The sequence below is a fragment of the Populus trichocarpa genome, chromosome 1, assembly GCF_000002775.5.
Source record: "Populus trichocarpa isolate Nisqually-1 chromosome 1, P.trichocarpa_v4.1, whole genome shotgun sequence".
Lineage (NCBI taxonomy): Eukaryota > Viridiplantae > Streptophyta > Magnoliopsida > Malpighiales > Salicaceae > Populus > Populus trichocarpa.
In genome coordinates, this window is record NC_037285.2 from 32,645,283 (window position 1) to 32,713,540 (window position 68,258).

The window sequence follows — 68,258 nt, forward strand, 5'->3', positions numbered from 1 at the left end:
GGACTTGTGTATCCATTGAGTGGGAGATGTAGCTTGAGACAGTATTATATTTGTAAAGATAAAGGGTACCGTTGGAGGAACTATCAATATTTAGGGAAAGGATATTTTTACTGTAGAGATACAAGCCATAAAAAGAGAAATTGTCCTCGTAATATTATAAAAAGTGCACAAAATCAATAGCAATCAGTTATTGTTGATCAACCTACAAGGCCTACCCAATCTAAGACAAGTGCTAATCGAGATCAACTCCATTTCCAGCAGTAGAGGATGTGGGAGATATTTGTGGAGAATTCTTGAATTCTTACTTCTCTGTCTTATTTCAGAATATATTCCTGATTATATACAACATCTACAAATCTATATTAGGAAGGCTATTAACTACACATAAATAGGTGTTATTATTTGGACCTGATTTATGGGAAAGGAAATCTGGCTTTCTATATTCATTTCCCATAAATCAGGTTCAGATCAGATTCAAATCTGCCTTGATTTCTTCAGAATCTTCAACACTCCCCCTCAAGCTGGATGGAAGATTCTTCATTCCCAGCTTGTCTAAGATACCTTTAAATGAAGGATTTTGCACACCTTTAATAAGTATATCAGCAAGTTGTTCCCTAGTAGGCACATAAGGTATGCAAATCAGTCCACTCTCTATTTTGTCTTTGATGAAGTGTCTGTCCACTTCCACATGTTTAGTTCTATCATGTTGTACTGGATTGTGTGCTATTTCAATGGAAGACTTATTGTCACAGTTCAATCTCATTGGTTCTTCCCATTTGATTCTTAAATCTTCTAGGATAATCTTTATCCATAGTAACTCACAAATTCCAAGTGCCATTGATCTGAATTCTGCTTCTGCACTTGATCTTGAAACAACATTTTGTTTTTTGCTTCTCCATATCACAAGATTTCCTCCAAGCAGAGTATAATAACCTAATGTTGACCTTCTATCTGTTAAGTCACCAACATAATCAACATCTGTGTAGCATTCAAGTTTCAGATTCTCATGTTTTTTATACAAGATTCATTTTTCAGGGGTAGACTTTAAGTATCTAAGAAGTCTATAAACTGCTTGTAGGTGTGAATCTTTCGGGTTATGCATGAATTGGCTCACCACACTCACTGCATAGGCAATGTCTGGACGAGTGTGGGCTAAGTAGATCAGCTTACCAACTAACCTTTGGTATTGTCCCTTGTCAGTTGTGACTCCTTCCTCATCATTGTCAAGTCTGTGCTTTAGGTCAATAGGTGTCTCACATGGTTTACAGTCTACCATTTTTGTCTCCTTTAGAAGGTCCAGAATATACTTCTGTTGAGAGATAAAAATCCTTTTTGTTGAATGTGCTACTTATATGCCAAGAAAATATTTCAGCTTCCCAGCTCTTTGATTTCAAATTCTGCAGAAAGTCTTCTTCTCAATATATCCCTTTCTACAAGATCATCACCTGTTATTATAATATCATCAACATAAACAATTAGAATAGCAACTCCCCCTGAAATGAAGTGTTTTATGAACAAAGTATGATCTCCTTGACTTTGTCGATATCCCATTGACACCATAGCTTGTATGAACCTTTCGAACCAAGCTCTAGGTGACTGTTTTAGTCCATAGAGAGCCTTATTTAGTCTGCAGACCTGGTTGGGAAGTAGAGAGTGACTGAACCCTGATGGTGGATCCATAAACACCTCTTCTTCCAACTCCCCATGTAAGAAAGCATTCTTTACATCATATTGCTGCATACACCATCCAAGATTAGCAGATAGAGAAAACAAAATTCGAATGGTGTTCATCTTAGTAACTAGAGAAAATGTTTCTTGATAGTCTATCCCAAAAGTTTGTGTATACCTTTTTGCAACTAGCCTGGCTTTATACCTTTCAAGGCTGTCGTCAGCTTTATATTTCAGAGTATAGACCCATTTACACCCTACTGGTTTCTTCTCTTTTGGTAACTCAACTATTTCTCATGTTTGATTCCTCTCTAGAGCATTCATCTCTTCTCTCATGGCAGTTTTCCATTTCTCATTACTTAGAGCCTCATGCAAGGTTTTTGGGATAGGTATGGTGTTTATTTTTTAGAGAAAGGTTCTGTGTGATGGTAAAAAAATTTTAAATGACATAAAGTTAGCTATAGGATATAAGGGATTCTTAGTGCATTCTCTTATCCCTTTTCTGATTGCAATTGGCTGATCAAGATCATTAGTATTAAGAATAGATAAGGATGGATGAGAAGATTCATTACCTTGCTCTGGTTCAGATTCTTGGGCTTGCATGAGATTTTGAATAGGTTGTACCCTTCTTCTATATACCTGAAGAGGTCGGTCAGTAGTAGTAGTTTCACCCTGCAGAATTTCTCTTGTGAGGTTTGGAGACTTAGTGGGTGGTGAATTCAAAGATGATTGCTGCCGAGATGGGATTTGGAAGGAAAAAATGTCAAAAACATTTGTATTCTTATCTTCTATGTTTGTGTTGTCCTCCTGAAGATAAGTCTTGTTGAAGAAAGATTGGTTTTCATTAAAAGTGACATCTTTTGACACAAGAAATCGTTTTGAAGGTGGATGATAACATTTGTAACCCTTTTGTGTGACAGAATATCCTATGAAAACACACTTAAGAGCTATAGCATCAAGTTTGTCTCGGTGATGTTTATGAATGTGAACATAGGTGACATACCCAAAAATTCTTGGGGAAATTTTAGAATAAAAATTATTCTTTGGAAAGAATTCTGATAAATAGTTTAAAGGACTTTTGAAACCAATAACTCTTGAAGGTATTCTATTTATCAAATAAGTAGATGTTAAAACAGCTTCTCCCCAATAGTGTTTTCGAACTTGATGTTGAAAAAGTAAAGCTCGAGTAGTTTCGAGAAGATGTCTGTTTTTTCTTTCGGCTAATCCATTTTGTTGAGGAGTATTAACACAAGATGATTGATGAATAATCCCTTCCTTTTCAAAGTATGGTGATAGGATCTTATTAAAGTAGTCCCTAGCATTATCAGTTCTAATCCCCTTAATGCTAACCCCAAATTGATTCTTTATCATTTTTGTAAAGTTTGGAAAGATGTGACTTACATCAGCTTTTCTTTTAAGAAGATAAACCCAAGTCATTCGGGTACAATCATCAATAAATGTTACAAATCCCTTTGCTCCTGAAATATTAGGAACATTATATGGACCCCATATGTCAGAATGAATTATATGGAATGGAGACATAGATCTTGAATCACTTATAGGAAAAGACACTCTATGATGCTTTGCAAACTCACAAATTTCACAATGAAATTGTCCCACATTAAGATTTTTAAATAAGGATGGAAACATGTGACTAAGAGTCTTAAATGAAAGGTGTCCTAAACGACGATGATGGTTCCAAATATCATCTTTATTAGAATTGACTGAAATAAATGATAGAGGGTGAGAGTTACTACTGCTGCCTTGCATTCCAAGCATGTACAGCCCATCCTTGACTCTAGCCTGCCCAATCATCTTCCCCGTAGCTAGGTCCTGAAATATGCAGTGATCAAGGAAGAAAGTTACACTACAATGTATGTCTTTGATTAGTTTTCGAATGGATAACAGATTTGCAGTAAGGTTAGGGACATGTAGCACTTGTTTAAGGTTCAGTGAATGATTAAGAGGGATTTTTCCCTGTCCTGCTACTGTGATTAGAGATCCATCAGCAACTGTGATTTTCTTATTGCTAGGACAAGGCTGATATGATTTGAATGAACCTGCAGAATGAGTCATATGGTATGTTGCACCTGAGTCTATGACCCAGATGCTGGAATGGTCCTTGTTTGAGGCACTAAATGCATGAGAAATTAGAATTTTACCATTTTTAGCAAGAGAGCATGACCCAGATGGTTTCTCCATGGTGTTGAGTAGGGTCTTTAGGCGCTCAATCTCTTCTTTGTTGAATCCCCCCACTTCTAGGATGCTGGACTCATGGACTGTCTCTTCTGAATTTGTTAAATGTGCATGTCCTCTTGACTGATTCCATTTGTATCCTCCATTACGCCCCATCCTTGGTGGTTTTCCATGGAGTTTCCAGCAAGTCTCCTTTGTATGACCTGTCTTCTTGCAATAGTTACAAAACAAATCATCTTTAGGGATTTTTTTCCTTCAATCTTCCCAACTTCTGCACCATTCATGGCATCACCCATGTTTCTGCTATTAGTTATCAACATAGCAGATCCTTCAGTATTTGGTGCATCCAGCATCACAGTTCTCCTTCCTTCTTCAGCCCTTATTACTGAGAATACCTCATTGAGTGAGGGTAGAGATTCCTTTCCAAGTATTTGGACTCGCATTTGATCAAATTCTATGTTGAGTCCTGCAAGAAATTCAAAGATCCTTTCTCTTTCTACATAGTTCTTTAAAATCACAGCATCATCATTACACTGCATCTTAAAATCTTGATAATAGTCCAACTCCAACCAAAAACTTTTCATAGTATTGTAATATTCAATAACCATCATATTATCTTGTTTGGTCATTGAAAGCTTCGTTTTAATCTCATAGATTAACGCAGCATCCTTCACTTTAGAGTAGGTCTGTCTCACTACATCTCATATGTCTTTTGCTGTAACTAGAAACATATAAGGCCCACAGACTTCTGGCATAATAGAGTTCCATAGCCATGACATAATCATGGAGTCTTCTTCATCCCAAAGTGTAAACTTTGGGTCTTCTGGACTAGGAGGATTGTCCATCAAATGATTAATCTTTCCCTTTCCTTTGAGAAAGGTTTTTACTATCTGTGACCACTTCATATAGTTTCTTCCATTCAGTCGGTAGGATGACTGTAAATTCTGGAATTCACCCGATATTTGGGTTTCTTTTGTAGTGTTTTCAGACATGTTTTTTTCAGATCTGGACAGGTCTGCTAATAGGATTGTCAGGACAGAATGGAAGATAAGAGAAGAAATTCCAGATCTAGAGAGAGATAGGTTCAGGAAAGAAAAAAAGAATAGGCTCGGTTTAGTGCTCTGATACCATGTGGAGAATTCTTGAATTCTTACTTCTCTGTCTTATTTCAGAATATATTCCTGATTATATACAACATCTACAAATCTATATTAGGAAGGCTATTGACTACACATAAATAGGTGTTATTATTTGGACCTGATTTATGGAAAAGGAAATTTGTGCAATTGACAAAATTTACAGCACATGGGTAAAATTGAACAGAATCGACGAGCATTAATGAATAAATTTAAAATATAAAGATAAAGTTATGTAATAGTGTTGAAGATTATGAAGAAATCAAGGCAGATTTGAATCTGATCTGAACCTGATTTATGGGAAAGGAAATTTGGCTTTCTATATTCATTTCCCATAAATCAGGTTAAGATCAGATTCAAATCTGCCTTGATTTCTTCATAATCTTCAATACTATTACATAGCTTTATCTTTATATTTTAAATTTATTCATTAATTCTCGTCGATTCTGTTCAATTTTACCCATGTGCTGTAAATTTTGTCAATTGCACCATGTGATCTTCAATTTTGTACAATTTGTTCCCATGATTGCATTTTTTATGTAATTAATAAAAAATGAAAGTATAATTGAAATTATTTCTACATCTCATTTCTATACCGTTAAAGATCAAAATGCTGTCATAATTTTTAGACACATAACTCTACTTTTCAAATTTCTCACAAAAGATTTCTCAAACAAAAACCTTTCCAAAAAAGCTCATGTTTGATTGTACTTTCCAAATTATTTAAAAAAACAATTCGTTCAAATGGCTCTTTTGTTCTCTATTTTTTATCGTTCTCAAGAAAAATCCTTTATGAAAACTTGTTTAATTTCTAATTTTCTCCTTTATATAAATACCTTTTAATTATAATATATATTTTCTTATATTATACCTTTACTATATATCTTGAGTAAATTTAATAGAGCTGTGATTACAAAAGTAAAAGTATTATATAGCATTGGGATAATTATCAATACCCCTTGTATAAAAGCCTCTAATCCAGGAAAAGGAAAAAAAAAAACTATCAATATGTTTTTATATAAATTTGTTTTTTCAAATCTCAACAATTACTTCACCACTCCATTGATGAAACTCATCAAGGCCACCATAACATATAAATTATAAAAGATAAGCAGCTCAAATAAATAATTAAAGATGGAGTACTTCAATAGAAATTTAATAAAAGAATAGGTATTTTATAGGCAGAGGTTGGACAAAAATAAGGATGTCCAACACACCAAACTATTTCTTGCCATGTTCTATGCATGCACCAAACAATTGAAGTTATCTCCTCAAATCTTCTACAAGTACCCTATTAATCACTCCAACATTTTTCTGTTTACAGACTTAGATTAGACTTCTTGACAAAATCTATCTACTGTTAAGCTCCTACCTGAAATTAAATACTGTCTTAATCGCATGCCCACATATTACCATGGTTTAAGGAGGTTTTGGTAATGGTAGTGTTTACCACACTCATGAATATCCATGTTATCTCTTTTAACTGCTGACCGAGCAGTCAGGGGGTTAATTAACTAGTCCTTGGGCTATCTAGAATTCATTGCAACAAGAAGGCAACTACAAGTCAACAAGTCCATTTGTTGTAACGACACTGATTTTCACCAGCAAGGAAAACACAGCCTAAATTATAACAAATTGATGCCAATCTCAGAGGAATGGAACTAAATAGATCTCCACCCCTAAGGCAACTAGGATTCTGAAAAACAGAAAATAAAAGTTCACGCATCTAGATATAGAGCACATACATCTCAGAATCCTTTCCTATCCCATCACAGCAGATATCAGGTAGAAAGACTCCTCTAATGGACCCTGACTGTACACCAAAGAGAAGCCAAACCAAAGATTATATATTGTCCCAGCAGAAGTTGCCTGGGCGTGATAGTGATGCAAATATTCTGAAGTTTCACTCCATCCATATTGCACCAAATAATCGTGAACAATACATCTCTACTAATGATTATAGGTACAGAATGATATGATAGTAAAATCAGCAAACTGACCAGAACGCCCAGAAAGTAAGTACAGAATACAGATGGACCCTTCACTGCATTCAAGTGCTCAAGGATTGCATCACCTGGGAAATGCATTTGCAAAGCCTTACAATCCTTGAAAAGCCGATTCTAAGATTATCAACAGCAGCTTTTACTTGAGCTGAGAGTGACTCGGGCAACAACTTGTGTGTTCCATTAGTAGAAGCTTGTAACTCATATGGAACGGCTGCTAATGGATAAACTCCACTGTTTCAAAAACCAAGTTATCAGACAACACAATCATTAAACATACAGTAAATGCCTGTGTAAAGAGTAGCAATATTGTTAAAAATGAAGACAGCATATGAAAGTAGTGATCTCAGGCCACAGGTTACAGGTCCAAGCTCCTCAAAGTGGTATATGATTTAGATTCATTTATTTTCCCAATACTACAATTGCTGAAGTTAATGCATAATTTGTTATGAAACTTTCTTTGTAGTAAAAAATAAATCCAATACAAGAAATGACAGATGCCCTTACCCTTTCACAACAAAACATTTTCATGGAAATGCCTAAAACAGGTTGGACTAAAATTTACACAACAATCAACTCAAATGATCTGCTTTTTTTTTTGGTAAATAATCTGATTTGCATTCTCAATCATGATGCGTACTGTAAAACAAAGCTCAGCTCCTGGTTGGGATGTGAACTCTCATTTTGTTTCACTTCACTTAGTTGTCAATTCATTATCATTTTTATAGTTGATTGTGACTTCACAAATTAAGCATGGACATCAACAACAACACTCTCACAAAGATAACGGTTGCAATTATTAGAAGGTTGATAAAATGATTAATTTTCTAAAAGCTAACATTCCTGTTACATGGAGGATTGACACATCCAAACGAGTGTATTCAGCAGATTAGCCAATAAGTCCTATGATGTCCCTATTGATGATAAGTAGTATCACATAAGAATCACATTACAAAACTACAATGATCAAACCAACCAAAATCGTGTCAAATTATTGGGCTCACATAACATGCAGGTTTACTAGTAAATTATTTCTAGGAATAATACACACACATGATTAAAGTAAACAAGTGCATGCTAAAATTATAGCATCTTTATTTGATCTGGTATGATGGTAAAGCTTTCAAGCTGGGACTTCTTTTGAGTTTTGGGAGTAGGCAATTGATACAAAAATCAGAAGGGTAAGCCTCTATACAGACTAACCCCCTTAGGACCTAATTAAGATTGTATGCTAGACCAACACTGCGTAAATAGACCAACAAGGAGATGGGACATGCAGAAAGTAAACAGCTGAAAGTATGCTCCACTAAACATGTAGGAATGCAAAACTAGATAAAAAAAAATGTTGTTTATTTTTACATACAGAATATTCTATATCTATTATCAATTATAATAATTTAATTAAGCAAGTGCATTGAAGTTTGCAAGACCTTTTCCACATATGAAAAAGGAATGAACAAGTAGGTTTACCGATTCAAACACGTCATGTCAAGAGTCACTACCACCTTCCAACCAGTGTTAAAATCAACGAAACAAAGCAGCAAATCAAGCTTTTCAACTGCAAAAAAAAAAAATTAATAATAATATGTAATATGTAATATACCATACCCAAGCAAAGCAGACTAAATGCACATGCTTCTATGGCATGTTCAAATGGCATAAACAATCAAGAAATCACACAGATGCAGGAGGTTCGATGAATCAACTGCATCAATTATTAAATAAATTTTACACAAATAAGATAATAGGAAACCAGGATGCATGTGTTGAATACGTAAACATTTCTATGATCACCTAGTCACCTTGTAAGCAGCAGGATTAACAGAAAACAAAGAGTGCATCACTATGTAATGCATATTGATTTGCATGTTTCCATCCCAAGTATGGTGGCATTGATTACTGCACAAGCACAACTCTATTGTCTTGTACCAATCATCAAGATTCAAAAGGCTTTACCCAGGTTCAAAATTGATCTTGTTCACACCAAACTGTAGTGACTGAAAGTCATTCGACACTCAGATTCAATATTGGTCCTATGAATGTAAACCATAACAACTCAATATTTGATTTTAGTGCTGCAATATGTAATGCAGACAACCTTCTTCTTAAGAATATAATTCATTTGGCCAGGTTATAGATCCCAAACCCACAAGTAAATGAAGACATAGGAGAGGGATTGGAGATGACCGGGGGGGTTGGGGGGGGGTGTTATACCAGATGGAGAAGAAAAGCTTGTCTTAACCAGATTTCTGATTTCTATTTGTGCCTGCTGTACTTCCTCAGTCACATCTAGTAGATTACGCAATAGTGAACTGGTAACCTGCATCACAACAATAATAGTTAAGGATTTAAAACATCAATTACTTGTAAGAATAACCCAGATGGGAAGCAAAGAAAATTAAACACAGAAAGTGCACATGGCATACATTTCAGCTGTAATTAGATTGGAAGTTTCTGTGTAAGCTAAAAGACATAATAGCATCCAAAGAGTCTCAATGCAGGATATAAAAGAATTGAATGCAAAATAATACCGTGACGTACTTGTGTTTCTTGTGCCAGAATTTTGGAGCCCGCATACTTCTTAGTAGTCTCAGAATTTAGAGCATATGAAAATGCTACACAAGCATCCATATTAGGGAAGATCTAATGAACAAGAAACATATAGAGTTTTAGGAATAAGTACTGAAAATTAATTGAACATATAGAATACAATTTGACTTGATTACCTTCATGATGGTTGTGTGATTCAATTGGTTTGCAATAGATATACTACGGGTGGGAACAGCATTTATTGTGAACCTGTTTTTCATAAAACAAAAGAACACACTCAAGTATATAAGCAGTTTATATCTCAACCACAGATTTTCAACCAGGAGAAAAGTTCCAGCAAAGAAGGAACCTTTGGCTGATGAAGCCATGGTAGTTGAGGACAAAATTTAGTTGACCGTTCCTGCTCCTCAGATCCTCAACTTCCCACAACTGAGGAAATAGATGACAGGATTTGTCTCTCAATGAAATAAGATATTTAAATTCAAGCAGTAACAAAGGTCATTACAATAGTTGAAAGACCTGCAAATCCTTGCATATGAACCTGCAAGAGGTTCTCCTCTTCAGATGATCATTAACTAGTGCAATAGTCTCGTCACAGCTTTGCTCGCCTTTCATTTTGCAGTAACTATGGAAAGATTTAGTTAAACTCTTTATATTCCTATCTAAAGCTTCAGCTTCGTGCCTCATTGTGATTACTTTCTCATTAGAATCCTGCCAGACAATAACAGGAGCATCTCCTTCAGAAACTTGAAGTGAAGTTGATATGCAATCAGAATGGGTACAAATCAAGTCTATTGGGCAAGTTCAATTTGGATTTTTGGCCAATCACAATTTTTTATAATTTTTCCTCATGCACTTAACTAAAACATTAATTATAAGTCATTTCAGCCATGGATTTAAAAATTATGGAATATTCAAATAATTTTTCAATGTTAGCACTGCACTTCCATAATTCTGTCAATCCACTTTGTAATAAAATGAGTTTATAAAATTCTATTACTCTGCTAAGACTTACTGTTTTCTTTTTAATCAAATTGGACTATTTTCATGGGACAGAGGGAGTACGAGCATCGATCCTATAAAATGGTATGCACTAACCATATAGCCTCAGAAGGGGACAAACCACTATGATGCGGTACAAGAAGAATAACTTTCAAGATATTTTTAATTTTATTAATCCTGAGGTATTTCTATTATTTAGGAAGTATTCTTATAGTAATATTTGCAGTAATAGGGTTTTATTATTGTTATGACTTTATTATTATTAAGATTCTATTCCCTATTTAGTCAGTACTCTTCTAGGGCTTTTTTGTGTGCATATTAAGCATCATGCACTGTATCTGAAGGTGGTTCATGAATGATAATAAGATATCATCATCAGTTAAATGAAGACTTTGTGTGGTCACTTTGAGAGGTGGATCTTCCTCTTTGTTTATCTGCTCTTGTGGATTCAACAGCCGTAATTCCTTCATGGATTTGAGGTTATATATCTTCTTTTCTAACTTATCCTATCCTGCATCAATTTTGGCAGCAGAGCCATATTCGATCCCAACCCTGAAAGAACCATTGAGCAAAAAAGGAAAAAACCATTGCTGCAGTCCAAGCACAAAAAACAAACACCTTCTGCTGCTGCAATTTCAAAATTTTAATGACCTTTGTTTGAAGGACATGATGCCACTGTTCAATGTATCTAATTCTATAGTGCTCTTGTTGTCCTTTTTTTCCAATTAAGGCATTATAATTGAAGTTCTGGAAAACAAATGTTAGATAATAAAACAGAATAAGAAAAGGGCCGGGGGTGGGGTGGGGTGGGGGTGGGGGAAAGATCATGGGTGACAGAAATTTGGAAGAGAGAACGCAAATCTTGAAAGTGGACTGTATCACCTTAGGGTTGAGATAAGAATGACATTTGAGAGGCTTATGTGACTCAACATAATCAAAACAGTATGATTGGAAAGTTTTTGGCTCAATAACAAAATCAAAACTATGATATCATGGTGAATGGTATTGACAAAGAACAAGTTTGTCACGAGGAGCATCAAGAAGAAACATCAATCAAGTTGAAGAACAGGTATATTATGCTGGAGAATGTAGGTTCCACCATTAAAGATGTATGTTGAAGAAGAGAAAGTTGTTTGATCAAATTGACTGCATTATTCCATGCAAGTTTAATGGTGCAGTGGTTGAAAAAAAAAATGCCACTGCCATCATTGTTTACAAACATGTCCAAGGACTGTTAATCTCAAGTTCAAGGGTGTGTGCAACTTCAAGCTTTGGATAAAAGAATCAAACTTGTGGTACTTCTCAAACATTTTAAATTGGAGGATTGAGTTTTCTCCATCCAGATGAGAATGGTGCAGTACAACAAGAACAATTTTCAAAATATTTGCAATTTTATTAGTTGTGATATTTTTGTTATTTTGGAAGTTCTATTTTTGTAATACTTGCTATAATTAGGATCTTGTTATTATTCTTATGAACAATTTTCACCATCTGGTGACAACTGACAAGGAAAGTATTCAATGTTTGCTATCTAAGTTCTTAAAAGATCCAAAAACTGACTTTTAGGTCTCCAGAAAGCAGGTTGTTCCCATTAATTCCTCAGAAAGCTCTTCGTTCGTGTTATAAGATATCATGAGAAATTTCCATAACATTATTTGAGCACCAAGTTTGAATCATTCTCATTTTCTTTTCTTCTTTTGGGTAATAACAGGTGCATACAGAAATGAAATAACAAAACAAAAGTGATAAATAGTGCACTTCATGGGCTGAAGGGCATATAGTGCACATAAATCAATGCATATCTTAAAATTGATTTTATACCTCTATTTTTCTGCCATTTTTATCCACGCATGAATTTTGAAGATTATCATCAACTTCACCAGGCACAGAAGGATGCCAGATACTGTTGGACTTCAAAATCTTGGATTCCTGAATTGCAGAGCTCAGTTGCTGTGCTCTTTTCTGCATGGAAGATACTAGGCAGGGGATTAAGGATATGGATACCCTAAGAATGGAAAACACAAAAGAGGAAACATACCAGCAGTTTCTCACGCTTGGCAGACATTAATTGTAGTCTTGCCCTTTCAAACACTAACTTGGAAAGCACCGATCTTGTTTCATCTATTCTGCAACAACATCCACTCAACACTGTAAGCAGTTATGCTAAAACATGCCATCCAGTAATATAAGAACCAATGACCATCCGCATCCATGACATATTAACAACATGATGAGTAGCCACCTGTTACTCTTAACTTCACTGGATGTTTTCTGTAGAACCAATGGAAAAACAGTGTTAGCAGGCAAATGGTTAGCTTGATTTGTTATCATTTTCATAAGAAGAAATGATGGGGCTAGATTTTTTTACCATCCCAAGAACCAATTAGAACCATAAAATGTCAGAGTCAATTTAATAAGCATACCTGAGGCTGAGGCTGAATTTGGGAACAAAGCATCTCAAACTTCTTAACCTTCTGCAGGTGAACCAAAATATCTTGCAACACACCAATCTACATAATGGAACAGAAAAGAAAAGAAACATAATCACATAGGTATATGCAGAAAGGAAAAAAATGTGGGGATCACCAATGCCTATCACGTTTTAAATTCTACATTACCACTTTAATATTTAGCTTATCAATTGATGGAGAGAGCAACTGTTTTGTGTCCCCCGAGAATTTTAGTGAAATCTGCAAGGTGTTAACAAAGTTAGAGAGAATCCAAAAGATACAGGGTGAGATTATACCAAACTACTTTGTGGTATTGTAGACACTAAAATTGGAACAAGCTAGAAAGAAAGGGCCCCGGTGCCATTGCCTTGTTTGTGTTGTGCCACCCTGTGTCTTCTGAATAACATAACACTCCTCAAGGGTTTGTTCCGTTATCTATTTGCTATCAAGGAATGATTTTCTTAAAAAATCTCCTAGTTTTTCTGATTAAAGTCATGCATGTCTATCATTCATTTATACTCCTATGGCAGTAAAATTTACTGTTTCTCCTATGGTCAATCTACAAAAAAAAATATACCGCCTTTAATGTTAAAGAGTACAAATTAACTTTTGTGGACAAAGTAATGGAACAAACCACTGGGAAGAAAACACCACAGCATAAACCACAACATAAAGGTGAAATTGGGCCTAACCACAAGGTGCAAGACCGAATTCACACCTATGATAAATGGTACCTCAACTATTGACAAATTGACCATAAGCAGGTACAATAATATAAGGGAATAGTAACATCTATACATACATCAGTCCAATGTTTCACTGTCGAGTCATCTATAACCATCTCCCTATCATTGATGCTTTCAAAAGACTCCATATCAGAATGCGGATTCCTATTTTCTGGGCTCCTTTTTATCCTCCCAATTTCTTCTGCATGTTCTGCATCGTCAAGAACTGATTCTCTAATTCTTCTTTTTCGACCAGAAGAACTCTGAATATCCTGTGCAGGAAACTGGGTCCGTAAATTATGGAGTCCCACGTGAGCGTGTTTGTGTCTCAGTGTGTGTGTGTGTGTGTGTGTGAGAGAGAGAGAGAGAGAGCTCTATGACCTTAAGTGACGGGCCATTTACATTCTTAGGACTGTAGACGGAAGCTGAAGTGTACAGAGAAGATTTATTTCTTTCCCCGGGAAGTTCCTCTTCAGAATGTCTCAGGTCAGGAGCAACAATTATGATATTCCTGTCTGGCCTTACTGGATGAATATTTGAGGCATCCCTCTCCCTCAAAGGAGTTTGGAAGTTCATTGGAGATTTAGATGCACCATGCTTATTCTGAAGATAACTCTGCCTGTCATCCACCCATTTCACTTGAGAACTGTCTTCCGAATAATTAATATCAAGAAGTGAACCAGATTGTGGTTTCCTTTCAGCAAACCATGATAACAATTTGTCAGTTACTGCAGTGGCATGGGCACTGATGGAAACATTACCTACTGAATTCTTGTCTTGATTGGAGCCAACGCTAACAAGTTCATCAAATGTCAGTTGCTGCTTCATGTCGCCAGAGAGATGTTGTATTGGTGATGATAACCCCTGATCCAAAACCTTCAATGGAGGAGAAACAAAATTATCAGATGCATTGGTTGTTTTCAGAAGATTTGCGAAATCCACTTTGATCTCCACTGATGAGGAGGCGGATTCAGGGATAACTGATGTCCTGTCCACGGATTTCTTGGCCAAAATATGTGGTCGGACTTCCCTCTCCTTGGAAAGAATACATGCAGACATGTGCATAAGAGATTCCCCATCTTCTGAAAGGCTTACAGTTCCTCCACTGTTAGTCAAATTATCAAAATCACTTGGAGCCACAGTACCATAGCCAACTATGTTCCTTAACCTTAACCTCTCATGATCTCTGTCCTTCGGGTCAATGCTAGAGAAACGTTTTTCTAAGTTCATAACTGGGGAATCCACCTGTTTGCTAGTTTTATCTGCTTTGTTGTTTTCTTCCACCACTGAATTGAAAGAAGTTGCAGAAGAAATGAACTTTGATAATCTGAGTTTTGATATTTCAATTCTATCTTTCAAACTAGACACAAGGGGAGAAGGCTGAATCCCACTGCTTTTTAAGTTTGCCTTGCTTAAAAAGGAATCTGGTTGTTTCGGTGAAGGAGTCGCGTATGATAATTGTCTACAGGAATTAGAAGCATCCAAAAATATCTCCTGCCTTCTTTTAGCAGACAAAGAAGATATGGAACTGTGTTGTTGATCAGAATTATGATCAGTGTTGTATTGATTTCTTCTATCCTCAAAATATTGATCTTTAAGAATGTCAGCTGAATGTTGTCCAGATTCATGTTTTTTTAATGAATCGAGCTTCAGAACTTGAGTATCCATATTAGATGTGATGCCGATACTAGCAGCAGGCAACTCCACATCCATTGCAATTGCATCTTTACTGTGGTCCTTATTCACCTACAATAGGGAAAACAAAAACTGTGCATAAACAACCATCTTCATTTTGTAAAAGACAAGAATGCATATCAGTAAATGTTAAGCAAAATTGTGAATCTTCATGATCACTTAGAGAAAATGCAATAGGAAAACCACCTCAACACAATCTGTGAAACACCAACTAAACACCTAGAAATGGTTAGCCAAGAGTTGTCCAGAACAAAACCATGCCCACATAATCATATCTCAACCCTTAAAGACAAAATGAAAAGATCATGCAGAGAATTTACAGAACAAATCCAGGCCACTAATTGTAAAAGACCACCTATGCAGATTAACTTATTGAATTCATACAAATGAAGGAACCCGCGAGATGGAGGATCCAACCCACAAGAGAAAAATCTTACAGGCATCATCTGATTAGGAGTTTGTAATTTGCTCATCTGATTAGGAGTTTGTAATTTGCTCATCTGATTGGGAGTTTGTATTTTGCTCAGTTGATTAGGCATTTGCACTCCACCCAGCTGATCAGCAGTTTGCACTTTGCTCAGCTGAATAGGGCTTTGTACTTGGTGATGAGTGAATGCATCCACTGCCACACCTTGAGTTCTATCAGGTGTGCTGCACTGGCCAGCATTGGTGCTCACAGAAATGACATTTGCCTCATCCAATTCCATGCTGGCCACAGATACTCCCTTGGTAGATATGTCAAGCATGTCAAACTTGCCAACTTCTTTATCTTCGCAATCCTTTCTATCCATGCGACTGCTCTCATTCTCATCAAACATTGAAACCTCACTCCTCTCCAACAATTTCACATTACTAGAATCAGAAAGGAAACCAGATGCCGCTTGCGGCTCCTTCATAGCTTCTGATAAAAGTGCTTCCAAACCAGGAGAAAGTTTCCCATAGTCATAACTCTTCAAGTTTTCTCCCACAAGACTCATATCATTTGAATCTCTACCCCCACTACCTTGCACAAAACCAGAAACATTCTGCGAAGTTACCTTCTTATCTTTTGTCAGTACCATGGAACTCCCTGGATCAGAAGGGGTGGTAATATTCGAAGGTGTTTTCTCTTCCGCAGCGACACGAACCTCAGTGGGAGTCTTAAACTCTTCTCCCGACACTGACCTCACAAGACTTCGGTAATGCATTGAAAATGCAGTCGAGTCCATGGTAACATCAAGATTACAGTCCGATGCACCAGAATCAGATAATCTTCCAGCTCTAATAAAACTCGCTGACACAGGCCCAAAAAAGTTGTCCTCTACAAAATGTAACGGCAACAAAAATTCTTCAACATTTTCCCCAAAAACATTTGCTATTCACTATTCAAACAACAATGACCTAAAAAAAAAGCAAGTAAAATTGAAACCAAATAATAATAAAAGTAGAACAAACCATCGTTACAAGAAGCAGAGCCAACGATACTGCTGCCCCCCGGAGACGGCGACTCGACTGGCCGAAAAAACGACTTCCTGGAATTGATCGAATAATCGTTATCGTCATCATCGGCACCAGTGGGAGATGATATTTCTTTAGAATCATCGCTATCGGCGAGGTCACCGAAAAAAGCACGAACTTCATCGTCTGTGTCGGATATGGGGGATTTCGTGGAAGGGGGGTCAGGAGGGGTCTCGTATTCATCGTCGCGGTTGAAGATATGGACGGAAGTGATCTCGCGGTCAGCGAAGCTCACGCGCCGCGACCGTTTCTTCCTGAGAGCGATAGTTTCCTCGTCGGTGTTGGAGTTTTGACTGGGATCTTCTATAGTTGCCGGATTTGATGCCATTTGGGGGGATTAGGTTTTTTGCAGAGTGGAGATGAAATGCCAGAGAGAGAGAGAGAGAGCGAGTGGAGTTTGATTTTTTGTGTGCAATTGTGCGCGGGAGAGTTGGTGTTTTGTTACAGTAGCTTTTAAGTTTACGAATAAATTTTACGAAGTAATAAGTAAACTACTTACCAGTTTGCAATCGTTTACTTCCCAGTTCGTAACAGTTATTGTACGTTGTAATTTTAAATGAGAGAAAATAAGTAAATAACTCCATCCATTTTATTTTATTTTTGGTTGGCCTTTTATGATTTTTTATTTATTTTCAAATTTCTAGTAATTTATTTCATGGGACATGCTTGAATTATATAAATCTTTTTTTTGCTATTAATCGATTTTTCAATTAATTATTTATTAGTTGAAATAAATTTTAAAAAAAAACAAATCATTATAATAAAAAAAAATACATATAATATATTATATTTTTGTATGCATCTTCAATTTAAATCACTCATTCTTGTTGATTTTAGAGGGTATTTGTTTATGTGACAGCTTTAATTTTTAAAGCAAACCGCACAAACAACATATTTTGTAATATTAAAACTTAATTTATTATTTGTGTGGGACCCATATAATTTATATTGAAACCACAAGTTTGCCGAAAGCAGCTAGGAGCTGCTTCTCCCCTTCACCTACGTCTTGACAGTGGAGAGTTCACTCTCCATTGTTCACGTGAACAGTGGAGACGTTCTCCACTGTTCAAGGCCGGACGAGTCCAGCTCAAACCTAAATGTATTGGACCAGGTCTGACCAGATAAAAAAAATTCAATTTTTTTTAATTGTGTTTTATTTGAAAAACTAGTGTTTAACATTATTTAATAACACTATATAAATTACAAGGAGATCGCATGATAACGTAACATTGCAATCCCAATTTTATGATATTTTACATGATGTTGTTGCATGCTCAGGAAACCATGAAAACTGCAGTCCTTGTCGGATGGATTTCGTACGTGATGAAATTGTATATAGTTTAATGGAACAATAAAAAATATTTTATATAAAGTATTATTTATTTCATGATGTAATAGTGGTAGTTAAATATATAATATTTAAATTAAAAACCATCAATATTAATATATATCTTTTTAGTTATTTTATAACCTCAATTTGAAAAGTATTCTTAACCAAATACATTAAACTACTTTTTGTTCAACCTCAATTTCAACCACAGTTTTAACCAAACATGTATAAATACCAAACCAACCTCAACCAAAAATGTTTTTTATAAAATAATTTTTTTTAAATCACAACCATAAAAGTTACCACAATACTAAACGCATTCTTAAATATATTACAAATTAAGTGCTAGTTTGGACATGCTTCCTTTTGGCTCCAGGCATCATTTCAATGCTTTTACTTTTAGGATTTGTTTGTTTGGTGAAAAGAGATTTTTTAAAAATTATTTTTCAAACTCTTTTATATTTGTTTGTTAATAGAAAAATTGATCAATGAAAAATATTTTTTAGTCAAAAAAAACTGACTTGGTTTCTAAAAAAGTGTTTTTTTTTTTTGGCGGAAAACACTTTTCAGAAGTTATGAAAAATTTAGAAATATCATATTATTTGTTGATTATAATAAATTTAGTCCTCAAACTTTTGATTGCTATATATTTTGTTTTGAATCTTTTTTTTTAATTTCACCCCTTAGAATTTGATTTAATTTGATTTTTATTTTAACTTTGGTCCTCATTTTATGATTGTCATATTTGATTATTTTTAATTGAAATTTTTTATCTATCAAATTTGGTCCTCATTCTTTTGATTGTTACTTATTTTATTTGAAATAATTTATGAAATTATTATTATTATTATTTTAATTTCATCATCTTTCAATTTTTTTATCTGTTAGATTTAATCTCTATTATTTTGATTGTTATTTATTTTATTTGAGATAATTTATGAAATTAGATTTTTTTTTCATTTCATTCTCATTCAACTTTTTAATTTGTAAGATTTGTTCCTCATTATTTTAATAAACTTAAAAATATATTAATAAGTTATTTTCCAGCTCATTTTCCATTACATGACCAAATATTAGAAAGTGTTTTCCAACTTATTTTTCATGAAACTACCAAACATCGAAAAATAATTCACTTTCTAGGAATCCACTTTCTAAAAAAATCATTTTCTAAAAAGAAACTATTTTACAGCAAACAAACCGGGCATTAATGTTTTTTACATGTGCCCTGCCAAATAAATATAGTTATTAGACTTGACCTAACATGAGAGGATAAATTGGGATTTGGGCAACCTAGTGTCCTGGCCAGGTTGGAAAAAAGCCAAACTTGGGTAAGCAATTGAATCGGAAAGACTCGAGGGACCTGCTAAGTAAACCAACAACTCGAGGGACCCGGTGTAACCCGCAATAGACTTTTTTTTAAAAAAAAACCAAAAATTAATCTACAAATAAACCAAAATAAATTATTCTATAATGCGCTGATTTTTTAATTGATTTTTTTTTTTAATTTCATCTTTCAATATTGGTTTGATTGAGAATTAAGTTTCATAATTTGTTTTGATTTATTTTATATGAGGTTATCAGGATCTCATGACCAAGGTTGTGTATTCGAATAGTTAAATCTGAATCGATCCAATATATTATCGTTTTAATATTAAAAAAATATATCATTTTAAATTTTTTTATTCAAACTAGTTTTTTATTTATCATTCAAATTGTCTTGGCACAATGTGGAGAAACAGAAAACTTTTTTCATCTAATATTCCAAATTCTAGATATAAATAATACAAGGGTGGCTGATGAATGTATAATTTTTTTATTTAAAATTATAATGCCTTCTACCGATTGGAAAAAAATTAACCATTAAAAAAAAGGAAAATAAAAAAAATGATCTAAACTAGGAGAAAGACATTACAAGAGTAAATTCCACATTTTCTACGTTTTGTTATTTTCATCCCCACAACCAAACAAGTCATGAACAAAACATTTTGTCATGTTTATAAGACATAAAATCAATCAAGTTTTTAATAAAAGCGTTTTTATTGACATGAAATCAATCAAGGGAGGACTAAAAAAAACAATTCAATCCATCAGTTGGCACCTTTTGGTGCATTATTGTCTAGCCCAGAAAAAGAAATTGCTTGATGTTCATGATGCTGGCTGGAATAGAGGTGTCCGACCGCATTTTTCTTGTCTCTTGCTTTCTATTTCCTTACAACTTCTTGTGAAATTTTGAATGTTATGAAGAGATATTCTACCCTTTTGGGGGACAAACTGATGAGCATTAGATTCTTGTGGCAAATTTATTTCTGAAAGATTACAGACAAGGAAAGCATTGACACCAGAATAAGAAGTGGTACTAAGCAAAGTTCATAGCAGAATGTCATGGGTATAATTCTTCACAGTCAGATTTCTGAAAATCATTCTTTTTCCAGGCTTTAAAACCTGCAGAACAGATTCGGGTGCTATCAAACTTCGATTCGAAGTCGATCATTCGGGTGCTATCAAAATCATGGGTATATTGCCTGCCCAAACGATCCCAAGTCGATCATTAAGGTGGATGATGACCTTAGAAAGCTCTTTCGAGGAATTGAACTTCCTCGTGATATGCTTGACATTGAGAAGTATCTCCAAATGAATGGGATGATGCCAGCTTCCAACACTGCAAAGAGGAGGGAAGCAGCCCAGGTGAAGGGCATTTTCTCAGAGAAAAAGATCAAGAACAAGAAGCGTGGGATCAGAAAGATCCATAACCTGGCCAATCCACATATTCCAGAACTTTATGAAAATCTCGGTTCTTGATACTTCAGAAGTAGATTGCTCCAATATTGTTGAGCTGAGGTTTATTCGCAGAGATGCACTCCTTCCACAGGGAGAGTTGCTGCATGAGTCCTCTAACGAAGTTGAGTGTAGACGACAGGCTCTAGAGTTTGCACTGAGTGTAGTCTTTCATCTCTAGTTACTTTAGCAACCTACACTGTACAATTCCTCATGAACAATGAAAATGTAAATGCTTATTTTAGATTGGGATCAACAGATATTTCATTAAAAAAAAAAACTGTGATAATTCAGCTTTATTATATTAAATAATTGAGTATGGATTCCATTCCAAAGACTTGAGCCTTGTGACGAGTGAACTATTCTCAATCTTTTATATTGTTTTATACTTTTGTAATTATTTAACAAGTCTTGAGGAAGGCACTAAACCTGGCTAGGAAGTGGATCTCTTTCCTCAACACTTGTCGATTCTGACTAAATTAGCTTACACATATTTAATACAAGGGTTTCTGGGAAACCATTTTTGTCATCTCCATTCCTAACAGTATACCCCAGTTCTCACCATGGTTACACCAGCATGAGCAGCCCTTGGAATCACCAAATCATGTTGAACTCGCTTCAACATCTTGTTTAGTGATTGAAAATGATTTTTTTTTTTTTTTTGCTGGAAAATATTTTTTTTCTTAAATGAATTCTAAAAAAATAAATTATTTTTCAATATTTGATAACGTAACAATTTTCAGTGTTTGATTATGTCATGAAAAATGAGTTGGAAAATAACTTATTAATGTTTTATTTTTTCAAGTTTATTAAAATAATTAGGAACAAATCTTACAAATTAAAAAGTTGAATGAGAATGAAATTGAAAAACAATATAATTTCATAAATTATCTCAAATAAAATAAATAATAATCAAAATAATAGAGATCAAATCTAACAAATAAAAAAATTGAAAAACAAAGAAATTAAAATAATAATAATTATCATTTCATAAATTATTTCAAATCAAATAGGTAATAATCAAAAGAATGAGGATCAAATTTGATAGATAAAAAATTTTAATTAAAAAATAATAAAGGAAAAGCAAATAACAATTATAAAAATGAGGTCCAAAGTTAATATAAAAATTAAATTATAAGGGATGAAATTGAAAAAAAAATATTCAAAAAAAAAAAAAAAAAAATATATATATATATATATATATATATATATATATATATAACAATCAAAAGTTTGAGGACTAAATTTGATATAATCAACAAATAAAATGATATTTCTAAATTTTTCACAACTTCCAGAAAGTGTTTTCCATCCAAAATTAAAAGAAATCATTTTCCTGAAAATCAAGCCAAATTTTTCTTTAACTGAAAAGTGTTTTCCGTTAACCAACTTTTCTAATAATAAACAAATATAAAAAAAAATTTTAAAAAAATTCTCTTCAAACCATTTTCCATCAAACAAACACCGCATCTGTATCTAGATCTTTCTCTTGAGCTTTTGCTCCTATTGCACACAGCACAGTAGGACAACGCAGATCAGCTGTGAAATGGATTTTTTTCCCTGGAACTCTTCCGCAGGAAACTCCATAATGGTATTCAATCTCATCATCGCCAGATCCATGTGAAGCCTTGCAGTAAATGCAGGAAACTCTTCTTGAGCTGTTTGCTTGGTTTCTCCACACATATCTCTAATTTTATAGGAGTTGCAGCCACTTGTAATCTGCCCAACAGCAAGTATGGTCATCAAGACAAGCAATAGGAGATAGATTTGCAATTCAACAGGAGAGGTGATAGCAACAAAAAGAGGAGGAAATGAAGAAAAAGCACCAGCTAGTTGACTTGGAATTTATGTAAAAAATAGAGGCAAGTGTGATGAAGCCTTTGATAATTGGATCAAGCAACCTGCGATGAAGATAGAGCAAAACCTCTCAATCAATACCGTGAAAAATGATTGAAATGCAATGCTAAGAAATTTTAGTGTCCCAGCAGCTGCAAGTGGATGGTTAGTTGCTTATCAAATTTCTCTGCCACTCGGTGTTGATATCATCAATAATGAGATTGCCTATGCTGCTCTGGCTGAGCCAATTTCTAGTCTCTACTGCCCGATTTAATGATGCTGACACGGAGAGCTCAATGACTATCAAGTGCAAGCAGAGGCAGGCTTAAACTATTAAATAGAAGTGGAGACGCAGTGCATATTAGGCAGTTTTTGAGGATATATTTGTCTGCATAGAGATTGAAAAATCGGAAGTGATTTTCTACCTAGTTTCCAGGTGGCGCATACTTTCTACAGTATGAAGATAAGGTGAAAATTTATAAGAAATCCAGCAACAAAAATACCACCCCCCTAACCTGGAGAGTTGAGAAACAAAACTATTTACAATAATTTTTTGTTGAACTATCATGGCTACCTAATGATTTATACTAATTTCTAGCATATACATTGCGCCAATTCTCTCGAAGTTCATCATGATAATCTTTCAGCTCCTTCAGTTTTTGCTCCAAACGAACTTTTAGAACAGGCAGTGTACGTTGAGGATCTTCATTGAATTTGTGGAGCAAATCAAGACCCTGATCATCATATAAACGCTCGAGACATCTTAAAAAGATATTCCGATTCCCTTTTTTGAATTTGTCATGAGGGATGCCTTTTTCCAATTCATCTGCGTATTCAACAGCTGAACTAAACCAACCAATTAGCATGTCCATCTCATGTCTATTATCTTCGCATTGAAACAAGATTTCCTCGTTCTCGTCGATGTTCCTGGAGAAGAAGTCCTCAGTTCCTGGAGGCACCAACAATAATTGATCATTCAACTCCTGCAATTCGGGCTGCATTCTGTTGTGTTTAGGAGGATCACGATAGTCTTTTGGAAGATACAGATAACTAGGGGTACACCTTTTGCACTGAGAGAGATCAAGTTCTCGATTTGACTTGTAGAGATACTTCCCATTCTTTTTGTCCCTTTGTGTGCATCCCCTTGTTTCAATCTTCTGCCCTTCATCCTCTTCCTCATCTTTTTTCCTGGATACATGAACATTCTCAGAGTCTGTAACATAACGCTGGAACTCATCCATGAGATCAGGATGCTTTCCAATCACAGTAGCTATCCTTTCTTTCCATTCATCCTTTTGAATCATTCGATTGGTATAATAGAAAATCGACTTTAAGAATTTATAATAGCTGTTCTCACATGATAGCCTCTTCCGAACCTTCTCGAACAAGCAGAGTCCATCCTGCCGGAGCTTTTTTATGACCACCCTGTCATATGCTTTCTCTGCGTATCTTCCTGCCTTCTTGACAATATTTCTTTCCTCATCTTTCTCTACGCCCACCTGATCAATCTTTTCAGGCTGCTCCTGCTGCTGCTCGCCAGTCTGAAGTGTAACTTCTCTGCCGTTGTTCACATCTTTAACTTGAGAGTTTGGATCACGAGATGCTCCTGAAGTTGTTTCAGAAGCTCGCACGAATCTATAAAAACCCTCTAGTAAATCAGTATCGTCTCCGCACAGCGGGACAATAACTTTATAGAGATCCCTCCTGTCCTTTAACTGTCTTAAAACCTCCACATCATCATCCCAGACCTTTCCGCCACGCATCCTCTGCTTGTCTATAAAATTCTGTAACAGCATTGTTTTCTCTGCTGAAACAGCCGCAGCTTCCTCCTTATCCTTATCCTCTACCTCTACTGTCTCATCTTCATCGTCATCAAGGTTAAATCGACGCGAGGGCGGCAAAAATAAGTTGAACCCATGTATCAGGTCACAATGACCTTCAAGAATCTCCTTCACTCTTGCTAAGACATCATCAGATACGTTTTCTATTCTCCCTGAGAGCTCATCTGTTAGAGCCATGACATCTTTCATGACCCTGTAAAAGCTACTTAATTTTTCAGGCTGATCTTGGAACCTGGCTCTTAGTTCCTTGATATAGGTTTTGGATTCGCCATAATAATCCCTCTGTGTCTCCATCTCTTTCACCTTCTCAACGATTTAACCAAGTGAAAAACGGAAGAAACAGAATCCGCTTGTCGTTTTAATCTCAATAAGAATGTGTGTGTGTGTTTATATATATAAGCAAACCATAGGGGTCCTGGAATTCTGAGCTTCTTGCAACTCTACGAGCATCAGGACACTGGCAACTTATGTCTAGAACGGTTCTTTCTAGGGTCGTTTCAGTTTCTTGTTGGGATGTGTTTTTGGGTTGGGTCTCGGGTTGGTGACGAGGCCTTTCTAAAAGGGTTGGGTCTAACCATCCACTATTTTTTTATATATATTATTCATTAGTATTACAATTAATATATATTATATAGATGATAATAAAAGTAAAATTGTTTTTTTAGCCCTGTAATTAATCAATTTTAAAACAAATGATTTTAGCTTCTTATGTTTATTTGCTGCTGTTCATGAGAAAAAAGAAAGAAAGAAATAAGTCTAGTTTTTTTTTATTGTAAATCTAGAAATTACTTTATTTCACTCATATTACTATCAAATTTAATTCATCAATTCAAATAAAAAATAAAAAATGAAAATATATATTCAATTAATTCCATCATCTTCTAGAATAAAGGGAACCGTAAAAATTTATGTTTCCCACCACTAAATTTTTACATGAAGATCTATATTAAATATAATTATAAATTAGTTAATTAACTGTCCTTTATACTATTTTTAGATAATGTATTATATTGTAAAAAAAATATTAAAAAAATATTTATTTTATTTTTATAAATTATTTTTAATATTAGTAAATTAAAACATCAAAAATTATTTTAAAAAAATAATTTAAAAAAAATGGGACAAAAACAAACACTTTCTTAATTAAAGATTTATGTCTTTGATTTTCGTGCTTCTAGACAACTTGGATTGTGCCTTCGCTGACCGCTGCCTTTTCTATTCTATGTCTCTGTTTGTGCTCCAGCTGAGCAAAGGTTAATTTCAAAGTTTTGACTTCTACTTTCGTGCAGTGTTTCTAGCACGGCCGCCGTGACAGCAACGGGTTCTCTGTGGAATCATAGAAGTTTTGAGGATTGCTTCCACGAGGAAAGAAAATAATCAATTGAAACGTTCCATAGCTAGAGAGAGAGAGAGAGAGAGAAGAACATGTCTAAGACATACGGGAGAAAAACCAATAAATTGTAATTTCTCAAATCAATGTTAAGAATAATTAATCCTTGACCTCATCTTTTACCATCTAATATAGGCCATCAAATTACAAAGGAACATACAAATCTTTGAGGATGAACAATTAATTAATATTCATAGGAATCTGGGAATTTGGAGCATAAGATGCCAGCGGAGTTGGTTCATAAACAGGCATGAATTGTCGAAACCTCTCTAGCAAATCAGGATCGTCAATGAACAGCTCAACAACATCACTGCAGACATCATCGAAGCTTCTCTTCTGGCTTGTCGACAGCAGAGTCTCCTTGAAAGCTTCATAGACCTTCTCGCCTCGCATCTTCGCTTCCTTTATTAAATCCTTAGCATCTTCAAGTCCAGATAATACTGCTCCCTCCGCCGTGACCGGCTCAATCTCCATCCCATCATCAAGGCTGACTCGGTGAGAAGGAGGCAAGAAAAAGTTGAGCCCATAAATGAGGTCGTTGTGACCTTCAAGAATTGCCTTCAGTCTTGCTGGGGCGTCGTCAGGTATGCCTCCGGGGCCGTCAGGCTGGACTCTTTGAGTCATGATGTCAATCATGACCTTGTAAAAGCTATGGAATTTCTCAGGCTGATCATGAAACCTAGCTTTTAGTGCTCTGATGTAGGTTTTGGATGGGTCAGAACAATCACCAGGACTCAAATCTCCGTTTTGCTTCATCTTTCTCGAAAAACAAAGAAGGGAATGATTTACAGAGGATGTTTGCAATAGTCTTAGAATCTTATGTAAATAGTCTTAGAATCTCCTGGTCCTGTATGGATAAGGACTCTTATCTTATGCTTGCAATGTTTACCTTTTCAACAAAGGAGACAGAAACTTCTTTGAAATCTACCTTTTTCAAAGCAGACTCGGCTGCTGTTTGACCTCCACTTTTAGCCAAACACGGCATGCTTGCTTTATATTTTAAAAATATTTTTTAAAAAAATTAAATTTTATTTTATTTTTTTAATTTTAAATCAATATATTTTTTAAATATTTTTAGATTATTTTGTCAAAAATAATTTTTTAAAAATAAAAATATATTATTTTAATGTATTTTTAATTAAAAAAACACTTTAAAAATAATTATTATCACACTCTTAAATATTGTTTTTCTTTTTTTTTCTTTACAAGAGTAATCATTGTAATTATATCAAATAAAAATTCAAAAATATATATTTTTACATGAGTGTATTTGCAAACTAATAATTAAATGCTTACAATTATAATCTATATAGTATTTCATTTACAATTTATTTGGGTCATACAAATTCTTACTTTATGAATTACAGTGAGTTCTTTTAATATAATTTATTTAGTTGATTGTTTTTTTACAGAGACTTGAGAGGATGAAGCAATTGCTTTTGTCACGTTTTTTTTTTAAATAATTAAAATCACAAATAAATATACCTTTTTAAAAATTATTTTATTTTTAAAAATAAGTTTTTAAATATGATATTTTCTCTGAACAAAATTTACTGTGCTGCTTTGAAAAAAAAAAATAAGCAAACAATATTTTAACCATAATATCATAGAAACACTTGCACTGATGAAACAATGTGAGCTGGATGGATAGATGATACTGGGCCTCGGTAAGAGTACTTGATGTTATATATTATCACCAGATTTTACATGGTCAGGCTTTCAGCTTTGCAGTGAGTAGACGTACGAAAGCTAAATGGCATTGGGATTTCATTATAGTTTTAGATATAGATTATTATAAATTGTAACAGTGAAATTATACCGGTATGTTGTATAATTAAAAGAATTATGAAGGATGTTTTAGTATTTTTACGTTATATTTTTTATTTTTTTATTGAAAAGCTACCAGCGTTTGTTTCATACACCCTAACAAATGGGCGGTGCTCGTGCCATTAAAAAGACGTGTTTCCCTATGGCCAAATATGATCATCGGCTATCTAAATAAATGTGTAGTTGTGCCCTCTTGCATATGATATGGCGTGTGTAGACATATCATGGATAGATTGCCACCGGCAATCGATTATTTGCATTTTTTTTCTTTCTTTTCTCTCCTAACAACTAAAGTACACAATTGTCTTCATTTTTGTTTTGTTGTTTGCTTGAGTTTGACAACCATATTTGATGCCAGACCTAAGCAACTTGAGTCTAACATGGCTGCCTGACCCAGTTAATACGGGTTAGGCATGTTGTTGGACCCAAGTAAACTTGGGTCATGCATTGTTGTCAGACCCAAACACCTTGGGTCTGGTATGGTTGTTGTTGTTATTATTATTAGTATGATTATCATTCTTATTATTATTTTTAGTGTTGTTGTTGTTGTTATGATTATTATTGTTGTTGTTGTTTTTATTGTTATTATTAGTATGATTATTCTTATTCTTATTACTAGTATTATTGTTCTTATTTTTATTATTGTTATTATTATTAGTATTATTGTTGTTGTGATTTTTAGTGTTATTATTATTATTATTATTCATAACCTTCCGTGTTAGAATAAATTGGGTCTGACAGGGTCTGGAATGACTATCAGACCCAATTCATTTGAGTCTGACATGGCTACCTGATCCAACATACTTAATATATTCTTTATATATTTAATATTTTTTTTATATTTTTTAAAAAATTGATATTAACTCGAGAGCGCGAGCCAATATATATATATATATATATATATATTATCCATGTTTGTATGGTCGACATGGTAGAACACCACAGCTACAGTGCCTTGCCAAGCTGGTTCACGAAGTTCTTTGTTTTATTATATATGTCTTTGTGATTTTAGGTTTATTATAATCTGGTCCATGAAGTTTTAAGTTTTTTCATGTTTATCCCTATAGTTTTAGATTTGTTCATTTTAATCATTAACTTTATTTACATCACGTTTTGTTCTTTAAGTTTTGAAAAAGAAGAAAGTTATCATAAAAAATTAAGAGGAGAGAGAAATACCATAGCCGGCCATAAAAAATTGAGTCAAATAGAGGTGGTTTTGTCCTCTGACTATCTTAGAAAAAATAAATTGAAGTCCGTAAAGATATTTTTATCTCGTTTGATTTTTTTGTTTTTTTTAGTGACCAAAGGTTTTTTTTTTAATTAAAAATAAGGTTTTTGAGATTTTTAGGATTTTTTTTGGGGTATTTCTAGGTGAAAAAAGAGGTTAAAATTTGGGTTTTTTAAATCTAAAAATTTAAACTTCGATTTATCAAGCATTAAAGATGATTGAAATTTGAAAACATAGTTGTACTCACATTTTTAAAAAAATTAATATTTTTATTTTAAAAAAATTAATTTTTTGGATCGTTTTGATATGCTAATCTCAAAAATAATTTTAAAAAATTAAAAAAATATTATTTTGATACATTTCAGCATAAAAAATACTTTGAAAAGCAACCACAACTACACTCTTAAACACAAACAGATAATACCTGACCTAATTTATTTAAAAAATATATCACCATCAACTCGGATTCAAATCTGTCCACTTCAAAGAGACCCGGGACAAAATAGCTCCACGGACCCAAACTCAAAATAAATAATTTCCTTATACTGACAAAAAGCAACGCGCCTTATTTTTCACTATTTAAATGTTTAGGATATCCTCAAATTAGTACGGGTGTTAATCAAAACTACTTCTATTTATACACCATTTTAAGAGTGCATCTTTATTTAAAAAACAACAATTTCTTCAAGTTTTGACTAAAAAATTAAATGTATCTATTATTTTTATATAATGCATTCAAAAGAATTTAAATATTTTTTTCTTACTCAAATTTAAAAGTAAAGGAAGTAACATTTATAGCTAATGTTTTGAACCTAGCCTAATTCGGGTGACCCATTAACTCAAGAATTGTCCTTGCCTAGATTAGCAGAAAAAACCCGGATCATTCTTCAAAGAGATCTTTTGAAGTTTTTATAAAAACATGGATTGACTTGGCTAATCACGAAGGTGTTTAGGTTGAATTAGATGGTACTAGATAGCTTGCTCGCGCTTTATTGTGGGTTGACCCAATTTTTTTTAGTGTAAAAAAATGATGACCAAGCTTTATAAGTGTATTTAAAAAAGAACAAAAAATAAATGGCTCCACATCATACAAAGAGAGCATGGAAAATAATATTGACCGTCAATTCACAGCAATCCGAACAATGAAAGATAAAATCAGAGAAAAAAATAATAAACAAAAAAAGTTAAAAAAAAAATGTCAACAAATCTGGGTAATGAAATTGAAAAAAATTAAGATGATAGATCTAGTAATGAAATAAAAAAAATTAAAATTTGATAAATGTGTCAAGAATAAAAATTTAAAACAAAACATTGAGGCCCAAAACCTAAAATACCATTAGATATTGAACTCAGTGGCCAAATTGAAAATGTCTAAGTCCACAAATCCACAAAAGAATCAAAAACAAAAATAAAAATAAAAATCAAGTGAGTGAGGACCAAATTAAAAAAAAATTAAAATCAAAATATACCATTTGATGTTCAAAATGCTCGATTCGATGGGTTGATTCATGACCTAAGGGACACGAGGTTTAGGTCGGCCTAGGTTTCAAAATTAACTGGAACAAAGTACGAAAAACATTTGATGCTCATATTTAATTCAAAAGCAAAAATCCTCATAAAAAAACTAAATTGAACAAAACCTAAAAAAATAATTTTAGGTAACACATGTTTTTTTTTCAAAACAAATGAAAAATCCCATGGTAATTGGGAAAAAAAGAAGTAAGAAAACATTGGAAGATGAAACAAAAAATATAGCTAAAAAAAGAGGGGGGAAACCAAGCAAATCTAGGTGAACCTTCTAAGCCCGGGTTATTCTTTTAAACTTGCAAGCTGTTAAATTTCAAACTTAGTCTCAACTAAAAAGCTCAATATAAAACAAATTCAATGTTGAAAGGTGAAAAAAATTAATTTAATTAAAAAAAATCTTGTTAAAAGTGCAAGATCTAACAAAGAGCACAAAAAACCGAGGCAATACCAGACCAATTTAATATTGAAGAATAAAATAAATTAATTTAATATAATTTAAAAAATTAGTTTAAAAGAGGTAGATCCAACAAAGATAAAAAAAAAACTCAAGACAACCCGTGTTACTCTAAAAAAATCAGAAAAGTCCCCTTCGAAAGTAGGAAAAAATATCAGGTGATCAAAAACAAATTCTAAGCCAACCCAGCTTAACTTTAATAACTCGCGACCCAAGATATGAGATAGGGATAACCTCACAAAAAAAAATCAAAACAGATCATGAAGCTCAAGGCCCAATAAGTTAATGTCAAATGATTAAAATTAAAAAAATCAAATTTTAAAAAGGATATATAAAAAAAAACTGAACTTGAACCAGGCTAATCATTGAAACTGGTGAACCAGGTCATGATTATAGAAGACAAACATGAACAAATAATGAAGCAAATTTCTCAATCTTAAAAAAAATGAAAAAATAAAAACAATGAGGACTAAATCATGCACAAAAAAAATAATTGAAATAAAATAATTAGGGATTAAATTGAAAAAAAAAAATGAAGAAAATGATAAAAAAAAAGAGCAATAAAAAAATGAGGACCAAAATTAGAAACAAAACAAAATGAAAATAAATTCTAAAGGATGAAATAAAAAAATTAATGCAAAAGATAAAAAAAATAGCAATAAAAAAATAAGGACTAAATTAGATACAAAAATTCTATGAAATAAAATGCAAAGGAATGAAATTGAAACAAAAAAAATTCAAGAAGCATTGAAATCAAAACAGATAGAAATAAAAAAAAAATAAGGAACAATTTTAAAACAAATACAATCCGGATGACACATCTGATTTTTTAAAGGCTCAGCTCGAAAACCAATGTACATGAGAGAGACAAGAATGGGAGGAGGAAAAACTTTCATCGTCGTCGAAAAGCCGCCAACCAGGCCAAACGTGCCACATCAACAGTAGTGTCGCTACCTAACACGTTGGATGACATGACAGTTAGTGGAATTTGGCCATCGTAATACGTTCCACGCGCCTCCCATTTGGCAGGAGGGATGATAATGCGCTGATTTGTGCATAGCAAGCATTAACCTTTTATGTTGATTTATTAATATTTGAATAATTGAAATTACTAAAAAAACCCTATGAGCATCCTAATATTACAAAAAGAAAAACATGTGGCAAAGATGAAAATGCCCTCCCTTGTCGGACTTAGATTTTTGAAAGTTAAAGGCTAAACATGTTATTTTACTGAAAAAAATACACAAAGATAAAGAAAACCCCTCTTTACAAGGCCAAAGCTTTTGAGTTTTAAGGGTATTATTGTCTTTTAACTCCTTTAACTGTGCAAATAAAGTTGAAAATACACACAGATTCTTGGACAGAAAGCCTATTTTCTTAGCTTTCAAGTGTGAAGAAGTAATTTCACTGCATATAAAAAAAACAAAAAATTACTAAATTATCTTGATCAATTGACAAGTGACATTTTGACCCCTAAAAGAAATAACTCTACCCTACAACCAATGCAATTGTTCGGTGCATTGAAGGACAAAATGATCAATGCACTACTTAAATTCACAATGTTTCTCCTCATATGCTATAAGAAAAAATTGAGTCCTTTTATTTATTTTTTTGTAATTTGGAATAGTGGTAGCGATTACTTTTTAAATTATTTTTTGCTTGAAAATGCATCAAAATAATATTTTTTAAAAAATTCTTTTTGATAACAATGCATCAAAACAATTTTAAAACACTAAAAAATCTAATTTAAAAAAAAAATAATTTTTTTAAAACTCTAGTTGAAAACCCCCTTAATAGCTTGTCTGATATTGTGGTTGTGGTTGCAGTTGCTTTTTACAATTTTGTTTTATTTGAAAATATATCAAAATAATGTTTTCTTTTTCAAAAAAATATTTTTGACATAAAAACATAAAAACTATCCAAAAATACCAAAAAAAAACAAAAAAAACTTTTAAAACATGAAAACAAACCGACTGTAATACTATAAAACTACGTTTCTACCTCCTACCCCGTTTGTTTGCTGGAAAGTAGTTTCCTTTTGGAAAGTGAATTCCGGGAAAGTGAATTATTTTTCGATGTTTGGTAGTGTAATGGAAAATAAGTTGGAAAACACTTTACAATGTTTGGTTATGTCATGGAAAATGAGTTGGAAAATAACTTATTAATGTTTTATTTTTTTCAAGTTTATTAAAATAACGAGGAACAAATCTTACAAATTAAAAAGTTGAATGAGAATGAAATTGAAAAAAATAATAATTTCATAAATTATTTCAAATAAAATAAATAATAATCAAAATAATAGAGATCAAATCTAAAAAATAAAAAAATTAAAAGATGAAGAAATTAAAATAATAATAATTAACATTTCATAAATTATTTCAAATAAAATAAGCAACAATCAAAAGAATGAGAACCAAATTTGATAGATAAAAAATTTCAATTAAAAAAATAATAAGGAAAAAGCAAATAACAATTATAAAAATAAGAACCAAAATTAATATAAAAATTAAATTCTAAGGGATGAAATTGAAAAACAAATATTGAAAACAAAATATATATATAGCAATCAAAAGTTTGAGGACCAAATTTGATATAATCAGCAAATAATATGATTTTCCTAAATTTTTCATAACTTTTAAAAAATGTTTTCCGCCCAAAATAAAAGGAAAACACTTTCCTGGAAACCAAGCCAAAATTTCCTTTGACTGGGAAGTGTTTTCTGTTGACCAACTTTTCTAATGACAAACAAACACATGAAAGTTTGAAAAGTGGTTTTCCACTTTTCAGGAAACAAAGGCAGCCTATCTGTTTGTTTCCATGGTTGCTTCTGCTTTTAAAGCAAACCATAGAAAACAAACGTTTGGTAATGCATAAAACACCATTTACTGTTCATGGCCCCCACTGCTATTTGCATTTGAAACGCAGGGTGACACAAAGCAGCTCTTTGCTGCTTTTCTTCTTCTTCGTGGAGAGTGAATCACTCTCCACTGTTCACGTGAATAGTGGAGTCACTCTCCACTGTTCTTGCTGGACCGGATCCGGTTCAAAGCTAAATGCATTGAATCGGGTCTGACCCAGTAAAATAAAAAAATTAAATTAAAATTTTTATTTTTAATTGTGTTTTATGCGAAAAAACTAGTATTTAACATTATTCAATGACACTACATAAATTAGACGGAGATCGCTTGATGACGTAACATTTGCAGAATTTGATCGCAATTCCAATTTTGTTCCTAATGATATTTTACCTAATGTTGTTGCGCGCTTAAAAAACCAAAGAAACTATAGTCTTTGTCGGATGTATTTCATGTGTGATGGAATAGATAGTTTAATAAAACAATAAAAAATATTTTACATAAAGTATTATTTATTTCATGATGTGATAACAATAGTTAAATCTACAATATTTAAATAAAAAATCATATATATATATATATATATATATATATATATATATATAATTAAACTACTTTTTATTCAACCAAAGTTTTAACCAAACATATATAAATATCAAACCAACCTTAAATAAAAATACATTTTATAAAATAAATTTTTCCATACCACAACCACGAAAAATACCTCAATACCAAACCTCGTCACACTTGCCTAGCCAACAAGTAAAGTTAAAAAGTTTAAAAAGAAGCTCCACCAGAGAAAGAAACCAATTTACACTACAGAGCGGTACCATCTCTCTCTCTCTCTCTCTGATCGATTCACCGATCAATCAAAATCGAAATCAATGGCGGGAGTGTCATTGAAGTGCGGGGACTGTGGGGCCCTATTGAAGTCCGTCCAAGAGGCACAAGATCACGCCGAGCTGACCTCTCATTCCAATTTCTCTGAATCCACTGAAGCCGTCCTCAATCTCGTCTGCACTACTTGCGGCAAACCCTGCCGATCCAAAACAGTAATGAAACCCTCTATTTATTATTCACTTTGTCTTTCCGAAACTTAGTTTTGTTAATTGTGGATTTTGATGCATTTGGGGTGCTGTTTTTTTTTTCTGTTGCTTACAATTTTCGCTTTGCTTGAATTTTATGGTTCCAATTCTGATTATTTTTTTACCCTCTAGTTTGTTTTATCTGATTTGAATATTAAAGATTAAAAAGATAGAAAATTTATAGTTATAATGAGTAGTTTAAGGCCTAATTTTTTTTTTTTATTATTTTGGGTTTTATTTGTTTGCAAATCTTTAAATTTGGCTTGTAATTTGGAAATTTATTGTTATAATGAGCAGTTTGAGACCTAGTTTTTTTTATTATTCTGGGGAAAAAAAAACTATCGTTTTGAATATTTGTGGTGATTGTTTGGGTTTTGGTTTTATTTTGTGATGAAGGAAAGTGATTTGCATACGAAGAGAACTGGCCATACTGAGTTTGCGGATAAGACTGCTGAGGTGACAAAACCGATAAGCTTAGAGGTTCCAAAGGCAGCAGCAATGGATATTGATGTGCCTGCTGCTGCTGATGCAAGCACTACTAGCCAGCCTGAAGGTACGATTTGCTGACCGTGATGAACTTTATGAATAGTGTGCTTGATTGATTCTCATGTTTTTGTGTGGTAATTAGTAGGTAGAGTTGCTGGACGATTCAATGACTGTTTTGTGGTTTTGTTGTCTTTGGAGTGTTTTTGCTGTTATTTTATGAGTTTTAAGTGCAACAACATGTGCCTTCAAAATCATCTTGCCTGACATGGTTCTTGTTGGAACACTCCATTGCTGTTAAGGTAGCCATTTGTTAAATCTCTGTTTGCTCTCTCTTGTTTTTTATGCTTTCCTTTCACATTTCGTTGTAGAATAGCTTTTTATAGATTTTAGTTTTGCAGTTCTATTTTATTTATTTGGCTCTCTATTTCTTGCACATGTTGTTTTAGGGTTCCACGCACCCCCTTGAATTCTTTTTCATTCTGTTATTTAGGAAAAGAGGAAAAAAATGGTGGTCCTTTTCTTTGGTTTTTTTTACCCATTTTCGTTTTGCTGGTAGCTTAAGAAATGGCCTTAGGTTTTATAGTGGAGGATCATGAATGAGCTATCTTGTTCTTATTGGTAGTGGAAAATTGGTATCGACCCTTGTCAAAATCTTGTTATTCTTGTTCTTTGTTTACTTGAGATTGATCATTGTAAGACATTCCCTTCTTTTGTAATTATGGTTGCTTAATACACTTGCTATTTGTTCTCTAGAAATGGTTGCTCCAGAGGTTGACAAAAAAATTCTTGATGAACTGGAAGCAATGGGTTTCCCAACTGCGAGGGCAACGAGGGCACTTCATTATTCTGGTGATGTTATTTATTGTCATTTTTTACCTTTGCTTATCAGATATTAGAATCTGTGTCATAGGGCATCTACGAGGCTGGATTTTGTTAGCATGTTATATTTTGGCCTCTTATAGTGTACTTACTGTGTCATTATCTTGATTATAGGCAAATGATAAAGCATATGCAGTTTTCTGAGTGTTAGCTTTTCTTTTCTTTCAGGTAATGCCAGTCTTGAGGCTGCTGTAAATTGGGTAGTTGAGCATGAGAATGACCCAGACATAGATGAAATGCCCATGGTTTGACATTCTTTTTCACAAGCATAACTGCATCTTTCCATTCATGCATTGTCTGTTTATTGATCTGAAAATAAGTTTCTTTATTGCTTTTGCTGACTAAATTGTTTGTTCTTCTGATTTATTGACCTGCTTGTCTGCTCAGGTATCTATCAACTCCAAAGTTGAGGCTCCTAAACCTTCTTTGACACCAGAAGAAATGAAGCAAAAAGCTCAAGAACTAAGGTATGGTACATTAAAATGCATATCTAAGCTTCACTGTCTTCATTTTGTGATTGCTACTTGGCCAGTGGTTCTAGATAACGAGTATACTGTTTTTTGTTTTTACCGGCTGCAGCAGGCTACTGAGCTGTGGTTCAGTTGAAAAATGAGTTGGGTTCAGGATAGGTTATGAGTTTAAACTTTTCTAGTTAATTTACCCAGGCCTTACAATGCAATTTTGTTTCTTATTCAGCCTTTGGTTTTATTGGTTGATCTGCTCAATTTTGGTAAAAAATGACTTTTAGAAGTAGTTTCTAAGAGGGGTGGCAAAGCTCCTAGAATTTTCAGGTGCTAAGGAAATCTTATAGTCTGGAAACTAATTTGGTCCATTTGGGGTCTCTCAGATCTATATCTTCTAAGAGGATTATGGGTTACTAACTGGTGTCTGCCACACTGGATCAATTTTGATTTTGATAAATCAAGACCTTGATTGTTCAAAGGATATTTATTGCTTGGACAATGCCATGGATGCGATGGTCCTTGCTGTTTGCTTCAATTTCATGTGATTGTGTGCATTTATGTTGCCTTTATCGGGATATTTGCTTTCATGGAATTAGTTTTTTAATCTTATCTTTTATGCTCTGAACATCTTGAAGGAAAGCCGCATAATGTGATTGCTGAAGGTATCTTCAAATGCTTTCCTTTCAAGGACTAAAATTAAGTTGAATTTCTTGGGTGGCTTTAAGGTTTGCTGTGTGTCTACTTGTGTATCATATGTTTATCTCATGTTTATCTTTCTTGTAAATAATTTTAAGGGAACGTGCACGCAAGAAGAAAGAGGAGGAAGAGAAGAAAACAGAAAGAGAAAAGGAAAAGGTGCTTCTTGATTTTCTTTATGACTTTCTCTTATATCAACTTGCAATCTCAAAATTATGCATTTGTATTATCTTTTCGTTTGTTTTTAAAGCATGTCCTCATTTGTCTCCACTGGCAGTGACGAGATCAATCATCATTTGAGTGCATGCTCTATTAGGAATTGTTACCTAGGGCATCAGTGTTGTGCAGTTTCCTTAAACTTCATGCTGTGTAATTTTCAGTCAACTTTCACTTTCTAAATGTGGAATCTTTGACACATCATTCTGATACATGCAAATATGAAGATATGTTATGTAGTCCCAAGTATTAGCTTGGTATCTAAACTCTTGCCTTGATTGATCTATCTACTATATTTTCACAATGTGTTTTTGGAAACCAATTTTACAGGAGAGGATTCGAATTGGCAAGGAACTCCTTGAAGCAAAGCGAATTGAAGAACAAAATGAAAGAAAGCGGTCTGTCTTTGTCTGCCTTTACTCTTCTGTTGTATTTCACCGTACTCGTACCTTGTGTTCGATATGGTCTTATGTATCCCTTTTTGGAATGGTTTTGTAGATTCACTTTCTTGTAAATGAGTTTCTCGTTTTTGTACATGGTTGCAAACTTGCACTATTTTGGTGCTCTTCAGTATTTTTTTTTTTATTTGTGTACCAAAAAAGTGCCCTTTCCTGTTGCTACAATTGAATGAAAAACAAATTCCTTCTCAGATTGATGGCCTTGCGGAAGGCAGAGAAAGAGGAAGAGAAGAGGGCTAGGGAAAAAATTCGTCAGAAAGTGGAAGAAGACAAGGTTACTACTGTTCTATTCCATTTTTCTTTCTCCCCAAAATTGCATTAGTAGTTAAACTATTTGTGTGAGTTTGATCTTGTTCTTTCTTTGATTTGTATATGTTTCTAATATATCAACTTGAAACATTTTTAAAAGGAAAAGAGCACATCTCAAAGTTTTATGAAAAGGAAAAGGCAAGACATTGCTAGATCTCATTTGGTTGATGTTATAGAGTTGTATTTTCAAAAAATAAAATAAAAAAATTGCCCTTTCCAGTGTACTGTGTGCCCATTTGTTATTTAAGTTTGTATTTGGAATAATTCGATTTGTTGTTAGTTTATTTCTAACTGGAGTTGGGTGCCTCACAGGCAGAAAGAAGAAGGAAGTTAGGATTGCCACCAGAAGATCCTGCAACTGTAAAACCTTCTGCACCTGTGGTGGAGGAGAAAAAGGTACGAGGAATAAAAATGGGCTTGAGGTAGTCATTCAGAATATGTTCTTAATGTATTTTACAAATGTTTTTGCAGAGCATGCTGCCTGTTAGGCCTGCCACTAAGCAAGAACAAATGAGAGAATGCTTGCGATCTCTTAAGCAGAGTCACAAGGTAAACACAACTCTACTTCAGATCTTCATTATCACAGTCCAGAAACATGAAGTACAATTGGTTAATTATTCTGTTTTGTTTTGTTTTAGTAGCCTATTATGTATACATGCTGTGTGGTTTGCGTTATCTTTCAATTCAACTTTATTTATCCTTCCTCCCTTTTCTGTTAATCTTATATGTTACGATGATTTGACCCTGTAAAGTTGAGTTAATTAAATAAAAAAATAAAATATGATAAGAAGGAATGAGAGAGGAAAGAGGATAATAGGAGAAGCAAACCCCTAGAGGACTAGAGAGAGGAAAGAGGATAATGAAGAGTAAAGTACATTTTCTACCAAATCTAAGAATTTTCACTGACCAAAGAACGATCAATGCTATGCAAAAAATCCAAGGTAAGTTATGCTTAAAGCTAAAAATTATGTACAAAGATAGAAAACAGTGTAACTTAAGAGATGATAGCGGGGAACTTGCTGATCTTTAAATACATATTGCGAAATTTAATTAAGAATTGAAAAGAGACAGAAAGATCACTGAAGTCTTGCCATTCCACATGGTGAAAAACCAGGCCTTTGTAGCCCCAGCTTTAACTTCGTATAGAAAAACAAATAAATAGATTGATGCTAGTGAATCCTAAACTGTGGATTGTATACGGACTCCTTGGCCAAAAAACTTGCACCCATCTTGTTCATACTCATGGAAACGAAAATCTATTATCACATCTTACTGATATTGATTGCAAGATATTCCTACATGAAAACATGATGCTTCCAAATATAACCATTCATGCATTCTTTGATTCTTCAAATTCTACATCTCCTTCAGAATTTCTCTTACTGTTCCTCATTAGCGTCTTTTAAATTTGTGTAGCACTGTCAAAGCTGTATAGCACCTTAAACTAGATTTTGTAGCCTCACTTCATTTGCTTTTTTGAGGCTAGGATGATGATGCTAAAGTGAAGAGAGCGTTTCAGACTCTCCTAACTTACATAGGGAATGTTGCCAAAAACCCCAGTGAAGAGAAGTTCAGAAAAATAAGACTCAATAATCAAACCTTCCAGGTATGCAAATTCTCATGCTAAATTATATTGAGGAAATATGCCTATCATTTTAATGCTCGCTCCAATTGTAATTACTGCTCACCACTGGATTGATTATTGTTAGCACCTATTCTCACAATTATGTTGCATTATTGTATCATTTGATATGATCAATCAACTTCTGCATCCAATTTGGCCTTCACATGGAGCATGAACTCTTAGGCCCCTTGCTAATTGCTTTCTTGCTCCTTTATTTGCTGTCACTCTACATTTCCATGAAACAGGATAGAGTCGGTTCACTCCAAGGAGGCATTGGATTTCTTGAGCTGTGCGGGTTTGAGAAAATTGAAGGCGATGAATTCCTTTTTCTTGCCAGGGATAAGGTGGACATGGCAGTGCTGAACTCAGCTGGGTCTGAGCTGACCTCTGCAATAAATAATCCGTTCTTTGGAGTCCTTTAAGTTGGAATGAGTTAATGATTTTTGTTGTTATAAATAACTAATTGTTCCATACTTTTACTGTTACTTTTCCTTTTATTTTCTGAAAAAAGAAATTATGCTGTTGTGGATTAAGCTCTTTGTTGTGCCATACCATTTATTAGCTTTTTATGAACTGGGACATCAATTAGTTCGGGTTGATCTTCTCCTAAATCAACCGGAGCTGGATGTCCTTCAAACCTGTTTCTTTGATTCACAATATGTTTATTTCCATGTTTTCAACAAGAATATTCTTCAGAACAGCGATTTGTTTCGGTTCTTCGATTGATGTCTATCCCTAAAGAGGGGAAAAGACCCAGTTTCCTGTCGAAAAAGTGACCATTAACCAGTCATGGCATCCAAGCTCCATGCTGTGACTCTTGCTGCTGCACTCATGAATGAACCAGGGCTGACCATCCGAGGCTGCAAGGAAGGGTGAAAGTAAAAAATATTAGTAGTTTAGGAAGTTAATTCTAATGAAAGTGATGAAGTCAGGCTTGCAATAATAAGTTATTCTTAGCAGTGATAAATACGAGTTTGTTATAATTAAAAGAGGATTTAGTCTAGATAAATTATTTAGATGGTTTAGTAGATATATTTATAGACCAGTGAAATAAGTCTAGGTTCAAAAGAAGGTTTAGATGTGCCAGACTAAAATAATAATTTAAAAAATCTATAATTTTTTATCTGATTGTTGGATTATGGTTAAATTTTTATTCTAGTTTTCCGAGATTGTTTTCAGATCAAGAATTTTGAAAATCTTATTATGAGGTTTTGGTTTTGGTATTTTTTGTGATTTTTTTTGTTATTTTTAGATTATAATTTTTGGATTTTATGCTTTTTTACTTTATAATTTTGAATTTTTATTTTTATTTTTTAGTTGAGATAGTGTTTTTGGTTTATTTAAGTCCATGTAGGTTTTCTAAAGAGACAGATTTTAATATTATTATTTTAAAAAGAATAAACCTAAATTTGAGGTTCATATTTGTTGTTTTTTGTTTGCAGTCTTTAGCTTCTAAATGCATTAGGAAGCCTAAGAACCTGAGTGCAATCCCTAAGCTTTGCATAGGGAATTTGGTAGTAAGGATCATGCTGGTGGAAAAACAGAATTGGGGGCCGCAGAGAAGGCATTCGTGGTATGCTTTCCCTTCTTTCTAAACTATCCCCGAAACGTCTGTGCTGGTTTTTCCCGGAAGACAGGAGGATTTTTATCCTGAAAAGAAAGAATCACTTCGATTTCTCGAAGTTAATTTCAAAACGCACAAGGTCTCATCCTAACTCCCCGATGAAAAGAATTGAGACTATTGGAGGCGGCCATTTTCCCAACATTTGTTTGGTTATTGAATTGGAAAGCAGCTTTTGCGGCTGCTCAAAACTCACTTTATATCCACAATATAAATCGGATCTTATTGTATCTGTATTGGAGTTGATACTTAAGGAATTTGTATGAACTTGATAAAATAAAAAATAAAAAAAAAATCGCCATTTGCCATCAATCTCGTTTATAACAAGATTCAAATTAGTTTAAATTTATATCCACAATAAATTTAGTACGATTGAAAGATGTAGTTTTGAATGAATCAAATGTCATCCATCCCGCGTTTTGGGGCTGTCATAAGGTGACAGTTTCGACTTCCATCGGTCGACTTCTGTCGGATCTGTCTATTCCGTTTAGGGAGTCGACTTCTGTCGGATCTGTCTATTCCGTTTAGGGAATGGGCTTACGCCGACCTTTTTGACTATCGGTAAGCTATCCTTCAAATCTCGTATTGAAGGTGCAAAATCAATGGCAGCTGCTTCTGCTACAGCTACAATGGGTTCCGCCTCTTTGCTTTCTAGTTATCAGTAATCTCGTGCTGGGACTCTAGCTAAAAGCTAATCCGTTCTCTTGCCCTCATCCAGTTACGGGTTGCTAAGCTACTGAGGAATCTAGCTATGAGCGATCCCAACTCTCGCTTACTAAAATCCAGTTCGTGTCTAAGGTCGAAGAACTCATTTTTGATCATTTAAATATCTTAATTTTATTAATGATATATTCTATATTTATCTATTTATTACCTATTACTAAAATAATATGTAATCATGATTAAAACATATCATTTTTTAATATAAAATACTTAGTTATTTAAAGTTTAATAATTATTTTACACGGTTTTTACGCGAGTCTTTTATTTACACGTATGGTCTTTACATATAAAATTCTCATATAAGTTATTTTAGTGTATTTATCATTTAATACCCTAATTTATAAAAACAACTAATTCATTTTATAGAAAAAAGAATATATAATATATTAATCTTAATCATTTTAATTAATATATCGTATTAATATTAATAGAGCATTAATTAACATAAGTAGAAAATCATTCTCCTCTGAAATCCCAAGCACCGGCATCGAACTTAAGAGTAGAAAATCAAAAGTCTCTCCTTTTATTTTATTAGGAATAAGATCAAAAGTCTCTGCTATGGAACCAAGCAGGTGTTGCCCATTCTCATCAATTAACATCCCAACGTTTACCGTTGGGGATGATAATTTGATCTCACCTTGATGGATATCAAATTGAATGATCTAAATGGATATAATTTTTTATTATTTACCTTATTTTATAATTGATAGGGTATTGATATTGTTAAATTTAACCTAAAACTCCATCCAAACTTGTCCAAAGATATATATATATACTATTTTTTTATTTTATATTAAATAATAAATAAGATATAAATGCAGAAATTTTTTATGCAATAGATAACATTATAGAATACTCTAAAACGCGTGGGATATTCACTGTAGTAGAAGATTTTTTTTTTTTTTTTAACTTTTGTTTTTTCTGTTTTTAACATATAATGTATCACTGTGCACTGTGTGCACAGTGAAACACTTGATTTTTTTTTTTCGTTTTTGTTTTTTTTTCTTTTTTTTGCCTATGGGTTTTTTTTTGCTTTTTTCTTTGTATTTTTTTTTCCTTTAATGAATTTTTTTTTTTAATTTAGTTTGTTAATGTGAAAATTATTTTTTATTTAGTTATCATATTTTTATTACACGGATCTCGGGTTTAACGAGTTAACTTGAATTTTTTTTTGTTTTTTTCCTTTTTAATTAAATTTTTTCGTTTGACCCATCGATTTTTTTTTTCTATTTAGTTATCAAACTTTCATAACGCGAATCCCAGGTTTGACGGCTTAACCTGATTTGACGGGTTAACTCAGTTGATTCAGATTTTTTTTCTTTTTCCTCATTGGTAATATGCTTATGTCTTTTGTTTGTTTTTGTTTTTGTTTTTTTTAATTAATTTTTTTCGTTTAGTTTAGATTGTTAATGTTCACTTTTTTTTCTATTTCTTTTAATGAATTTTTTTTGTTTAATTTAGTTTGTTAATGTGAAAAAAAAAATTTATTTAGTTATCATACTTTCATGACACGGATCTCGGGTTTGACGGGTTAACCTGGTTTAACGGGTTAACCTGATTTAACGGGTTAACATGAATTTTTTTTTTTGTTTTTTTCCTTTTTAATCATTTTTTTTGTTTAGTTTAGTTTGTTAATTTTTTTTCGTTTGACCCATCGATTTTTTTTCCTATTTAGTTATCAAACTTTCATGACGCGAATCCCAGGTTTGACGGGTTAACCTGATTTGACGGGTTAACTCAGTTGATTCAGATTTTTTTTCTTTTTCCTCATTAGTAACAGGCTTATGTCTTTTGTTTGTTTTTGTTTTTTTATTATTTTTAATTAATTTTTTTCGTTTAGTTTAGGTTTTTAATGTTCAATTTCTTTTCTATTTAGTTATCAGACTTTCATGACACGGATCCCGAATTTGACAGGTAACCTAGTTTGACGGGTTAGCCCGGTTAATTCTGGGTTAACCCGTCAATTTTTTTTTCTATTTAGTTATCAAACTTTCACGACACGAATCCAAGGTTTGACGGGTTAACCCAGTTAATTCAGATTTTTTTTTCTTTTTCTTCATTAGTTTTTTTCTTTCTATTGGTTTTTTTCTTTTTAATTAATTTATTTAATTATTATACTTTTATGACATGACCTTGCAGCCAGATCCACATCCAAGGCTATTGGGTCTGATATTAGAGTTAGACCTAGACCTACTAGGTCATGCAAGTTTAATATTATTATTATTATTATAAATATTACTTTTGAGTCAGGCGTTATAACCAAACCCAAGATTCTTGGATATAGCTTTACAGAAAGACCTAACACTTTTAGATCTTAGTTTTTTTTTGTATTTTTTATATATAAAAAAATTAACCCGCAGCATCGCGCGGGTTATGTGACTAGTGCAAGATATAAATAAAGTAGAGATACCGAGTACATGTTGCCGTCTCTGTTTGCTGTAAAAAATAATAATAGGAATTTCTCTCACTTCATTCAAAGCTTCCCTTAATAATTATTAAAAACACCAAAAGACATCAAATATTTTTATAGATTATAGAATACACTAAAAGATATGAGGTTTTTACTGTAGTGGGCACTGTTCATACACTATGTTTATTTTTTTAATAATTTATTTTGGTCCTCAAAGTTTTATTTTGTGCGATTTGATCCTAATTAAAGTATAATTGCTTCTAATTTTTTAGTCGGGGATAAAATTGAAAGGAGGAGGACCGAAATGAAAAAGACACCAAACATGGATGGTGTACCAGAAATTGCATGAAAAATACACTTAGATTCTCGATATTTAAAAATCACGCAATTTATATGATTCAAGTTCCTTTAAATTTTAAAAAATCACTTTTAGTACACAAGTTCATTTATGTTATTTTTCAGTTCTTGGTTAGAGAAAAAAGAGAAAGGGGTTGTTGAATTCCAATGATGAGAGAGAGTCATTGTTCACTATATTTCTGGCCACCAAAATGGGTTTTCTTGGTGCCCACTGGTTCCATGAGATGATAGGGGCTTCATCATGGTTGTTTGGCACCTTAACTTTGCATGAAAAACTAGATCTAAGTTGAGAAAGCCAAAACTAACTCAGTTTGATTTCAGTTTTTGGGCCATTTTTTTGGGTATTTGGAGTTGATGAAATGATTTTTTGATGTTATAAGAGTGTTGGTAATGTATTTTTAGGTTAAAATAGCTTTAAAATCAGGTTTTTTGGGAGTCACTGCCCTGATTTTCCAGCCACTGTTGTGGTGGCTGGAATTTAGGCTTGTAGATGACATGTCGTCTGCCTTGATGAGTAACATGTCGCCTGCCTTGATGAGTAACATGTCGCCTGCTTATTTTTTTTCAAAAAATAGGGGCAAAGTCGTCTACCCCTTTAAAAATTAAAAAAGAGGGCTTGAAGACCTATCAAAACTCTTGGGCTCTTCATTCCAGTGGCCCAAACGCGCTAGGCCATTGATTAGTACTTAAAAGTGCATTCTCATTAAGGCTTTATATCATCGTATTGCACTAAAGTATCGTTAAATTCCCTAACTAAAGCATGTTTTATAATAACAAGTCTAATAATATAATATATCTTTAATTTATAGTAAATGCTTGTTTTGAATGCAGGTATATCTCACAATTCAAAGGATTGATTGATGTGATTAACAATTGAAAGTGAAGAGACAAAAAGAGGACTAGGCTAAGAGAAGAGATGCTGGTTCAATTCCAAACTGGAACACCATTCGGTTATTTGATCATAACTGGAGTTGTAGAACTCGGATTTAGGTCCACTTTATATAGATGGAAAGATAAGACATAGACCTGAAACTTTCATGAAGGGTCCAAGACTCAATTCTGCCGTTTGGAATTGAACCAGCATGTTTATGTTCTTATGTTGTTTATTTATGTTTTTCTTCTTCATTATGTTTAGCTAAGTTAATTATGTCAAGGTGAAAAGGTTTTACTAATGGTGTTAGAATATGTATAATATAAACTCAACATGGACTTTAATGTTTATATCCAAGAAAAATTGTTATTAGCATGTGTTAGAAAAGATTAGTAAGATAAAAAGATAAGACATGCTAATAACAATTTTTCTTGGATATAAACATTAAAGTCCATGTTGAGTTTATATTATACCTATTCTAACACCATTAGTACAACCTTTTCACCTTGACATAATTAACTTAGCTAAACATAATGAAGAAGAAAAACATAAATAAACAACATAAGAACATAAACATGATATAAGTTAACTAATTATAGGAAAGGAAATGAAAAAGCATAAACAAGAGATTAATATAACATGAAAGAAAACTTGAACATTACAAAAATATAAAGAGAGAAAGCAAGAAGATGATTTTGATCTGAAAATTAATATATCTAAATACATGGCAAATGCCTCCTTTTATAGGCTAAGATTCAGAACTATTGATTGGTGGACTAAGAAAATAGTTGGTGGCCAACCATTGATTTGGTGGCTGGTTTTTGACATTGTTGGCTGCTGGTTCTTGAAATTGTTGGCAGATTTTTGATATTGTTAGCTGGCCAAAACGTCATTGCTAACATCAGAATTTGAGCTTTTTGTTTCATGAAAGCTGTGGGCAATTGTCTCAGCTTTCCAACAAAAAAAACCAGAGCTCATTTGGACTTCTAGAACTCAAGATATGAGCTGAAAACCGAACAGTGTTTGAGCTGCAGGACAGGTTCCGACTTCTCCGTTGTTGCTAAAATTTGAACTTGAAAACGGCAGAATTGAGTCTTGGACCCTTCATGAAAGTTTCAGGTCTATGTCTTATCTTTCCATCCATATAAAGTAGACCTAAATCCGAGTTCTACAACTCCAGTTATGATCAAATAACCGAATGGTGTTCCAGTTTGGAATTGAACCAGCATCTCTTCTCTTAGCCTAGTCCTCTTTTTGTCTCTTCACTTTCAATTGTTAATCACATCAATCAATCCTTTGAATTGTGAGATATACCTGCATTCAAAACAAGCATTTACCATAAATTAAAGATATATTATATTATTAGACTTGTTATTATAAAACATGTTTTAGTTAGGGAATTTAACGATACTTTAGTGCAATACGATGATATAAAGCCTTAATGAGAATGCACTTTTAAGTACTAATCACACCCCCCAACCAGCTTATTACTAGTCCCTAGTAATCAAAGCGTTAAAATACAAAAACAATTTGCAAGTTCCACAAAGCAAGGTATTCATCATTTAACTTCCATTAATCTATCCAAATAAACAAACTCTCATTAAATTTATATATCTGCTTCATACTTCTTAAACACGATATTAATAAACCTTCCTTTTGTGCTCAGTAAATCAAAACATAGCTATGGAGCTTTTCATGGAAGAAAACAAAATTTTGTTCCAATGTTTAAGGTTAACTTCCTTGGGTTGGGATTATTATCTCTTTTTTTTTTTTTTGAAAGCAAGAATTTATAATACAATGTATCTTGAACCCATGTAATGAGCTTTTAGCTAATGACTCCCAGACCAGTTGGTCTTAGGGCATCAGGTGTTGAGACACCCCTACGAGCTTAGTAACTCGGGTTGCAGATACTGACACGTAGATAGTGCAATGTTTGATTCCCTTAAGCTTTTCTCCTTAACCCATGTAACAAGCACTGGGCCAATAGCTCCCAAGTCAGTTGACTTTAGGGTACTAGGTGTTAAAACACCCCTTCGGGCTTAATTGCTTAAGTCAAGGAGGCTACGAAACCAAACTTATCTACTTTTATTTATTTATTTAATTTTTTGTTTTTGTTTTTTTTTGTTTGTTTTTTTTATTTCATATTATATATTATCCCTTTCCCTTAGTTGTTACCTTTAACAAAAGAACATAAATAATGTAATAATCCAATATGCAACCCACAATCATATGTTAAAGTGTGTGTGTGAAAATGAAGGTTTAAGAATACTTGTTAAATGAGTATATGAGCAGAATTAAGTGATAACAATGCGAGAGTTTGTAAATCTGAATATTTCAAGAAGTATTATAATAGACTTTATTAAGAATGTTTACTAAGATGCGTCTCAAGAGTCACTAAAGTTCCTCCTTTACTCTGCCATCCTAGTAACAACAGGTTTGCAAATGGTTGTAACAATAGAAAACACAGTTAGTTAATTTTTTTTTTTATTATTTTTTTGTAATATCAACTACTACCCTCTCCCCCCAACCAAAACGAGACATTGTCCTCAATGTTTTAAGGTAGAAAGATAGAGTATAGAAGACATCACCTGAAACAGCGACTACTGACAAACCTGAAACACACTTAAACAAATATAAGAAACAACAAAACACAAATATTATACCATTAATAAAACCAAAAGACACAAGTTGTCACAGACTAAGGCTCAAATCCAATCTAAGCTTTTTACGGCGTTCCGTGATTGACCAATTAAGTCAACTCATAGAGGAATCAACTACAGGGATGAAAGATTGAAGTTCATCAATTAATTGTTCAGCAGTAGCAGCAGAGAGGAGGATTTGTCGCGCTGAAAATGTTAGAAATTGTTGTTCCACAACATGATCAAGAAAAGATAGTAAAGTATTATAAAAACCATTAACATTTAGCAAACCTATAGGTTTCTGGTGAATGTTCAGCTGAGCCCAAGATGAAATATGAAATATCTCTTCTAAAGTTCCCAAACCACCTGGTAAAGCAATAAAGGCGTCAGCATGGTTAAACATTACAGATAGTCGTTCAGATATTGTGGAGACCTGTAGTTCCTCTCCGACTGTTTTTCCAATGATGTCCCCTTTGGCTAAAGCTTTGGGGATGACCCCCAAAACTTGACTGCCTCCTAAAAATGCAGCTATTGAAACACTCCCCATTAACCCAAGGCTGCCTCCCCCATACACTAAATGAATCTTTCTCTCAGCTAGTACCCGACCAAGATGATTTGCTGATTCTAAAAACTCTTTTTCTTTCCCAGGACTGGATCCACCAAAAACACAAATATTTTTTATTTTAGGAACAGAGGAACATGCCATTTCTACACACTTCTATATCTGTTAAATGAATGGGTAGAGTAGAAATGATGGGAAGGAAAATAAGATTTTATAGATCAGAAATTGAAAATGCAATCATACCACCTATATGTAGGCTAGCTGGAGTCTCACTTTCTCTCTCTCTCTGGTTTATTTTTTTATTTATTTATAAGTATGGTGCCAAAAACTTATAAGTATGGTGCCAAAAACGATAAATCATCCGATTGGAACCTCCTTTGTGTGTGGTTTTCAATTGAGTAATAAAAAGAGTTTATATTATATTTATTTGAAATACCGTTAGTGGATCCTCTAACCTTGACATCTGTTTATTATTGTTTAATCCTTACATCAATATCACTTTCCAAAACTCTCTTCAACTCCTTTTCTGTTATTATTATCTTCAAATCTTTCTCTTTATTTGTAATTTATACAATTCACCTCTCTGTGGTTCGACCCCGGTCTTGCCGGGTTATTTATTACTTCGACACTCCTGCACTTGGGAGAAGACATCAATCTTTTGGTCGTGTCAAGTTTTTGGCGCCGTTGCCGGGGAGGGTAACACACTCTGAAAGCCATCAACCCACGAGTCTGAGCTTTTTTTAGGTCAAGTATAAATTTAAAGGGAAAATGTTATTGAACCCGGTTGAGTTCATGCTACGAGTCATATGTTTAACGAGTTATGCCATAACACCTGGACTATTTTTTTTAATATTTTTTTAACTGATATTTTTTTAATATATTTTTTAAAATAATTTTTTAAATTTATTTTTTGATTAATATCCCTTATCTGTGAATTTTTTCTTATATAATGTTTTTTTTTATAAAGATTTTTTTTTCTAATGGTGTTGTGTGTATTTAATTTTTTTAAAGATTATTCTAGATCATCAATAATTTTTTATTTTTTATTTTTTTGTATACAAAAAATTTATTTTTGAAAATAAAAAATATTTATTTTCATATAATATTTCTAATATGTGCAACTTTAGATGATATTGTTTTCACTTTTATTTAATTAATTTAATAAGTGTGTCTATTTTTAACATCGAATCAATTTAAACAAATTCAGTAAACACAACTGAGTAAATGTTTCATCTTGCAAGATTAAATATCTTGATCTATACATGTCTCTCAATTTATTCAGTTTTATTTTTAGTTATTGTTAATAACCTTTTTTCCTGTTTATTAACGCATATAATTCTCGATTTATTTGATTACTTGTATGTATAAGTTTTTTAATTTACATTATTTTTTTTATGTACAAAAATACATCAAGAAAGCTTGCTTGTACATTTTTTTTTTATCAAAGTAAATAATATATGGCCTGTGATGGAGCTCGAGTCAAATAGTTAGTGATGTACTATGACATGTAAGGTGAATCGTTATAGATTAGCACAATGAATTGTGATTTTTACCATTCTTAACACAAAATAATTGCCTAGCTTATGGGGTTAATTCATCTTTTTCCTGGGAATCTAAAGGGTATTTGTAAATTGATTAGGGGCAATTCATCCGATTCATTTTTTTTTCATAGTAAATATACATCGTTGCCCTTAAAAGTGAAAAAATTAGCCTTTTGTTCAAGGGCTTTTTTTTTTGTCTTTTCCATTTATTTGCATAGTAAAATGATACGAATACCCTCAAAAGCTAAAAATTATTGACCTTGATGAGAGAGATTTTTTAGTTTTTCCATAGTTTTTGTACAGTGAGATGACAAATATAGCCTTAGAATTAAAAAAATATAAGGTTGGCTTGGGCGAACATTTTTTTCTTTACAATATGTTTTTTTTTAAATATTCAGATGTTCTTAGAGACTGTTTAGTAATCTAAATTATCAAAATATTAATAAATCAATAAAAAAAGACACATGCGTTGCAAATGTCAACACGTGATCGTCTCCCATGCTATTCTAGAGGCGAGTGAGGGAGTCTTGTAATGGCTAAAAACTATTGACCGCCATGTCGCCTAGCGCGTACAGTGGTGGTGGATGTAATTAACACGATCAAAGAATTGATGTCTTCTCCCAAGTGTATGAGTGTCGAAGTAATAAATAACATGGCAAGACCGGGGTCGAATCACAGGGAGGTTAACTGTATAAACTACAAATAAAAAAATAGATAATAACAGAAAAGGAGTTGAAGAGAGCTTTGAGATGTGATATTGATATAAGGATTAAATAAGGATAAAATAATTGTCAAGGTTAGAGGATCCGCTAATGGTATTTCAAGTATAAACTCTTTTTATTACTCAACTGGAAACCACACACAAAGGAGGTTCCAATCGGATTATAAATTGTTAACATGATTACATTAGTTATCTTATTCGAATAATGTTAATACTTGTAAATGTTGTTAGGTATTCATGATTATAACTTATGTTAACAACAAATCAAGTTCCTTTCATAGCACAAGTGTCGGTTATACCATACGGTTAGGCTATGAAAGTGTCAAGTATTTGTTGTACCAAGGGTTATATAACATAAATCTAGATTAACCATTTAACAAGCAAAGTATTAAAAGTGAACAAGATAACAAATACAAAACATGTTAGTATCAAACATTAAAGTCCATGTTGAGTTTATACTATATTTATTCTTACACCATTAGTGTAACTTTTTTACTTTGACATAATAAACTTAGCTAAACATAATGAAAGAGAGAAACATAAATAAACAAGATAAGAACATAAATAAGATATAAGTTAACTAAGTAAAGGAAAGGAAATGAAAAGCATAAATAAGAGATTAATATAAACAAAACTTAAGCATTACAAAAATATAAAGAAAGAGAGCAAGAACATGATCTTGATCTGAAAATCAAGATGCCTAAATGCATGGAAATGCCTCCTTTTATAGGCCAAAATTTGAAACTATTGATTTGATGACTAATTGTTGAGTGAGTGGCCACATCTTGACTTGGTGACAATCCTTATCTTCTTGTCTAAATAAAACATCATTGCTAACGTCAGAATTTGAACAGATTGTCTTCATGAAAGTTCTAGGAAATTGTCTCAGCTTTCCAACAAAAAAAGAATCGGTGCATTTGGACTTCTAGAACTCGAGAAATGGGCTAAACACTAAACAATGTCTGAGTTGTAAGACAGATTCAGACTTCTCTTTTAATGCTAAGATTTGGACTTCCAAACAGCAGAATTGAGTCTTGGACTCTCCTAAATGTTTGAGGCCTATGTCTTAGCTTTTTAGCCATATAAACCAAACCGAAATCTAAGATCTACAGCTCCAGATATGACCCAATGACTGAACATTGTTCATGAACTCGAGATATGGGCTGAATATTGAAAAGTGTCTGGGCTGCAAGACAGATTCAGACTTCTCTTTTGATGCTAAGATTTGGACTTCCAAAATGCAGAATTGAGTCTTGGATTCTTCCTGAATGTTATAGGCCTATGTCTTAGCTTTCTAGCCATATAAACCAAACTGAAATCCAAGATCTAAAACTCCAGATATAACCCAATGATTGAACAGTGTTTCAGTTTGGACTGAACCAACATCTTTTTTCTAAGCTTAGCCCTCTCTTTGTCTTCTCAATTTCAGTAGTTAAACTCATCAATCAATCTCTTCATTTATGTGATAGACCTGCATTTAAGATGGGTATTTACTATAAATTAAAGGTATCTTATAGTATTAGACATGTTATTATAAAACATGCTCTACTTAAGGAGTTATTTATACTTTAAGTGCAAAATGATGATATAAAACCTTGATAAAAATGCACTTTTAAGTACTAATCAGTAATCATATTTGCAGCGGTTTGATGACAATGGGGTTTTTTCTCCTCCCTATCTTTTCTTTCTCTTGGGCCTTAGTATTCGCATCGAGCCTTTAAAAATTCAGTTATATCCTCCAATTTGTATTCTTTTGATTTTGATTTTTTTTATTTTAATGCTTTTTATTTTTTTTTAATTTTATCCCTTAACATTTTATTTTATTTTTGCATCAAATATGGTTTTCATTCTTTTTATTGCTATTTTTTTTTATCATTTGCTTGATTTTTTTTCAATTTTGTACTTTAATATTTTATTTTGTTTCTAATTTTGGTCCTCATTTTTTTATTACTCATTTTTTAATCATTTTATTTATTTTATTTTTCAATTTAATCCTTAATTATTTTCTTTCAATTATTTTTTGTACAAGATTTAGTCCTTATTGTTTTTTTTTTGTTTTTTTTTTTATGATTGAGAATTTTGCTTCATAATTTTTTTGTGTCTGTCTTCTACTAATGACCTGATCCACAAGTTTTGAAGATTATCCCGGTTTAAGTTTGATATTTTTGTTAAATCCTTTTTAAAAATTGATTTTTTTAATCATTTTCATCGTTTGACTTTAAGTTACTTAACCTTAAGTTTTGTGATATGTTCTGTTTTTTTTGGAGTTATCCTTATCTTATATTTTAAGTTGAGAGTTAGTCGAGTTGACTAGATTTTTTTAAATTTAATTTTTGAATTCTAATCTCATATTGTGTTTGGTGGGTTAGTAAACTTAACATAATTTGACTTAAGTTTTTTTTTCTTTAATGTTCTTTTTTAAATTGATTTTTTTACTTTTTACTATTTAATATTTGGTTATTTAACTTTAAACTTTATGATTTTTTTCATTTATTTATTTTATTTTGAATTCATTTTCTAGATCACGTATTAATTAAATTAAACTAGACCTATCGTGAGCCATCTAGTTATAAATTATTTATCAGGCCGTTAGCCTCCGTACTTTCTCTAGCGATGAAATCACTCCATGCCTTGTTTAAACCACCCTCCTCTCCCACCAAAACCACAACCTCCTCCTCCTCTACCGCCACCACCGCATCAAAGACTAGAAAACCCGCAACCTCCTCCTCCTCCTCAAATGCACCAATTCCCTCTCCAAATCCACCAGAAATCACCACAACCATCTCCAAGACATCAGAAAACAAACCAAAGAGCTCACTTTCTGCTCTTTTTATTCCACCGACTACACCCACAGAAGCCCATTTCATCTCTCTAATTCACGGTTCCAAAACAATTCTCCAACTCCACCAAATCCACGCCCAAATCATCATCCACAACCTCTCTTCAAGCAGCCTAATTACCACCCAACTAATCTCTTCCTCTTCTTTGCGCAAATCCATCAACCACTCGCTAGCAGTTTTCAACCACCATAAACCCAAGAATTTGTTTACATTCAATGCATTAATTCGTGGGCTCACCACAAATTCTCATTTTTTCAATGCCATTTTTCATTTTAGGCTAATGTTAAGGTCTGGCATTAAGCCTGACCGGCTTACATATCCGTTTGTGCTTAAATCTATGGCGGGTTTGTTCTCAACAGAGCTTGGTATGGCTATTCATTGTATGATTTTGAGGTGTGGGATTGAACTCGATTCATTTGTAAGAGTTTCTTTGGTTGATATGTATGTAAAAGTTGAGAAGTTGGGGTCGGCTTTCAAGGTGTTTGATGAAAGCCCTGAGAGATTTGATAGCGGGAGCAGTGCGTTGTTGTGGAATGTGTTGATTAAGGGCTGTTGTAAGGCTGGGAGTATGAAGAAGGCTGTGAAGCTTTTTAAGGCCATGCCAAAGAAGGAGAATGTGTCTTGGAGTACTTTGATTGACGGATTTGCAAAAAATGGGGATATGGATCGTGCTATGGAGCTTTTTGATCAAATGCCAGAGAAGAATGTGGTTTCTTGGACCACAATGGTTGATGGGTTTTCGCGGAATGGAGATAGTGAGAAGGCGCTGTCAATGTTTTCTAAAATGTTGGAGGAAGGGGTGAGGCCGAATGCTTTCACCATTGTTTCTGCTCTTTCTGCTTGTGCAAAGATTGGTGGCCTTGAAGCTGGGTTACGGATACATAAATATATCAAGGATAATGGTCTCCATTTGACTGAAGCACTCGGGACTGCCTTGGTCGATATGTATGCCAAATGTGGGAATATTGAGTCTGCAAGTGAGGTGTTTGGAGAGACAGAACAGAAGAGTATTCGTACATGGACTGTTATGATATGGGGTTGGGCAATCCATGGACATTCTGAGCAAGCGATTGCATGCTTTAAACAGATGATGTTTGCAGGTGTGACTTTTTTTTGGTGCAATTCCATTCAGTTTACCTCCTTTTTTTTCCAGTTTACTCTAATCCCATTCAATTGTTTTGCAATTCTCGAAAACTTGAGTTTGTCATATTTGCAGGTATAAAACCAGACGAGGTTGTATTTCTTGCCTTATTAACTGCTTGCATGCATTCTGGCCAAGTAGATATTGGACTTAACTTCTTCGATAGCATGAGGCTTGATTACTGCATTGAACCCTCTATGAAACACTATACATTGATTGTTGATATGCTAGGTAGGTCTGGTCAGCTTAAAGAAGCCCTCAGATTCATTGAACGCATGCCAATGAATCCTGATTTTGTGATATGGGGAGCACTCTTTTGTGCTTGTAGGGCTCACAAAAAAACCAAAATGGCAAAATTTGCTTTAAATAAACTCCTGAAGCTTGAACCTACACATACTGGGAACTACATCTTCTTGTCAAATGCTTATGCTGCTCTAGGCCAATGGGAAGATGCGGAGAGAGTAAGAGTTCTGATGCAGAATAGAGGTGTTCACAAAAATAGTGGATGGAGTTGCATTGAGGTGGAGGGTCAAGTGCATCGCTTTGTATCTGGTGATCATGATCACAAGGATTCAAAAGCGATATGCCTGAAATTAGAAGAAATAATGGCAGGTGCAGTGAAACAAGGATACATACCTGGAACTGAGTGGGTACTTCATAATATGGAACAAGAAGAAAAAGAAGATGTGTTGGGAAGTCATGGTGAGAAGTTAGCACTTGCTTTTGCGCTCATTTGTACTTCTCCTGGGATGACTATTAGGATTGTGAAAAATCTTCAAGTATGTGGGGATTGCCATTCTTTGATGAAATATGCTAGTAAGATAAGTCAAAGGGAGATCATGTTGAGAGATATGAAGCGATTCCATCATTTCAAGGATGGATCTTGTTCATGTAGAGATCACTGGTAAAATGGTACGCGATCCAGGCCTTGTATAGCAAATTTACTTATATATTCATCTCTGTTCAATTTTCTATAACCCAGCATTCTAGTCTTTTTCATACTTGTATTTGATATTACTGCAATACTATCTCTTTGCTTGATATAGGACCCCAAACCATATGAACCCAACATCATACCTCTATGACATAGTCTCACATCTATGGCAATAGATCTACAAGCTCATCTGTAAACATCACATCCCCTGAGATCTAAGACACCGGCTGTCAGAAATCTGAGGTAAGATAAGGATGGCTTGGGTTGCATTTTGACATGATTCAGGATGAGGTAAGTTAAGGATGGCTTGGGCTGCATTTTGACATGATTCAGGAGCAGACGGCATGGCATGCTTGCACATCCCCCGAGATCTAAGACACCAGCTGTAAGAAATCTGAGGTTTGTTGGTGGAACTGTTCCTCACATGATAATGATTCTAGATGGCATCTCAATGGGGAAGCTTGGTTGCTCTATTACTGGAGGATTGCTTTGGGACATCTTTGGTTGTTGGTTTGTTTGGTTCACAGCCATTTGGATGAAGCAACTAACGCATGGAGGCTGAACTATGGGGAGTGAGGATTAAAGCTGGAACAGGACTTCATTAATCTGACCATATTAGCTGGCTAAAACAACAAATTGTCTCGTCAATAGCTCTCAGATTTTCTAACTAGTTAGCAATATGGTTCAAGGGTTCCTGGTTACTGTCATCACACTCTTCATTTGTGCGTGGTATTGAGAACATATTTATCAGAGTAACTATTCAAAGAAGAGAAAAAAGGACGTTCTTTTGAGTTACAAGACCTGATGAACAGATCTTGATTCAGTGTGTCCCATTACAGCATGACAACGTGGGAGAGGAATATCAAGGTCCAGAAGGGCATGCCTACTTTTGTATTTGACATGATTGATGCCTTAAAAAGAGACAACACAGAAACTGAGCTACTATCCATCATTGCTTGAATGCATGCATAGACTAGAGAGCAAGATCAAGGTACCCCCCCTCATGTGCCTGAGGATTGCAATCATGCAAAGCAAATGGACCCTGAAAATGTTGTCAAAACAATAGCTAAAATCCGAGAGTGCTGAATCATGGGGTCACGGTAGTCTACCATTTGGCTTGGAGGGTATGTTGGTTTGCATGAGTAGACGCACAATGAACCTAAGGCTATCATGTATTCATGATTGCAAGGATGCTGTTTTTTCTGTATCAATGATTTTTCTTTTTCTTTTTCCTTCTTTTTGTTGAGATGGTATGATTTACTTTCAAAATCTCACCATTTTTAAGGGCAAAAACTTCTACTGTGAATTTGCGATAGCATTTTCTACCAAGGTCATGCAACTACGACTCTACGAGAGGGGCTTCTCCTAATTCCTTCTAGATTCAAACCGGATCCATTAAGCCAAGATAGCACAGAGCCACCCCTCCGCACAGAGCCACCACTCCCAAGGCCATAGATGCACCCACAACGGAGAGCCAACAGACCAGAATCCCCCAACTCGCGCAAAGAAACCAGCATACAGCCAGATCCCTAGCAAACCCAACTTCATGCGAGAAACCAACCACGTGAAAAGAATTGTTCCAATCCACAGTATTTGCTATCAAAAGCCACAGTAAATAGTTGAGCTGATGGTTTTTAGGTTTTTTTTTTTATAAAATTCAACAAAAAGTTGAAAAAAAAACCCTAACATGACAAAAAAAAAACACGCAATGGATTTGTCCGTGTCTAATTTATTAAGAAAAGACACTTTAAACTTATTAATGCCCATATTTTCTCGTGTAAAATCTTGGTATCTATATCATCATTTAACGTTACATATTTAATTATATCATTATTAATAAATAAATAAATAAATAAATAAATTAATTAAAATTTGAAAAGAAAATCAGACACTTAAAATGGACCCTTCTGTTAAAAAAAGAAGATTTGAAAATAAAAATGATAAAAGAAAAAAGCATGTATGAAGGTGGACTTCTTCCATCGCTCCTTCACAACCCTTCCCTACCCGTGCTGTCACTCCATCAAACCCATTTCACCCCCTTCCTCGCAAGAAAGAAGAAGCGCCCATCCATCCTCACTAACCATACCATCAATCAATCAATTAATCCTTAATTTTATTTTTATTTTTGTAAAAATCAGTTAAAAAATCTCTCCTTTTTTGAATTAAAATGGTGAAGAAAAAAGTACCAGATTGGCTCAACAGCTCTCTCTGGTCCACCACTCCTTCCGCCTCCTCCTCGTCCACCGCCACCACCGACACCAATATCTTCGACCACCACTCACCCACCACCGCCTCTCCACCCCTCGAATCCCCAATCAATCCACCGCTACCTCCTGCGGCTATCAGAGACGAGCAACAACAGCAGCCGCCGCGTCATCATCATCCTCAAAAACCTGAGATTAAAGATAAGCTTTCCAAAAGCAGCATCGTTGACGACGACGACAACAACAATAGTATTATTAATGATAATTATAGTGATGATAATATTATTAATAATAAAATAATTATTACTAATAATGATATTCGAAATGTTGATGATGATGAGAGCGCTGCAGAGGATATTTCTAAGCAGGCTCTGCTTCTGACTGAGGTCACTTCAAATTTTCTTCTTTTCTTCTTTTTTTAATTTTAATTTTTGAAATTTGTGTTTAAAGTTGTGTCTTTTTTGTGGTTGCAGCTATCAAAGAAGGTGATAAATATGGGGGAATTGAGAAGAATTGCTTCTCAAGGGATACCTGATGGTGCTGGTATTCGTTCCACGGTTTGGAAGGTAATAAATTTGTATTTGTTTTTTTTTTAAAATTTGGGGTTGTTGAGAGAATCCGAAAGAAATTAGAGATTTTGGTGTTTTTTTTTTTTTTTAAGAAAACTGGATTTTAATTTTTTTTAAGTAAAAGAAGTGTTTTCTGAGATGAATGTACTGTAGTAATGGGTCAAACTTGAAAATCTGATTTTCCAAGCTTATGGTGAGTTGGGTTTGAAAAATTAGAAATGTAGAGATTTTGGGTTTCAAGAGAGATGAAATTTGATGCCTAGAGGCCGTGAAAGTATTATTCTCTCCTTCCTTTGTTGAATGGAGTGAGTGTCTTGCATGTTGATTTGGGGCAATGGGATGGTCTGGATTTAAGCTTATTGATTGTGTGTGGCAGCTCTTGTTGGGGTATTTGGCACCTGATCGTTCACTTTGGTCGTCTGAATTGGCCAAGAAGAGATCTCAGTACAAGCATTTTAAAGAGGATCTTTTGATGAATCCTGTAAGTCACATGGCATGGATTTTAATGCCTTATTTAGCTAGCCATTTAATGGGGAATTAAAACGATTGTAAAGGTTAGAAAATATAATACAGCGTGATTGTTATCCAATTTGTTGCTGGGTTTTTGTTGATGTTTTCTTTTGGTTTTAACATCTTAAATAAATGGGTTTTCTGGAAAGTCCTCACATTTTTTACAGCATTGGGAAATGTTAAATTATGAAGATGCTGCAAAAATAAGTTAAATTCCATCCCGGTTGTATGCTTTCATGAAATGTAACTAGGTGAGCTAGATTAGCTTGGCCTCTCATAAGTAGGATACTAGTGTGGACTAGTGTGGGCTAGTGGACTAGCGAAGTACTTTTTGCTATAAGGAGGATGTGCTGCTGCTTTCAGTTTAATGTTTTAATTCTTGTCAAAGTTTCTGGGATTCTGATTTTTTTTTGTGGTTGGTTAGTCAGAAATAGCAAGGAGGTTGGAGAAAACCACTGTTCTCAACAATGACAATGGAAAATCTGAAAGCCGTTGTGTACTCTCAAGATCAGAGATAACTCATGGGGAGCATCCTTTGAGCCTTGGTAAGAGCAGCGTTTGGAATCAATTCTTTCAGGTATGAAATCAACTGGTTCATGACACAGATACTTAGACTTTGGATATTGTGTACTATTGTGCAAGCCTACCAACAGTTGTTACTTCCCTTTCTCTATGTCTAAAATCTCTAAAACTTTTCAGTCAGTTTTTTTCCCCTCTTTCTGGGTGTAGAAACTTTGCAGTCAGTTAAATATAATGAGATGTGGTATGGCAAAACCAATCTGTATGTAGCTTCATTTTTAGAGAATTTGAAAGGGAAAATGAAGTCTTGAGGAAACGTGAATTTTCTCTCCAGTGGTAGTAATGGCTTTGAACTGGATAGGTCTTGGTTTGGAACTTTGACCAGAAAAATGTTAAACAAATACTGAAGTAAAATTGATAATGCCTTACTCATTCTTCTTCGAGCTGTCCTGGGAATATGATTTAGCCTCATTCCGCATCATGAGAGCAAGTGGTCATGTATATTGAATGCCCCTGGTTGCTATAACTTAGTTTTTGCAAGTGTGAAGTTTGTGTATGTGACCTGATATGTGTAAGGATGATAGCTTGGTGCCCATGTCCATGATATTTTTTACTTGAAGTGAAATTTTAAACACTCTTTGCTGTTGCAAAACAACATACTAATATTCACAGGATATTTGCACTGTCTGTCTAAAATATCCATCTCCAACCTTGGCATTTTGTAGGACTCAGAGATCATAGAGCAGATTGATCGAGATGTGAAACGCACTCATCCAGACCTGCACTTCTTTTCTGGGGACTCATCTCTTGCAAAATCTAATCAGGTGTTCTCTTGTTTTTTTTTTTTTTATATTTGATATTAACCTAAAATCTGTTTTGCGGACTTATTTGTGCCTCTCATCTTCAGGAGGCTTTGAGAAACATACTGACTGTATTTGCAAAGTTAAATCCGGGTATACGATATGTTCAAGGGATGAATGAAATTTTGGCACCACTATTCTACATATTCAAAAATGACCCTGATGAGGAAATGGCGGTAAGCTCATGCTGTTGCTTTCTTCTTTGTCAGAAAGATATTTTATTATTGAATTCTTTGTGCACTTCTGTGGAAATGGTGGATGCAGAGAAAGTCTCCATAATTTAATACATCAATGCCATTGCTATCCAGAGAGCATAACGAAGTTAACTAAATAAATGAAGATTTGATTGGTGTTAATATGTCAATGCATTATCTTGTGCCACCAATGAATTGTTAGACCAGGACAGATGCATAATAATAAGAGTGTGCATCATATCCATTATCATCATTGATCCTGTGATTTGGTGTAACCATTTTATGTCATGTTTTAGTTATCCTTTTAGGTTTCATTTTGTTTATCATTTCCTTTATTCAAGTCCTGCAGGCCTTTGCAGAAGCAGACACATTTTTCTGCTTTGTTGAGCTGTTGAGTGGATTTCGGGATCATTTCTGTCAGCAACTTGACAACAGTGTTGTGGGAATTCGATCAACTATTACAAGATTGTCACAGCTTCTGAAGGAGCATGATGAAGAGCTTTGGCGTCATCTTGAGATCACAACCAAAGTAAGACACTATCGTAATGTATATATATTCAGTTGCCAAGACATTGTTTGTCACATTTGGATGATTTTGTATTCTAATATAATTACGAAACAATAGTTTCTTTGATGTACAAGATGAAAATAAGTGCATGAATTTCAGATAGTTTTTTTTGAAATGGTATAAGTTGGGTTTGTGCTCATAACACGCATCAGCTTTCATAAATTTTTAAACCTTAAGCAACATTTATTTGAACAATAGATTAGTTATGGCGTATGCTTTATCTTTTGGTCAAATAATTCTTCTGAAATGCTTGCTTCTTTTTGTCTAAAAACAACAGGTAAACCCCCAGTTTTACGCATTTCGGTGGATTACTCTGCTCCTGACTCAGGAGTTCAATTTCGCAGATAGTCTTCACATTTGGGACACACTTTTAAGTGACCCCGAGGGTCCTCAGGTAAAATTCATTTCCTCTCTATTCTTTTCCCTGAAGGTGTTTTTGATAAGTAGAACAAGGATGCCACCCTCCCAAGGACCTAATAATAGGGTATAAACTCTTTAGACCTCTATTATCCCTAGGGTTCCTCTTTATATCATAATCTAGCTAAGTACTTTGATGAACATTTGTATCTCTATGGCTGGAAAAGTAATGGGACTCTTGGATCCATTCACATTGAGCTGAAATTGTTCTGGTAGAAAATCATGAAATGGATTGTGTAAATGCTGTAGGATGGCATACTTTTGGAAAAATGGCTCCCTTACGGTTCCACCTGTTGGCTACAAGCCTGTTCAATATTGGACTGAAGTGATTGTACACTGTTTATGTTGAAGAGGGTCTTATATAATGTTAGAGAATAATATAAATCATATCCTGGGACCTCACCTAAGAGTTAAGCTATCCTGGGACCTCACCTAAGAGTTAAGCTATTGGGTTGAGATGGTTCTTTGACATGTGACATGGGTGAGAGATGTGGAAATTCATCATTGGTTGCAGAGCCTTTACTAGCACTACTGTGTGTTTTGGTCAGTTTAGATGGTGAACTCTGACAGAGATGGTTAATTAGTAGTAGTGATATTGCATAGGTGATATAGTGGAACACAACGGATCATTTCCCCTTTTACTTTTGCTTAAAATCTTAGAATGATGAGCACTGTCAGCCTGTTAGTTTTGATCAAAATTTTAGGATGATGAACATTGTCAAAGCCAACAAACTAACCCCTTTTTTTTGATTTTTTTTTGCAGGAGACATTGCTTAGGGTATGTTGTGCAATGCTGATTCTCATTAGGAGGCGTCTACTAGCAGGGGATTTCACTTCTATTCTCAAGCTACTCCAGAATTATCCCCCAACAAACATTAGTCATATGCTCTATGTCGCAAACAAATTGCGTGGTCAACCATCACGCTAATTCCCTTTAGTCACATTTCTGTTATTTTGTTGCCATTCCTCGTTTTTTTGTCTTGAGAATTTTGTGTTTGTAAATGACTTTATGTAAATGTTGGTTGAACTTGAAGGTGAGATGCTCCTCTGTCACTTGCATTGATTGTCATTGTGAAGCAGGGATTTTTTCTTTGTTCATTTTGTATTCTAGATTTATTAAGATGGTGGTAGAGAACTATTTTCTGTATTTGGCAATTTGCAGGTCTAGTATTCTTTAGATTTGGCATGAATACAGAAATGTCATTGGCAGGATCATAGATGCTGTTGGGTTTTTGGCTTTACCTCGCTGTCTATTGTTTTTACTGACATAGTTAAGGAAACTGGAGTGTGATTTGAACTCACTGGGTCTAACTTGGAACCGAGCATCCAATTCTTTGCATTTAGTTGAGCTTGCATGTTTCCAATGTTTCTTTTGTATGATGAGAGATTGGTAGGTAGATTTAGCTTACCAGTTCATCAATGGAGTCAACTCAATAGTGACACGAAACGTGTTATAAAGAGCGGGTGGATTATACCTTGATGTATATTAATCCTTTTTTAAGGAGACTGAAGAAGTTGGCTTAATTATAGGCAAATGGTCAAGAGTCTAAAATTACTTGAGTGCTGTAATGAGCAGCAGGAAAGTGGATGACAGATGAGGGGCTAAAGCCCTCTTGACACGAGAGGTGAGCACCAAGCTCAACGGGCATAATCTCTCCTGTTATTTTTCGTCAAAATTATAGGATGTTATTGGCTTGAACTCACTAGGTTTCACTTTGAACTGAGAATTCATTGCCTCTTCGTTTACACGAGCTTGCATGTTTAGGACCTGCCGATCTTCACTCAAACCTCTTTTGTAGGCACAGAAGCACACAGGTGGATGCAATGTTTCTCCAGTTAATTCTGCTGTCCACTTTACTGCACAACATCCATGCAATCAAGTGTTTGACACACTTCATGCAAGCAAGGCAATGCCATGAACAACTGATGAACCTTAGAAATGCTACAAAGAGACTAAAATCTACTCAATGCAAAACCTGGATTTTATTTATTTATTATTATTATTATTATTATTATTTTTTTGGGGGGGGGGGGGGGTTACTCAATCCAGTTAACCCTCCACGAGTAGCAGACGCTTTTTCTACAGGGGAAAGGGTGGAAGATAGCATCAACGCCTACAGTGTTCGGGTAGGCTAACTCACATGTATGGTAATGCCCTTCATGCCAGATTATCACATGATGAGACTGAGGTTCCATTTTTTTTTTTTTTGGTTGAAACTGAGGTTCCATTTAAGTTGGTGCCAGTTCACTAATCCAGTAAGCCGAGGAGCATGACATTTCAAACTGCATAATTACTAGATCGATTTTGACATAATAAATATGTGAATCTAAAGGTAAATTTGTTCCGTTTATGCTAAAGCCTCAACAAAACAATGTCTTTTGGAAGCATGGTTAGATATAGACTCTAATTACTCTCAGCAAGAAAAATGTTGTATACAATAAATCCGATACTTTCCAGTATATTAGCAAGTGCAAGTCACAAAAATACAAGCTGCAGAAATCTATCGGACCCATGTGATTGACGAAGATATTGGTTGATAATGTGCCTTCTTCCTCTGTAATGAATCACTATGTAACCCAAACCCAAGTAGCATGAACCTGCAGCATCCAATAGATTTTACATGGATTCGTAAGATGATCTTTCAGCGGAGTGGAACCAAGTATAAGCTATCATCTAAGATCATGAAATATAGGATGTATGGTTTATATATAAGAACGAAAAAATCAAACTAAAACTAATCAGCATAATTTATCTATCATGCAAGAAGTTGCCTAAGCAGATTCAGCTCACCAGTTATTTTTTTTGACAGTTCAATGCAACAGAAGATATTAATCTGAGATATAAAATTACCTGAAAGACCCAATATAGTTGAGAGAACCCCTAGTTCCAATTTGTTGTACAGTGTTCCGTACTGGGGAAAGAGTAACAACTAAAAATATACCAGACGATTCTTATCTTTCTGCCAAAGAAACTACTGAATCTGATTGGTTGTATATTTCCGAGTCCATGTTTTCACTCTCTAACTGGCTATGCAAAATTTGCATGACATTCTCTGATGGGCATTTATCATCAGGATTCCGTGTTTCCATTTGACAGAAACATTCAGGCCAAGAATTCGTATAAAATGATTCAGGTGAGATCCGTTTGTGAGGGCCACCAAAGTTTGTTTTGAGCATGACACGTCTAACTGCTTCTTCAAAACCAGCTGTCTGTCCCTCTTCTCGAGCAGTAAAAACTGGGGCAAGACCTTTCCTGTCAGGTCTTATATTTGTTCGAAAGCCATAATACAGGCGGTGACCCAAGAGATTGTTGGCAAAGTTGCTTGGCCCATCATAAGTTGGCATAAATATGTCAGCAAGAAGACAAACCATGTAATCCACAGCAGAGCCTATCAATCCCCGAGCATTTGCGGCTAGCTCCTCACTAGAATCCACAGAACTGTGATTTTCAAGGTGAGGGAAAAGGGCCCTAAATGGTTTCATAAAGTGCTCTCCACCAAACAGTTCACCAGCTGCTAGGTACATCCTGGTGGAATTGTTGAACCCCATTGCACGTAAAAGAAGACCAACCTGCACAGAGTCAGAGGCATTATAATATTATTAATTATTCATATGTGGTAGCTGGCAGAGTTGATAGCAAACAAACAGACAAATGCATGCAGATTCGAACAAAAAATCACCTCTTCTGGAGCAAGTGGACATTTTCCAATCGCCCTTCTTTCTTTATAAATGAGTGTTTTCTTGGCAAAATTTTCCATCCGATACTTCTTCAATATTTTTTGCTCTGCAGGGCTAAATATATCAAAGCACCTGCACTTCATTCATTTCCACAGCAATCAGAATAAAGAATGGCATCATTATGTTTTTTATATCTGGAATGTCTTCCAATTAATTCTGCAAATCAATCCCATATTAGGCAGCTGAAGATGTGTAAAGGAAGATCTTTAAGATATATGAATGTAAAGATTTGATGTAGATAGTAGGAGGACTGCACTGAATCTAAATTAGTAGAAGGGTTCACCAACGGCATGAAATTCAATGAATAACATAGGGGTAGAATGTAGATGATGTGGTTGATCAAGACCATGATGGGGTTGTAAGAATAGTTCATAAAGAAAGATTAGAATCTCCACATAAATCTATGGGCCTAAGCAAATCTCTCAGTGCAAGAACACCAGAAAGCACACTTCTATGGAAAATAATCACAAATTGAAAGGAAAACTACAGAAGGTCCCTTTATATTAGCAGTTACAAAATTCCAAGAAAATGGTCAGGTATCTGCACACAATTTTTTGGTCTGTGCATCTAAGTTCAGTTATCTGGTTTGCAGAAAAAATTCATCATCACTGTGTGCTCCTCAATTCACTGAAGTACAACACATGTGTGTCTAGATGTACTTGTGTTAGTAGGAGAAAATAATAATAATGCCCCTATAAATCTCCCTTATAATAAGAGAAAATGCTCTATAAATTACAGGACAAGCCAATGCATGTAGGTCAAACCCCTCTAAAAATACATGTTCGCACTGATTAAGTCAAAAAATACAGTAAAATAAATAGCTGAGATAAATAGTTGAGCATTTACCCGGCAAATGCCAGCATGTCCATCTCAAAACGAAGGTGTATTGCCATGAAGTGACCTTGAGAACGTAGTTTATCAACTATTGACTCGCTTAACTTCATAATGTGTGGTTTAAATCTTAGAGCATGATAGTTAACTCTGCACCTCAACCGCTGGTACTCAGGGTTGTCAATTTCTTCAGCTAAACGATGTGAAAATGGAGTTAGATAGATGGCTCCATGTTCCTTCATTTTCTCCAGAGCTTCAGTTGTATACCAACTAATAGGAGCATCTCTTGGGGGGCGCAGCTGAGGCAAGGGAGAAAATTTAAGGACAATTTTTTTGATATTTTGAGTACCTTCCAATAACTTAAAAAAATTCCTAGGCACATAACTTCACAGATGAAACGGAATGACATTCTAATGCAATTACCTGAAAAGCCTTTATCTTTTTAGTTTTCCCATTTTTACGAATTTCTGGTATTCTTTCCACAATTCGTACATCAAATCTCAGTGACTGGATAAAATGTTCAACGTCATAGATGCCATGGAATCCACTGTACATGGTAAAGATAATTTGTCAGGTCCATTAGAATTACAAAAATTATACAATCAACACAATAATATGTCTCAAGCAGTTGATAAAATGAATCAACAGAAAAATTGCTTTGTAAATCCTGTCAAGGTATAAGAATGATTGATGGCATTGTAGAAAAACCTCAGGTCCCAACGTCATAAATGTTCAACATCAAAGAAGCCATCTCTGCCTGTCTTCCCTTGATAAGTAACAATACTACATACTACAAAGAAATGACAACCCTAGTACAGAGGAGTATACAAATTACAAGGGAGATGCCGAAGTAGGAAAAAAAAAAGTTATCAAAATTAAGTGATGTGTGGAAAAATTACAGTAACTGTTTGGCATAGTTGCTTTCTGAATTACTGCTATCTACCAGGTCAGGTCCCTTCAAGATTCTTTCTTTAATGATCGCATTAATAGATTCAACTTAAAAAGTTTCAAAATTACTAGATATAAGGAACAAATGGGTATATATTACAAATAAATTCAAGAAAGAATGCCCTTAAAACAGATACCTGTCATCATGCCAGAAGGAGTTCGCATCCAACTCAGGCAAAACAAGTGTAGCGTTCATGATTCTTGCAGCAAGAACAGCATTACAGATCTACAACAGCGAAGGAAGTATATATTAGTTTTTTCAAATAAATCCCTTAAAACAGGCATCAGGCATGACATCATAAAACCTAACTTGGTTGCATTTAACATGTGAATTTTTC

The 68,258-nt window shown here is 34.0% G+C and overlaps 7 protein-coding genes across 12 annotated transcripts in view; 3 read left to right on the plus strand and 4 right to left on the minus strand.

Annotated features, from left to right (window-relative positions):
- Positions 1 to 6,827: 6,827 nt before the first annotated feature.
- Positions 6,828 to 17,357, minus strand: LOC7492005 (uncharacterized). Of its 3 annotated transcripts, none has more exons than XM_024593608.2 (16): positions 16,860 to 17,356; positions 15,863 to 16,725; positions 14,112 to 15,476; positions 13,808 to 14,002; positions 13,174 to 13,245; positions 12,979 to 13,065; positions 12,798 to 12,826; positions 12,594 to 12,681; positions 12,377 to 12,517; positions 10,073 to 10,264; positions 9,903 to 9,982; positions 9,730 to 9,802; positions 9,545 to 9,646; positions 9,218 to 9,323; positions 8,474 to 8,561; positions 6,828 to 7,237 (listed from the first exon to the last, which is right to left on the minus strand). In XM_024593608.2, exons 1-16 carry the CDS (start codon positions 17,248 to 17,250, stop codon positions 7,051 to 7,053), a joined length of 4,059 nt encoding a protein of 1,352 aa, XP_024449376.2. In that variant the 5' UTR covers positions 17,251 to 17,356; the 3' UTR covers positions 6,828 to 7,050. The 3 variants fall into 3 exon arrangements, 2 of the variants coding, with proteins under 2 accessions (XP_024449376.2, XP_052302658.1); XM_052446698.1 differs by having other exon boundaries at positions 13,808 to 14,014; XR_008057170.1 differs by lacking the exon at positions 6,828 to 7,237 and having other exon boundaries at positions 9,535 to 9,646; positions 13,808 to 14,014; positions 16,860 to 17,357.
- A 5,441-nt stretch (positions 17,358 to 22,798) lies between these two features.
- On the minus strand, positions 22,799 to 25,045 carry LOC7492004 (paired amphipathic helix protein Sin3-like 2). Its single transcript, XM_052446699.1, has 2 exons — positions 23,438 to 25,045; positions 22,799 to 22,928 (listed from the first exon to the last, which is right to left on the minus strand). Exon 1 carries the CDS (start codon positions 24,996 to 24,998, stop codon positions 23,451 to 23,453), a length of 1,548 nt encoding a protein of 515 aa, XP_052302659.1. The 5' UTR covers positions 24,999 to 25,045; the 3' UTR covers positions 22,799 to 22,928; positions 23,438 to 23,450.
- Positions 25,046 to 26,141: 1,096 nt separating this feature from the next.
- Positions 26,142 to 26,981, minus strand: LOC7461660 (paired amphipathic helix protein Sin3-like 1). The gene has a single exon (XM_002298653.4). The coding sequence runs from the start codon at positions 26,848 to 26,850 to the stop codon at positions 26,275 to 26,277; it is 576 nt and encodes a 191-aa protein (XP_002298689.2). The 5' UTR covers positions 26,851 to 26,981; the 3' UTR covers positions 26,142 to 26,274.
- A 7,761-nt stretch (positions 26,982 to 34,742) lies between these two features.
- LOC7461659 (uncharacterized) lies at positions 34,743 to 40,735 on the plus strand. The gene is made up of 12 exons (XM_002300131.4): positions 34,743 to 35,037; positions 35,467 to 35,623; positions 36,310 to 36,405; positions 36,604 to 36,680; positions 36,823 to 36,902; positions 37,694 to 37,754; positions 38,142 to 38,209; positions 38,462 to 38,543; positions 38,891 to 38,974; positions 39,050 to 39,127; positions 40,065 to 40,184; positions 40,448 to 40,735. The coding sequence occupies exons 1-12, from the start codon at positions 34,870 to 34,872 to the stop codon at positions 40,622 to 40,624; spliced, it is 1,248 nt and encodes a 415-aa protein (XP_002300167.1). The 5' UTR covers positions 34,743 to 34,869; the 3' UTR covers positions 40,625 to 40,735.
- Positions 40,736 to 54,226: 13,491 nt separating this feature from the next.
- On the plus strand, positions 54,227 to 57,794 carry LOC7461658 (pentatricopeptide repeat-containing protein At1g04840). Of its 3 annotated transcripts, none has more exons than XR_008057171.1 (4): positions 54,227 to 55,587; positions 55,704 to 56,540; positions 56,675 to 56,853; positions 56,902 to 57,794. XR_008057171.1 is itself a non-coding variant. In XM_002300130.3 (3 exons), the coding sequence occupies exons 1-2, from the start codon at positions 54,261 to 54,263 to the stop codon at positions 56,534 to 56,536; spliced, it is 2,160 nt and encodes a 719-aa protein (XP_002300166.3). In that variant the 5' UTR covers positions 54,227 to 54,260; the 3' UTR covers positions 56,537 to 56,540; positions 56,675 to 57,794. The 3 variants fall into 3 exon arrangements, 1 of the variants encoding a protein (XP_002300166.3); XR_008057172.1 differs by having other exon boundaries at positions 56,675 to 56,805; positions 56,854 to 57,794; XM_002300130.3 differs by having other exon boundaries at positions 56,675 to 57,794.
- A 717-nt stretch (positions 57,795 to 58,511) lies between these two features.
- LOC7492003 (uncharacterized) lies at positions 58,512 to 63,501 on the plus strand. The gene is made up of 9 exons (XM_052446708.1): positions 58,512 to 59,152; positions 59,240 to 59,332; positions 59,712 to 59,816; positions 60,270 to 60,422; positions 61,090 to 61,188; positions 61,272 to 61,400; positions 61,768 to 61,947; positions 62,264 to 62,380; positions 63,167 to 63,501. The coding sequence occupies exons 1-9, from the start codon at positions 58,730 to 58,732 to the stop codon at positions 63,329 to 63,331; spliced, it is 1,464 nt and encodes a 487-aa protein (XP_052302668.1). The 5' UTR covers positions 58,512 to 58,729; the 3' UTR covers positions 63,332 to 63,501.
- A 1,230-nt stretch (positions 63,502 to 64,731) lies between these two features.
- The window catches only part of LOC7461656 (O-fucosyltransferase 1), a 4,759-nt gene continuing 1,232 nt past the window's right edge, over positions 64,732 to 68,258 (minus strand). For both annotated transcript variants that reach the window (XM_002298651.4, XM_024598312.2), the window contains exons 5-10: positions 68,058 to 68,146; positions 67,396 to 67,519; positions 66,988 to 67,271; positions 66,084 to 66,213; positions 65,255 to 65,973; positions 64,732 to 65,001 (exon numbers count right to left, since the gene is read on the minus strand). In XM_002298651.4, coding sequence (XP_002298687.4) covers positions 65,356 to 65,973; positions 66,084 to 66,213; positions 66,988 to 67,271; positions 67,396 to 67,519; positions 68,058 to 68,146 — 1,245 coding nt within the window. In that variant the 3' untranslated portion in view covers positions 64,732 to 65,001; positions 65,255 to 65,355. The remainder of the gene's footprint in view (positions 65,002 to 65,254; positions 65,974 to 66,083; positions 66,214 to 66,987; positions 67,272 to 67,395; positions 67,520 to 68,057; positions 68,147 to 68,258) is intronic.

Coding starts and splice junctions, on each gene's coding strand:
- LOC7492005 (XM_052446698.1), bottom strand. CDS start 17,250: ATGGCATCAAATCCGGCAACTATAGAAGATCCCAGTCAAAACTCCAAC. Junction 13,066..13,173: donor ATAAGCTAAATATTAAAGTG/GTAATGTAGAAT, acceptor TCCATTATGTAG/ATTGGTGTGTTGCAAGATAT. Junction 12,518..12,593: donor CCAAGCGTGAGAAACTGCTG/GTATGTTTCCTC, acceptor TCTTCCATGCAG/AAAAGAGCACAGCAACTGAG.
- LOC7492004 (XM_052446699.1), bottom strand. CDS start 24,998: ATGGAGACACAGAGGGATTATTATGGCGAATCCAAAACCTATATCAAG.
- LOC7461660 (XM_002298653.4), bottom strand. CDS start 26,850: ATGAAGCAAAACGGAGATTTGAGTCCTGGTGATTGTTCTGACCCATCC.
- LOC7461659 (XM_002300131.4), top strand. CDS start 34,870: ATGGCGGGAGTGTCATTGAAGTGCGGGGACTGTGGGGCCCTATTGAAG. Junction 36,903..37,693: donor CAAAAAGCTCAAGAACTAAG/GTATGGTACATT, acceptor AATAATTTTAAG/GGAACGTGCACGCAAGAAGA. Junction 38,544..38,890: donor AGAAAGTGGAAGAAGACAAG/GTTACTACTGTT, acceptor GGTGCCTCACAG/GCAGAAAGAAGAAGGAAGTT.
- LOC7461658 (XM_002300130.3), top strand. CDS start 54,261: ATGAAATCACTCCATGCCTTGTTTAAACCACCCTCCTCTCCCACCAAA. Junction 55,588..55,703: donor TAAACAGATGATGTTTGCAG/GTGTGACTTTTT, acceptor TCATATTTGCAG/GTATAAAACCAGACGAGGTT.
- LOC7492003 (XM_052446708.1), top strand. CDS start 58,730: ATGGTGAAGAAAAAAGTACCAGATTGGCTCAACAGCTCTCTCTGGTCC. Junction 59,333..59,711: donor TTCGTTCCACGGTTTGGAAG/GTAATAAATTTG, acceptor TGTGTGTGGCAG/CTCTTGTTGGGGTATTTGGC. Junction 61,948..62,263: donor ATCTTGAGATCACAACCAAA/GTAAGACACTAT, acceptor TAAAAACAACAG/GTAAACCCCCAGTTTTACGC.